Source organism: Esox lucius, chromosome 10 (assembly GCF_011004845.1).
Source record: "Esox lucius isolate fEsoLuc1 chromosome 10, fEsoLuc1.pri, whole genome shotgun sequence".
Taxonomy (NCBI): domain Eukaryota; kingdom Metazoa; phylum Chordata; class Actinopteri; order Esociformes; family Esocidae; genus Esox; species Esox lucius.
Window position 1 is genome coordinate 29,497,804 of NC_047578.1, and position 61,124 is coordinate 29,558,927.

General features: G+C 39.5%; 2 protein-coding genes and 1 long non-coding RNA gene across 6 annotated transcripts; all 3 read left to right on the forward strand.

The window, feature by feature from the left end:
- Positions 1 to 7,594: 7,594 nt before the first annotated feature.
- Positions 7,595 to 24,866, forward strand: LOC105007091. Of its 3 annotated transcripts, none has more exons than XM_010865879.4 (4): positions 7,595 to 7,764; positions 8,305 to 8,394; positions 18,137 to 18,223; positions 21,681 to 24,866. In XM_010865879.4, exons 2-4 carry the CDS (start codon positions 8,334 to 8,336, stop codon positions 24,404 to 24,406), a joined length of 2,874 nt encoding a protein of 957 aa, XP_010864181.1. In that variant the 5' UTR covers positions 7,595 to 7,764; positions 8,305 to 8,333; the 3' UTR covers positions 24,407 to 24,866. The 3 variants fall into 3 exon arrangements, with proteins under 3 accessions (XP_010864181.1, XP_010864183.1, XP_010864182.1); XM_010865880.4 differs by having other exon boundaries at positions 7,599 to 7,684; XM_010865881.4 differs by lacking the exon at positions 18,137 to 18,223 and having other exon boundaries at positions 7,596 to 7,764.
- Positions 24,867 to 36,391: 11,525 nt separating this feature from the next.
- fbxl6 (F-box and leucine-rich repeat protein 6) lies at positions 36,392 to 52,910 on the forward strand. The gene is given in 11 exon segments (XM_034294749.1): positions 36,392 to 36,638; positions 36,799 to 37,372; positions 37,573 to 37,731; positions 38,032 to 38,068; positions 38,070 to 38,096; positions 38,375 to 38,506; positions 45,665 to 45,772; positions 50,369 to 50,482; positions 51,252 to 51,483; positions 51,720 to 51,966; positions 52,479 to 52,910. Coding segments are annotated over 10 exon segments (1,674 nt in total). The 5' UTR covers positions 36,392 to 36,638; positions 36,799 to 36,884; the 3' UTR covers positions 52,609 to 52,910.
- LOC117594974 lies at positions 38,803 to 42,420 on the forward strand. 2 transcript variants are annotated; one of them, XR_004576263.1, is made up of 4 exons: positions 38,803 to 40,401; positions 40,512 to 40,551; positions 41,061 to 41,184; positions 41,499 to 42,420. It is a non-coding gene; the product is annotated as an uncharacterized LOC117594974 (long non-coding RNA). The 2 variants fall into 2 exon arrangements; XR_004576262.1 differs by having other exon boundaries at positions 40,512 to 41,184.
- Positions 52,911 to 61,124: the final 8,214 nt, after the last annotated feature.

A 61,124-nucleotide genomic window follows, 5' to 3' on the forward strand; every position in this document is an offset into this window, starting at 1 on the left:
GGCAGAGGGAGAAAACGACTGTCCACTGACCTAGATGACCGTCAACTCATTCGAATCTCACTCAACAACCAAAGGATGACATCAAGTGACCTACAAAAAGAATGGCAAACAGCAGTTGGGGTGAAGTGCACAGCGAGGAAGGTTCGAAACAGGCTCCTAGGGGCAGGGTTGAAGTTGTGCAAAGCTAGAAAAAAGCCCTTCATCAATGAGAAGCAAACAAGAGCCAGGCTGAAGTTTGCAGAAGATCATAGAGGATTGGACCATAGAGGAATGGACCATAGAGGAATGGAGTAAGGTCATCTTCTCTGACGAGCCAAATTTTCAGCTTTGCCCAACACCTGGTCATCTGATGGTTAGACAGAGATCTGGAGAGGCCACAATGTCTCCCAATTTGGTGGAGGCTGGAATCGGGCAGATTTGTCTTTGTGAAGAATGCATGAATCAAGCCAAGTACAAGGTTATCCTAGAAGAACACCTGTTCCTTCTACTCTGAAAATGTTCCCCAACTCTGAGAATTGTTTTTTACACCAGGACAGCGCTCCATGCAACACAGCCAGGTCAATCAAGGTGTGGATGGAGGACCACCAGATCAAGACCCTTTCATGGCCAGTCCAATCTCCAGACCTGAACCCTATTGAAAACTTCTGGAATTTGTTCAAGAGGAAGATGGGTGGTCACAAGCCATCAAACAGTGACAGACTGGTGGAGAGCAAGCCAAGGCGCATGAAGCTGTGATTTAAAAAAAACAGTTGTTGTCTACAAATAAATACTCTATTCCCAAATAAAAAAAATATTTAATGTTGTCAGTAGTTTCTAGAATAAAACAAATGTTAATTTTACTTAAACACATACCTATGAATAGTAAAACCAGAGAAACAGAATTTTGCAGTGGTCTACATTTTTTTCCAGAGCTGTATTAAATTAATCTATTTTGCCGCTTTGCTTAGTGGATATTGTAAAGATATAGATAAAAGGAATATCTACATATTAAAAAAAATAAAGAAATCATTTTTAAATAGTACTTCACAAAGGATGAATAATATTCTAAGGTGGAGCACATTGAGAAATGGAGACGGAGTAAGCTATTGTTGTAAAAATCTCATTTTAAAAAATGAGTTAAAGAAAGTAACGATGGTGGTGGAGAGGAACCAGGCGCAGGCGGATTGCATTTGAGTATGACTTTTTAATTGAAAAAAAACACAGAATACAGAAAAAACTGAAAGAAAGTAAAGTGCTGAATTAGCAGCAAGAACGAAACCCTCACCCTTGCAACATACAAGCAACAGTAATTGACAAGTGACGGGAGCAGAGGAGTGTGGATTTATTGATTGAATAAGTTGAACTGTTGTAAGCAATGAAGCAAAATATTAAGTGTTTGTAACATGAGCTAAAACTGAAGGTGCAAGTAGGAGAACAGGAAATCCTATTCAAGCTGTTGCCGGGGAGAGAAAGATTTAGCATGTCTGTCTTTTGAGAAACAAGAATCAGGTTAACTACACACACACATAGTCTGACAGACAAGACAGGAAAACATAAAGGGCAAAGATGACGCTTGGGCTTCATTTACACATATAAGGTATAGAACATAAATTGGACCAATGGCACACTTGCTTGGCTAGCTTAACGCCTCCACTTTTAGGCGTGTTTGAAGTATAAATAATGCTGATGTGACTGTTGATCTTCAGACATTGTGGGGCGACACTCTGTCTCCAGAAGCTTCTGTAATAAACGGATGATACGGAATTGGAATTGACCTGACTCCTGGTGTGTTATTCTCCTTTCCAATAAACCAACTCGGGGAAGTGTTAGACTTCAACAGGAGAAACATTTAGACACATAGTGATGACATAATTGGGACCTGGTGTGCGTGATGATGGGAGACAAGACAATGAATGAGTCTGGGGTGAGTTTGTGGAGTGGCGGAAACTGGGAGTGCACGGCACGATGGCGCTGATCCTCACCGTACCGTGACAATGAATCCTTGATGATGTAATTCTTGTTAATTTGCTGGTTTTCACCAGTTATATATGGGCTTGTCGCACTAAATTAAGCAACACTATTATTTCCATCTCCTCCCTAATTGCAACACATTATAATATTTTGTACGGGACACATATTGCATCATAGAGCAAAAAATATTCTATACGCGGCAGTGAATGTCTTGTAATAATTGTTCAGAAGAGTGTCTATTAACGAAATAAAATGAGTTTTGGAAGGGAAATGTGTGCTACATCCAGCAACACAAAATGTTCCACACCCTCTTCAGCCCCAAAGCAAAACCTATAATATACTGTACGTAGTTTTTTCTGTATTGCCTCTTACAGAAAAAAACTATTCTATACGCCGCAATGAATGTATTGTAGGAAATGTTCAGGAGAGTCTGTAGATTCAAAGTATGCTGGAAAATCAAAGGGCACTGAGTATTTGCATTTGTTGCTGGCATTTTACTCCGCCCATTCCATTGGTCAGGATATCAGCACCTGAAATACACCAACAATTCTGAGAGCCATAATGCATGAATATGTTCTGACATTAATGCTTTAACCTTTTTTCTGACAATTCATATAAAATACAACATCTCATGTTGTTTTGAATGAATAAATTAATGTTATCTCCAAATGGGAGTGCTTTAATGAAAATGTACACATAGGGACCGCAATTACTTCCATCTACTTGAGCTTTGAAATTCCCACAACAATGACAAAATTCATATTTCAGGACAATGTTCACAACCTTTGCATGCAAAGTCAAATATTGTAATGCCAGATACTTATGAGAAAAAACAGATAGCAGTTTATACTCATACTGCTTTAAGGAGTCTATTAATTTAACATTCAGCAGAATAGTTTTTGTTCTATAATGCAATATGTATCCCATGTACAGTATTGCAATGGGGGAGGAGGTGGAAAGTATAGTGTTTCTGGCTCTAGTGCAACAAGCCCATATATAACTAATGAACACCAGCAAATTACCAAGAATGACATCATCAAGGATTCATCAACAAAAAAAATTATATTCAAGTTTTACAACAATAGTTTGCTCCATCTCCATTTCTCAAAGCGCTCCACTTTAGAATATTATTCATCCTTTATGAAGTACTATTTAAACAGCAATTATGTTTAGTTTATTGTTTTAATATGTAGAGATTAAGTTTATTATCTATATCTTTACAATATACACCAAGCAAAGCAGCAAAATAGATGAATTTAATATTATGATTATTGCGTTTTACTCCGGACTCTAATTTTGAAAGCACAATCCGAAACCCTGAAGTTTTATTGTTGCTAAGGAATCTCTAAGGTTGCCAGCATGACCCTAATAACACCTGTAATAGGATGTTTGTTACTATTCACATATGGCTTACAGCCATAGATATAAAGCATAGATGGAACATAAAGTTCTATCTGACGCTCAATAGTTCCACCATCTTACTTGGGACCAGTTCAGAAAAGTCAAGCCACTTAACAGTAGTCATGGTGGTATTTTGTGCAGCAGTAATTTGGTCCAGAAAAAGGATGAACGATACAAAGGAGGTGGGAAACATTGTTCATGCTTCAGCAATAGTGTAGAAATGTATGTATGGAGTTAGATATGTCTCAATATTCGTAAATATATCTAAAAAATCTGTGCGTATATTCATCACAACTCACAAATAAAAATAGGATTTGTAAATGTAAAAAAATATTTTATAAATGAAAACATTTTCTGCAAATATGTAAACATGTTTCACAAATAAAACACAAACTGTTGCTTAACATTTACAAGTGTTGACTTACATTTACAAATCTGATTTTTATTTACGGATCAGAATTTTATACACTGAACAAAATTATAAATGCAACACTTGTTTTTGCCCCGATTTATCATGAGCTGAACTCAAAGATATACGACTTTCTCTAAGTACACAAAAGGCCTATTTCTCTCAAATATTGTTCACAAATCTGTCTAAATCTGTGTTAGTGAGCACCTCTCCTTTGCCGAGATAATCCATCCACCTCACAGGTGTGGCATATCAAGATGCTGATTAGACATGTGTGCCTTAGGCTGGCCACAATAAAAGGCCACTCTAAAATGTGCAGTTTCACTGTATTGGGGTGTCCGGAAACCAGTCAGTATCTGGTGTGACCACCATTTGCCTCACGCAGTGCAACACATCTCCTTCGCATCGAGTTGATCAGGTTGTTGATTGTGGCCTGTGGAATGTTGGTCCACTCCTCTTCAATGGCTGTGCGAAGTTGCTGGATATTGGCAGGACCTGTAACACGCTGTCGTATACGCCAATCCAAAGCATCCAAAACATGTTCAATGGGTGACATGTCCGGTGAGTATGCTGGCCATGCTAGAACTGGGATGTTCTCAGCTTCCAGGAATTGTGTACAGATCCTTGCAACATGAGGCCCTGCATTATCGTGCTGCAACATGAGGTGATGGTCGTGGATGAATGGCACAACAATGGGCCTCAGGATCTCATCACGTTATCTCTGTGCATTCAAAATGGCATCAATAAAATGCACTTGTGTTCGTTCTCCATAACACACGCTTGCCCATAACAAAACCCCACTGGCACCATGGGCCACTCGATCCACAAGGTTGACATCAGCAAACTGCTCACCCACACGACGCCATACACGTCTGCCATCTGCCCTGTACAGTTAAAACCGGGATCTGTGAAGAGAACACCTCTCCAAAGTGCCAGACATCATCGAATGTGAGCATTTTCCTACTCAAGTCGGTTACGACGACGAACTGCAGTCAGGTCAAAACCCAGATGAGGACGACGAGCAGGCAGATGAGCTTCCCTGAGACGGTTTCTGACAGTTTGTGTAGAAATTCTTTGGTTATGCAAACCGATTGTTGCAGCAGCTGTCCGGGTGTCTGGTCTCATATGATCTTGGAGGTGAAGATGCTGGATGTGGAGGTCCTGGGCTGGTGTGGTCACACGTGGTCTGCGGTTGTGAGGCTGGTTGGATGTACTGCCAAATTCTCTGAAATGCCTTTGGAGACGGCTTATGGTAGAGAAATGAACATTAAATGCACAGGCAACATCTCTGGTGGACATTCCTGCAGTCAGCATGCCAATTGCACGCTCCCTCAAAACTTGCGACATCTGTGGCATTGTGCTGTGTGATGGAACTGCACATTTTAGAGTGGCCTTTTATTGTGGCAATTATTGTGTAATAATTGTGCAATAATCATGCTGTCTAATCAGCATCTTGATATGCCACACCTGTGAGGGGGATGGATTATCTCGGCAAAGGAGAGGTGCTCACTAACACAGATTTAGACAGATTTGTGAACAATGTTTGAGAGAAATAGGCCTTTTGGGTACATAGATAAAGTCTTAGATCTTTGAGTTCAGCTCATGATAAATGGGGGCAAAAACCAAAGTGTTGCGTTTATAATTTTTTTCAGTGTATTTCTGTCCTCTGACTACTATGCTACTGTTAGCCTACCATATTCAGTGAGCTAGCTTGGTCCTTTTAGCGTACTGTTACTAAAATAGTGATTTCTACAATGAATATATTTATATGTACAAACCCGATTCCGAAAAAGTTGGGACACTGTACAATTGTGAATAAAAACAGAATGCAATGATGTGGAAGTTTCAAATTTCAATATTTTATTCAGAATACAACATAGATGACATATCAAATGTTTAAACTAAGAAAATGTATCACTTTAAGGGAAAAATAAGTTGATTTTGAATTTCATGGCATCAACACATCTCAAAAAAGTTGGGACAAGGCCATGTTTACCCCTGTGTGGCATCCCCTCTTCTTTTTATTACAGACTGCAAACGTCTGGTGACTGAGGAGACAAGGTGCTCAAGTTTATGAATAGGAATGTTGTCACATTTTTGTCTAATACAGGCTTATAGTTGCTCAACTGTCTTAGGTCTTCTTTGTCGCACCTTCCTCTTTATGATGCGCCAAATGTTTTCTATGGGTGAAAGATCTGGACTGCAGGCTGGCCATTTCAGGATCCTTCTTCTATGCAGCCATGACATTGTAATTGATGCAGTATGTGGTCTGGCATTGTCATGTTGGAAAATGCAAGGTCTTCCCTGAAAGAGATGACGTCTGGATGGGAGCATATGTTGTTCTAGAACTTGGATATAACTGTCAGCATTGATGGTGCCTTTCCAGATGTATAGGCTGCCCATGCCACACGCACTCATGCAACCCCATACCATCAGAGATGCAGGCTTCTGAACTGAGCGCTGATAACAACTTGGGTTGTCCTTGTCCTCTTTAGTCTGGGTGACATGGCGTCCCAGTTTTCCAAAATGAACTCTAACCACAGAACACTTTTCCACTTCGCCACAGTCTGTTTAAATTATCCTTGGCCCAGAGAAAACGCCTGCGCTTCTGGATCCTGTTTAGATACGGCTTCTTTTTTGACCTATAGAGTTTTAGCCGGCAACCGGCGAATGGCACGGTGGATTGTGTTCACCGACAATGTTTTCTGGAAGTATTCCTGAGCCCATGTTGTGATTTCCATTACAGTATCATTCCTGTATATGATGCAGTGCCGTCTGAGGACCCGAAGATCATGGGCATCCAGTATGGTTTTCCGGCCTTGACCCTTGACGCAGAGAGATTGTTCCAGATTCTCTGAATATTTGGATGATATTATGCACTGTAGATGATGATAACTTCAAACTCTTTGCAATTTTTCTCTGAGAAACTCCTTTCTGATATTGCTCCACTATTTTTCGCCGCAGCATTGGGGGAATTGGTGATCCTCTGCCCATCTTGACTTCTCAGAGACACTGCCACTTTGAAAGGCTCTTTTTATACCCAATCATGTTGCCAATTGACATAATAAGTTGCAAATTGGTCCTCCAGCTGTTCCTTATCTATACATTTAACTTTTCCGGCCTCTTACTGCTACCTGTCCCAACTGTTTTGGAATGTGTAGCTCTCATGAAATCCAAAATGAGCCAATATTTGGCATGACATTACAAAATGTCTCACTTTCAACATTCGATATGTTATCTATATTCTATTGTGAAGTTTGAGATTTTTTAATTATTCCATTCCTTTTTTACTCACAATTTGTATAGTGTCCCAACTTTTTTGGAATCGGGTTTGTATATACAAACACATACACGTATTATAATTAAAAATGACAGTTAACTGTTATCTTTGGAAATAAAGAAATATACATTTGCACATTAAAGTACTATCCTGTATCTTCTTAGATTAGACCATAGCCATTTTGTACTCTTAAATTAATAAATTATTGAAAACTATTTCAAATGAATTTGTTTGCTAATATTCTGAAAAGTACACTAATTTGACGCATTATGCTATTTATAACAGTGGCTATTTATATATTATTAAGGAAATGTAACTGTTATATGAACTGAAATGCCACTTCTACCATGTGTTTGTATTGTAGATTGTTTAGAACATTTCCCAGGTTAGATGGCTGTCAAATTGCTCCATTATAGTGGCTTATGTCATCAACCCATCTACTGTTCTATTATCTGTGCTTTTCGGACCCATAATGCATTTCGATAGATGGCTTTGGTTTTACCCAAACGTCCATCAGGTTTACCGCATTGGTTGAGACTGCTAAATTACCCCGCCTCCTCTGTGATATTGTCTAATCGGATATTTTTCCTCCCATGCTTTGGAGGGAGAAGACAGTCAGGAACAAATACACGAAAGCTACAGTGGTTAGTTTCCCAACCTGAAATGTATGAAAACTTTTGGTTTAAGCTTCCGACTAAGAATTAAAATAAAAAGTAGAAACGTGGTAAGAAATTTATCAAATTATTTGTGTATGATATGCATTATAGATATTCATACAAATCACTTCGTTTGTATCTGAATGAATAGCATCACAAATATGTTGCTAGTTAGCTAACATTAGTAGCACATTTTGGCACAGTAAATTATGTAATTAGTTGCTGCTTTTATCAATGGCAACGTTATATCAAATATTTTAACCAACTAGAAAGCTTTGTGTTGCTGGTTAGCGAGCAGGCTAGTTTGCTAACAAACTAGCTAACCGTGGTTTCTAATAGGTATTTAGGAAAACAAATTGCCAGCGAACGCAGTAATAACTACTGTCTGTAATATTACTGCAACTAGGCAGTACATATATCCAGCTAAGTTATGATAATGGATAGATAGGTTGCCCCATGCTATTACCGATTTATCAATATGATAGTTAGCTAGCTTGATAGATAAAGCTTGGTGTGGTAAAACTATACCTTGTTTGTTGTTGGTATTTTGCTCGTTGGAAGTTGCTGGTATTTTCGACTTCATTGAAATTCCGTTGGTGTTTCTGTAGAATAACTTCGTCGGAAGCCGACTCGAAACATGGAAGATCAAGACTTCACTCTGAGCGGTCCAAATGCTGTTAGTATTGATGCTGACTTAAGTAAGTAATTGTTGCATGTGGCAATTTGTCGAAATGAACTGCAAGATGTTAGGAAGTTAGTCAACTTATAGTTATTGATTGTATTACAGTACTGACAAAGTTCGGCCAAGTCCGATTTGAACAGGCAGCTCAATTCTGACATTTTCACCCATTTGTATTTTGAACAATCAGATCAGCTCTTAAAAATCTAATATGAAATTATATGATGTGAATAGTGACAAACATCCTATTACAGGTGTTACTGTTTGCTGCTACTGTGACAGATTTTTGTTCTCATTGGGGACCCATTATGTTGCAGGAATTTTTAATGAAAATGTATTTAAAAGTTCTGAGGTGCACTCTGAAGATGTTAGAAGAACTGTTTTCACTTACTTTTTGTCAGCCAACAACATGGGTAGGCCTACCAAACAGTAGTTAAACATGGGTTTCACTATCTCCAATAGTATTAATACTGTTTAGATGCCCTAACTTATTGATCAGGTTGCTGTTGGAAATTGACTATTCCAAAAATAGTCTGGGATAGTTGTTGGAACGTATTCATGGAACCACTGCCCATCAGAAAACAATTTCATAGCCATTGCAACTAAATAAAATGTTTCAATCAAATTTTTCAATCAAATTTATTTATAAAGCCCTTTTTACAACAGCAGTTGTCACAAAGTGCTTTACAGAGACACCCGGCCTTAAACCCCAAGGAGCAAACAACAGTAGTGTTGGATTTCTGTGGCTAGGAAAAACTCCCTAAGAAGGTTGAATTTTAGGAAGAAACCTAGAGAGGACCCAGGCTCAGAGGGGTGACCAGTCCTCTTCTGGCTGTGCTGGGTGAGATATTAAGAGTCCAATTGGAATAATAAATACATTTCTCTGGACTAAATCCAGAGTCTATTTGATTTTAGACTAGGTCAGAAGTATGACCAGGTGGACAAGGACAGCAATGGGCCCCCCAAACCAGGTAATCCGCAGGTGTGGACCAGGACCTCATCTCCTCCTAAAATGTAAAACTGGAGGAGACTGAAAAAAAGTTAGTAGTGCATTCCTCATATCCCCCAGCACTATAATATAGCAGCGTAACACCTTGGAACTGAGACAGGGGGTTCCGGTGACACTGTGACAGGGCCCAACATGCAGGAAATCAATCCACCCACATTGCCAGGCATCAACCAAAGGGACACCCACCAACCGCAACCCCCCTGAATGAGGGCCGAGTATTGCTAGCAGCGTACAGCCTAATTGCACAAGTGCGCAACAGAGAGTCAACAACAAGCCAGTGACTCTTCCCCCGAAAGGCATTGGAGGGAGGGCATCCCAGTGGCGACGAGAGCCCACCTGGCAAGACAGCAAGGCTGGACAGTATCAAGCCTACTGGTCACCTTCACGCCCCCGGGCCAGGCTACACCTAATTATAAACCGTGCTGTAGAGATGAGTTTTTAGTAGACACTTGAAAGTTTGCACTGAGTTTGCATTTCTAACCTTAATTGGCAGATCATTCCACAGGAGTGGAGCTCTATGAGAAAAGGCCCTGCCGCCAACTGTTTGTTTAGAAATTCTAGGTACAATTAAAAGGCTTGCATCTTGCGATCTAAGGTTAGGTGTAGGTATGTATGGCTGGATCATTTCAGCAAGGTAAGTAGGAGCAAGTCCATGTATTGATTTATAGGTTAAGAGTAAAACCTTAAAATCAGCCCTAACCCTAACAGGCAGCCAATGTAAGGACGCCAGGACAGGAGTAATGTGTTCCAATTTTTTTGTTCTACTTAGGATTCTAGCAGCCGTGTGCAGCACTAATTGAAGTTTTTACATTTTATTTATATAGCGCTGTTCTTAGATTCAGAGTCACTTTACAATGCAGGTAGGTTATAAACACAGAACAAAACAAGACAAGGTTCAGACACAGATGAGAAGGCAGGGGGGCGTGGGGCTACGGATTGGCAGAGGTGAAGAGATGGGTCTTAAGGTGGGACTGGAAGATGGTGAGGGACTCAGAGGTACGGATCTCTTGGGGGAGGGAGTTCCAGAGCCTGGGAGCTGCCCAGGAGAAGGCTCTTTCCCCAAAACTGCGGAGGTTTGATTTATGGATGGAGAGGAGACCAGCTGAGGAGGATCTGAGGGACCGTGAGGGTTGGTATGGGGAGAGGAGGTCAGTGAGGTATGAGGGGGCCAGATGGTGGAGGGCTTTGTAGGTGAGGACCAGGATTTTGTAGGTGATTGGAAGCCCGTGGAGTTGTTTTAGGACTGGAGTGATGTGGTGCCAGGATTTGGAGCGGGTGATGAGTCGGGCTGCTGTGTTTTGGACCAGTTGGAGTCGGTTGAGTTGATGTTGATCGAGCTGATGCCGAGGAGAAGTGAGTTGCAGTAGTCCAGTCGGTAGGAGATGAAGGCGTGAATGAGTCTTTCAGCAGCAGGGGGTGTGAGAGAGGGTCTGATTTTGGCGATGTTGCAGAGGTGAACGAAGGAGGTTTTAATGGTTAACGACACAGCCTTTGACATAGGCGACCCAGGTTTGAATCTCAAGTTTAACACTTTCTATTGCGGGCCTGCTGAACTACGCTTGCCTGGTTTCTTGTTTCTATTTTGGTTCAATTTAAAAAGCAATACCACTGTGGAAAATGTTGGCAATTTATTATTTACAAGTAAAAACTTCTCAGTCTGGTATAACAGTTGATTAATAAGTTTAATTCTGTGGATCCACGGGAACAATTGCTTTCACAAAACAGTATAAGTACAGAGACCAACAGAGTAGTGTCATAACAATTGTTCTGATTACATATTAGGGCTTCTAGCTAGCTGGCAGAATATTATCTCTAATGCCATGAGATGCATACAAAACGTCTGTCCTGAACCTGTCCTGAAGTCGTCATACTAAATAGGAAAACAAGATAGAAACCTATACTGCCATGGCAACCATAGTTCTATGTCATAGTAACCAGACCTCCTGATCTGAGCTACCCCTAGTGTCCTACACAAAAGGAAGAATACAGAGGAGACACAGGCAGCTTTTCCTTGGTGCAAACTCAACATGGTCGTTGATTAGATAGGGTTGAGGCCTGGCGCCTTGGTTGTGGCCCTAATTGCTTCTAAGAACAGGGCATGCTGACCTAGGTCTTCCTCTATATGTGGCAACCATGAACAGTCTAAAGAAATTTCAGGCCTAGTCTAAAAGTTCATTTATTATAGTTAATTTACAGAATAATGGATAGAATAAAAATAGGGTAATACATTGATCCTTAAAACCATAGATGGAGCCATGTTTTTTTCTTTTGACTATTCAAGTAATCATGCATTTTATGCATAGAATTATCATTTACTAAGATAATAGCTAGCTGCAGCCAGAGGAGTAGGACAGTGAACATTAAAATAATCAAATGGATTAGGGTGTAGATTTTCTTTGCCATAATTCTCTCCAATTTAGTATACTGCTTCTAGACAATTTTGCTATGGGTGTTTTCCTAATTTAATTATCCAGTTTTGCCAAAAGGGAAGCATTTTTGTTTGAAGACTGAATTCTTATTATGTGACAGAATTCAGGAACGGGGTCCTATTGCAAAATTTGAGATGGGCTATTTTATTAATTAAGAGTTGTCTTTCCAGCGGTGCCTTCCAATCTTTGGTGTGATTACACACAACCTATTACATGATTAATTGGGATCATTGTGTGTACAGTATACCTCTGAATCATTAAAGTAGTAGATCAGGGTTTGGTTTCACCAGGGCCCTGTATTTTACAATGGATACACCCCCTCCCTGAAAAATTGAAACAATTTCAATGTGCTGTAGTTTATGTATTCTTTTATTTGTTTTTTTGGAGGGATAAGGGGAGCTTGACTGGCTGTTGAATGTACAAAAAATGTAAAACCTCTTTTGGGGCTAAAACCCCCAAAAGAGGTTTTAGCGAGCGCCAAAGGAAAATCACCTGTGCCAAAATAAGAATTGAAAAAAAAAAAGCATTTCAGATCCTCTCCGAATGTGTTTAATTGCAACTTATCAAACTGTTGAACAAGCAGAACATAAACCGAATGCTAGTGAGATCCTCTAACCAACGTCATTTTCCTGTGTTGGTTATTTAGTTATTCCCTGTTAATCCTTTGAAAACATAATAACGCGTGCATTGGGGGGGCCCCCTAGCGGTCGGGGGCCCTAAGCAATCGCTTATGTCATTTATGCCTAGGGCCTGCCCTGACTGCGTGTCGTCACGTAACTCTGCCTTGTGCAATCAGCAGCATGGAAGCAACATGGAGAACTCAAACGCGGTGTCAACTGAGCAACTTGTACCAAAGAAAAACGCAGTTTCCATCGTTTTTTAGTAAAGACGGAACCTAACACAATGAAGTCAAATGTAAAAACAGAAAATAAAATTCAGAAATCAAAGGTAATACTACCAAACTTTTTTCAAACTTGGAGCACAATCACATTACCGAATATGAACAGTGCATGGTAAAAGAAGTGTCTGACAAGCGCCCAGCAACAAGTGCCTCCACAAAGCAGGTGTCGATTACACAAGCATTTCCAACTGCTACACATTATGAAAAGGATTCAAGAAGATGGAAAGAAATAACTGACGCCATTTGTTACTGCATCGCGAAGGATATGGCTCCTACAGCTACAGTGGAACACAGTGGTTTTAAATACCTAATTGAAAATTGACAGAAGATACACTGTGCCATTGCAACCATATATTTCCAAAACTGCACTGACCAATGTCATAAAAAAGTAGCTGCTGAACTAAAGTCTGTTCAGCACTTTGTAGCCACAGTTGATTTCTGGCCAAGTAGGACGATGGACCCATACTTACTTTGCACTACATTGACGATGAATGGAAGCTGCGCAACAGATTCCTTGAGATGGCATATTTTCCAGTCGATCACACGTCAGAGATGATTGCACAGGGCCTGAGAGATATGCTTTCTGTGTGGGAGCTCACGGGAAGAGAACCTCATGGCCATAACGATGGCGCTAATGTTGTCAAAGCTGCACAGCTCAATGGATGGACAAGGCCGCAGTGTTTTGGACACAAGCTGCACCTTGCAATCGGTAAGTAGACATCAGCCTAACAAATACAATGCTATAATATTCAATAATCTAATTGTGGATACCTAGGTGGTGCCTGGCTGCTATATTCTTTCTGTGTATGTTTGTATGTGTCATAAATTAAAATGTCTAATGTTTTTATTACTTTTTGCCGGACCGCGTAAGTGGAGCCCGGCCTAGAAGAGCGAATGTCTCTTACTGAGTGAGTGAGTGCCTGACTGAGTACCCCTTGTTAAATAGCGTAGTGGTTAGAGACGCAGGCTCCTGAACAGCAGGTCCCGTGTTTGCCTCGTAACAGTTAAAACGCATTATGCCTTTTCAGGTTCTGGACAGACAAAAACTTCACTGGCTACAACCCTACGTAGCTGGTGGATTTTCAAATTATGTCTCAGGATTTGTTCAGGATAGACAAACACTTTGCTGGCTACACGATTCTCTCGTCTTTTCACTTGATGAAAAAGTCAGTTATCGTCACCTATATTGATACAGTAGTCATTGTATGGAGGTAAACTTGTGGTGGAGGTAAACTTAATGAGAAACGTTACTCAGTTTAACACAATAGTTAATGGTGTCTAACATAATATTCAAATTTGACGTGATGTTAATGAGTGACAAAATATATAATGTTAAGAGGCTATACTGACACCTGGCAAATGTGCAGCTTGGTGGTGTAGTGGTTAACGACACTGCCTTTCAGGTGGGCAACCTGGGTTCAATTATTGAGAGGGCAGCCACAGTCAACACTTTCTATTGCGGGCCGGGCTGGTTCTTGTATTTTTCTACTTTTTTGTGTGCTGATGTTCTTGTTATGCACTGTGTTTAAAAAGGTGCTATATAAATATTTTACTTCAGCTCACTAAATAAAATAAAAATAATAAAAATCCATATAGCACCTTAATGTTAATGTGCTTGAGGTTACAATATTACAATGTAAACTTCCCATTATAAAACGAAGCAAAAAACAAAACAAGAAAATCTAAATCGTTCATTAATCGTAATTGCGGGTAAAATGTTCAAATTATTTGTGATTTTAGGACATATCGTCCAGTCCTATAGCCTTGTCAGATCTTTTTATTTAGTTAATAAAAAGAGGGTGAAATGCTCTGAAGCAGGATGTGACCCCTGCAACTAACTGCCACACCCAACCATACACCCCTGTCCCTTCCTGTGTTGTAATATATATTTTTTTTTGCCATTTCTTTTTTTATGGGGTTTCATTTATTCAAGCATGATAGACATTATAGTTTATCAAATGGTCAGAAATAACAAGAAAATGCATAGATTTCTGTCGTATGGTCACTCATTGCCTTTACTGTATGCGGACCAATCATGCTTACTTTTGTGCGTAGTCACCCCCCATTCTGAGCCAGGAAAAACCCTGTAAATGACAATTTTGTTAGGCCATTTTCATTCCATCTTTCCACTGCTATAAACTAATAATAGAAAATTACCTGTTGTTGATCTATTCATCATTTATTGGTATGACTGCATATTTAGTTATATTACGTCTTTACCAATATGCCCATTAAAATGGGAAATCCTGTCATAAAATAGTTCTGTTGTCCCTGATTATTGATGATTGTTTGGCTGGTCTGGACTAGGTTTACTATGCATTTTTAGTTTTGTCAAGAGATTACTCTGCCATGCATGTTTCAAGTCACTCTCAGGTGTTTAAATGTTTGTTGTGTTGCTTTTGTGTTGTTAGAATCACTTTCCTACAGGTTTTGCATATTACATTAGTTTGTGACATCTCTCTGGAACCCAAAATAATCCCAAGCAACAGAATAATAATTTTTCGGCACCAAATCATCCCTAGTGTCCATCATATTGTTCTCTGGGCATATTTTTTTAATCAATCCTCTTCCTCTCCCTAACAGCATGCCCTACTCTGCACTATTCTTTCACAGTACCTTTATAATAATAATCAGAATTATTATTTTTAAGTAGGCCAATGGATTCTAAAATCAAGTCCTAATAAATTGTACACATACGAAAACAGTTGTGCTCAAAAGTTTGCATGCCCTTTGAGAATTAGTAATATTGGCACAGAAGAGAACAGTGGACCCAATAGCAGACACAGGCAGGATAGGTTCTTGTCAATAAGTTTAATAACTGGTTAAGGGAAAAGCAGTCTCATAGTTGGTGGGTATGCAAGGTCGGCAACAGAGCAGAATGGCAGAGGTACACTGGGGCAGATAGGCTTGTTGGTCGGTGGACAGGCGGGGGTCAGTGACTGGAACAGAATGTCAGTGGTACACTGGGGCAGACGGGCCCATTGGTCATGGAACAAACAAGTAGAGATCAAAGCCAGGAAGACAGATTGGTGAAATGGGTAACAGGGAGAGCGCTAGAAAGAGAAATGCTGGAAATGACTGCATGGGACAAAACCATTTGGCACTTGCCAGCACAGAGAACAGGGGTTAAATACACAGAGGGGTAATGGGGAACCGGGAACACCTGGTGGGGGGGGTGGAGACATGACAACAGGTGAAACACATCAGGGCGTGACAAATATACGTACCATTTGTAAAGAAAACATGAGTGAGTAGGCAAAACACGTTTTATTTCTTATGGGATACACATTCAACTGTAGGTCATAACAGAATGGCACAATCATAAAACAAACCATGGCAACAAAATAAAACTAAACTGATCCCTGTTTAAAAGTCTCCATACCCTTACTGTGTATTGCCCCCTATAGCATCAATGACAGCATGGAGTCTTTTGTAATAGTTGTCTATGAGGCCCCAAATCTTTGCAGGTGCTATAGCTGCCCATTCGTCTTGCCAATATGCCTCCAGGTCATGCAAACTCTTTTGTCGTCTTGCATGAACCGCACGTTTGAGATCTCCCCAGAGTTGGCTCTGATATTAAGGTCAGGAGACTATGATGGCCACTCCAGAACTTTCACCTTTTTCTGTTGTAACCACTGGAGGGTCAGCTTGGCCTTGTGCTTATGGTCATTGTCGTACTGGAAAGTCCAATAGCGTCCCATGCGCAGCTTTCATGCCAAAGAATGCAAATTGCCTGCCAGTATTTTCTGATAACATGCAGGGTTCATCTTGCCATCGACTTTTCACTAGATTCCCCATGCCTTTAGAGCCCCCCCCACCTCCCCCCCAAAACATCAGTGAGCCACCACCATGCTTCACAGTGGGGGGTGGTATTCTGTTCAGTACAGGCCTTATTGACCCCACTCCAACATAGGAATTATGGTTATGACCATAAAGCTCTATTTTGGTCTCGTCACCCCTAATTAGTGTGCCAGAAACTGTGCAGTGTGTCATGTGTTGTCGGGCATATTGTAACCAGGCTTTTGTGTGGCATTGGTGCAATAAAGGCTTCTTTCTGGTAACTCCACCATGCAGCTAATGTTTGTTCAAGTATCGTTGAATTGTGTTCCAGAGCAGCCTGTATTTCTCCTTAGGTTACCTGTGGGTTTTTCTTTGTATCCTGAACATTTCTTCTGGCAGTTTTGGCTGAAATCTTTCTTGGTCTATTTGTTATCAAGAGATCCCTGCATTTTCCAGTTCTTAATAAGTAATTGAACAGTACTGACTGGCATTTGCAAGGCTTTGGATATCTTTTTTTTATCCTTTTCCATCTTTATAAAGTTCCATTGCCTTGTAACACAGGTCTTTTGACAGTTCTTTTCTCCTCCCCATGTCTCAGTATATAATTCACCTTTAATTGCCATGTTTGCCTGGGTGTCATCTTTTGTGTCTGTAACAAGTCCAAACATTCAAGGGTAAGTAAAATAATAGGCCAAATGACACATTTCTGCAGTTCAGAAATCGCATGTTTAAATTCAGATTTTAGGATTTTGATTTATTGTGCAGCCCTATTGTGGCAGCATTTCAAGCCTGCCCCACTAAAATGCATCTGTAATATACAGTTTGAAATATAGTTTTACATTCGAAATATAGTTTACTTTAAAAGGCATACTATGTCCTAGTTCATTGATTATAGCAAAAAAATATTTGGCATAGCAATGTCATTTAACATACAACCGTCCCGCAACCCATACTTAATCGAAACGATATTTTATGATCCTAGTCTCATGGTCGACCTATGAGGTTTATTTTTCAGGGCTGATACCGATTATTAGTAGTCAAGGCGACCAATACTTAGGGACAAAATACATTTGTCGTAAAAATGTTAACATAACACATTTGTAAAATCAACTTATTTTAGATGCCTTTAAAAACGGAGCATTTCAACATTATATTCTGTAAAATGAAGTGCCATTGCTCCTCCCATACTAATACTTGCTTTGCTGGTGTTGAGTGTAATACTCCCATACTGCCGTTTTAGTCCTTTTCTGTGGTGCATCCATCTGTACAGGAAATTGGGCTTCAAAGCAGAAAAATATAAGCGGGATAAAAACTACATTGTGATTATTATTACAGCTTTATTATTTAAAGTTGACTGTTTACTTAACCTCCTAATGTTAGCTAGCTACAATCAATATTACCATTGTCAGCTTTAAGTTAAAAAGACACATTGGTGAGTAGTCTGTTAAATATTGTTACCATACTATGAACATTAGCTGTCTAGTTGCATTAACACAGACGTTACACAAGTTTCACTGTACAGGTAACCTCAATGAATGAGAGCATTAGGTGTTGTTTTATTGTAACAAAATACGTTATCTTGGGACTGGTGAAATTGATGGTTTAAAGCCATTCCTTATAACTTTTGGTCTTTATTAAACAGGGGTCCTGAAAAATCACATTCCAATGTGTTTTATTTTTGGCGGACCACGTGAGCAGGGCCAAGAAGAGCGAGTGTCCCTGACAAAACGTGAGAGCAACCGCCCGCCCATTGTTAAATATTGTAGTGCTTAGAGTCTGCCACACAGGAGACTGGATATCAAATCTGTCCAGGGACTAAACCAATTAGGGTTAATTGAGTTTAAACTAACACTTCACTGGTTACAAGCTTCAGTAGCTACATATAGTAGGCCAAAGGTGAAACAGTTGATGGTTATGTTGCGATGGACGAACTGCAACCAACATGTCTAAAATCACAATTCGCTTGAGGTGTTGGACTGTGGGTCATGAAATGCTGCTCTTTCACTTAGGAAAAGCAGGTAAGCGTGAGGTCAACAAAACATTGCTCTCTCCCAGCTAATGTGCTTGATAGAACTTTGTGAAGAAATACATTAACTATGTGAAAAGCTTACAACAATTTTTTTTTTAAATTTGTATATTTGTTCCCCCTTCTGTATATTTATACGTTTTAATAGAACAAGTGAATATAGTTACCTGAAACCTAATCTTTATGAACATTGAAAGTAACTAGCCTAGTTTAATGGCTGTTGTTTTCATTATATGTACTTTATAGCTATGAGCAGTGGTTAATTTCTTTGGATCCAGCATTTTCTTTAGTTTTAACCTACTTTTCACAGATTGTCTGCTGTCCATGACTTCTTTTTTCATCACTGTGTTCACTTTGCACTGTAAACATTCCACTAGAAGCAATCAGAGTTCATTAAGTTGACTTTTCCTGCAGCCTCAGCACTGCCTGACAAGATGGTGTTTTTTTTGTTGCCCCCATTTATCATGAGCTGAACTCAAAGATCTAAGACTTTCTTTATGTACTCAAAAGGCCTATTTCTCTCAAATATTATTCACAAATCTGTCTAAATCGCATTGGACTGCCGCTTCTCTTTGGAACTGTTCCTCGTTTTTTGTACTCGTCTGGTTTATTGTCTTGTTTTACGTCTTCTACTTCTTGGCTTGTCTGTACAAAGTGAGCTGGGATTTAGCTAGCTATCGGTGTTTCAGCTCTTGTTTAGCTCCTGACCGCTACACTAGCTGAACCTGTGCGGTGCTAGAACTAATACCTGCGCAGAAAACATTTTCCACACACAACACTGGACTACCACCTCCCGACTGGATTAAGTTACTTGTGGATTTATTTATCAACTCCCTGTGGGCTTCCATCATTGGACCTTTCTCCTGCACTACCACGCTTGAGGACCCACCTCCCCAACCTCTGCCTACTCACCAGCTAGCTCCATGGCTTCATTCCCAAAGGTATTCTCTCTTTGGCTCTTGTTCTGGCGTCCTGGTCACCTCCTGGCCGTCACCTCTCTTCCAGATATTACTTACATTGATTAAGTTTACACTTTTTCCTTGTATTTGTTGTTCTGGTGACCTTGCTGCTGGTTGGTGTGAGTTGGCCTGGTCCGGTTGTTTCATCTATGCTATTGCTAACCCAGCACTACTTTCCCTTCACCCTGGAAGCTATTAACAACTATCGCCTCTCTTCGGAAGTAGCTAGGCTTGCCAGCTCACTCAGCATTCTATGCCGACGCCCCTATATCCATCGAGGCTGTCGACGCAAATGGTCGGGCAGTGCTAGCACCAGCATAAGTTCTATCTGGTCTAACTCCCGTATCAAGTTGTATCCTTCCTCTCGCTCCATTGATTTTAGCTGCCTCCGTGCCCTCCAACCTACCGCTTTCCCCAATCTTAGTTTACCCTGTTAGAGTACCAATCTTGCTCTTTTAAACACCTTTTCTATGAACAATAAATCTCTCCTTCATGAACTCCTATTGGACAATAACCTGTACTTCCTCTTACTTACTGAAACCTGGCAAACACCTGATGATTTTTTCCCCCTTAATCTAGCAACTCCCCCTGGTTATAGCTATCTGTGCCAACCCCGCCTCACTGACCGCGATGGTGGCCTTGCTGTTTTGCACAAACCCATTTATAAAGTAACTCAGCTGTCTCTTCCCTCATTTCTCTCATTTGAATACATCGCTTATGAATCTGCTTGTTCCTTCACCACTATTCTACTTTATCGACCTCCAACAAACAATGATTCATTTATTTTGGACCTAGCAGAACTACTCGCCATAGGAGTATCACTTTAGAAGACATCACCAAACAGTTCAATACTACTCTATCTGCTGCCCTCTGACCCCCTTGGTCAGATCCTCTCTCACCTTAAACTGGACTTCCACTGCTATGCCGATGACACTCAGATCTACCTCAGCACTAAATCCCTCACCAACCCTCCTCTGTCTCATATTGAAACTTGCCTGGCAACAATAAAAAAAACCTGGCTGCAGCAGAACTTCCTCAAGCTTAATGGTGACAAAACTGAACTTCACCTACTTGGTACAAAATCCACACTAACCAAAGCCAGCACCTTCACCCTCACTATTGATGACTCTGTTGTATCTCCATCCCCTCATGCACGCAACCTCAGTGTCATACTGGGCTCCTCACTCATCTTCGAACTACCCATATAACAGACAGTCAAATCCTCATTCTTCCACTTCCGCAATATTGCCAAGTTACAGTCTTCCCTGAAACCCTAATACATGCATTAATTTCTGCCCATCTTGACTATTGCAATTTTCTCCTTTCTGGCATTTTCTCTCCATAAACTACAACTAGTTCAAAATTCAGCTGTAAGACTTCTCACACACTCGTAATCCTGGCAGCAAATCACCCCCGTCCTACAAGAACTCCACTGGCTCCCAATCTCTAAACGCATTGACTTCAAAATTATTCTTCTCATGTATAAAGCCCTCCAGCAGCTTGCTCCACCCTATCTCTTGGACCATATTCCCCAATACCATTCCTCCAGGTCACTCCGCACTGCCACTGCTGGCCTCCTTATCCTTCGATTCAAGCTGCGGCGCTTTGGAGACAGGGCTTTTTCACGGGCTCCTCCAAGACTTTGGAATGCATTTCCACAATTCATCCGTGACTCCAAATCTGGTGCCATCTTCATTCACCACCTCAAGCCTCATCTGTTCAAACAAGCCTAACCATCCTAAACATTTACATTTATACTATTGTAATGGCTTTTTAAATGCACAAAAAAACTGTATATATCTGGTCAGCCGTTTTGAGCTGGAACCCAGAGTTGTTATTGGGATCGTTATTAATCAGGATAAAATCTGATATTTTGGCCAGGATAATCCTCATTGTCCCACCCCTAGTCGAGACGCTATACCGACACTTGGCAAACGTTTAGCTCCGTGGCATAGTGGTTAAAGATAGCATCTCACGTGGGAGTTCGAATCCAATGAGGGCAACAACATTCATCACTTCTAATCACTGGTCGGCTAGACTAGGCTTGCCTGGTTCCTTTTCGGGTTTTTCTATACAATTGTAATTGTAGGGCCTATAGTAAATCTCCAAAACTTAACTATATTTGATTGTGGGCCGCCACTTAAATCTTAAGAATATTCATGTTATTATTTTCTGTTCTAATAGATTTTTTTTTTTTTTAGGGGATGACACCTTGAATAAGCTTGTTGAAGACTACTTTGGATCTCAGACTGGGAAAGGATTGAATTTACATGAAAAAACCTACAAAAACAGACTACTGATCCAAGTGGGACTTCTAAGAGAAGACCATAAACTCTCCTGGGGAGCAGTGGTAGACTGGCTTCAAAAGATTTTCCCAAAGTATCAGTCTGCAGATTTCCGTTGTCTGATTGAAAGAGGAATTGCAACAACTTTAAGTTTGAGTGGAGATGCAAGACAAACCTTCCTTGAGTCAAATGTGAACTTTGAATTTGTTGGGCCAATATGTGACAGCATTGGAGTTGAGAGGGCAGATCTTTTGGAGATGTCAGATTTTTCTGAGCAAGCAGGATCTATTGATGTCACAAATGGTTTGATACTTGAGTTGAGTAACTTCGTCATGAGAGAGAAAATTGACCCGATTGTTCTGGTGTCTTGGCTACGTCATTTCAACCCGGAGTTCTGTAGTGATGGTAACATCCAAAAAGCTAGCAAAGTACTTCAAGCAAAGTTAAAAAAATTCAAAGTACATTACCACAGTTACCAAACAACCCGGCACAGGAGAAATGCACAAATGGATACATTCCTTCAAAGTCCATTTGAACTTGTTAGTGACCCAAATGATGAATATAAATCCATTAAAAGAGGAAGAAAAAGAGGATATTTTTCAAAACACGAGAAACCAATGGTTAAAGAAGAAAATGAGACATTAGCTATAACAAATGAGAGTGCGTGGGAACCTTACGCACAGGTGAAAGTGAAGGAAGAATACGAGTCTCCATCTGAAGAGGATCATCATGCAATAAACCAAAACACGTTCGATCTGATAGAGAATCCTGATGCAAGCAAAGGAGAAGCTCTTACACTGCTCGATATTGCCATGCTTTCTGTTCAAAAACTGTCAAGCATGTATGGTGTGAAAACAGATGCATCCAAACAAGTTTCTCTTGATCTTCTGAAAAACCAGTACACTATGACTTGTAATGAAAATGTAGCCATGAAATTCTTTGAAGAAAAAGTCGCATCCCTTAAAGATCAACATTCCATGGCATTGCCCTTGCAATTTCTACACTACAATGCCCATTTTCTTGTGGATATTCATGACGCAATTGAACAGCAGATGATGAGCTTTGAAAACGAGATCATGCAATCTACTAAAGAAAAACTAGGCCGTGACAGGAACGCAAAATTTAGAAGATTTGTGAACTTTGCTGAAAGTTCCACATCACGCTACATTCACATGGCCTGTGATGTCTTGAGTCCCCGTAATGCATCAAAGCAGAACTACAGAAAACACTGGATTGCTTTCTGTGAAGAGAAGAACAATCCCTCCAAATTGACTGTCAACCGCTCAAACCGATTCAATAATTACTTTGAAGCAGCAGCAGGTCTCATTCACCATCATGGTGAGATTGCCCTTTTCTTTTCTGACCTACTGTTACTCAACAACGATCACTGCCCCAATGTTATTCTGGAGAGTGTTACTGATGATGCAAATGACGACGTCATACAGTCACTTGTATGCGTTCTTGCCATTGTTTACTGTAAAATCCTGGGTCCTTACTGGCAACTGCTGAAAAGTGGAGGAGAGTACTCCCTCTATAGCCAGTATATACTTTGCCTGTACCAAAAACTGCTAGAGTGGGCTAAGGATGCCTCCCCCCTCCTTGAGCCAGATACCATAGCAAATGTTTTTCTTCAGTTGCCTCTGCAAGAGAAGACTTTTAGCGGTGTTTTTTCATACTTTACAACCGGCTCAGGGCACATACATATTGACCTCATAAGGGTCTGTCTTCAGAAGATGGTGAAAGTGATCGCGGCTGTAACCGAAGTGAATCTGAGTGATTTTTTGCCTGGGGGTGCATACTGCCACAACCCACCTTTGGAAATTGCCACAAAACTGACAACCTGCACATTTTCTGTCTTGATGGCTGAATACCCCTTTGGGCACTCATACCCATATAAAAAGAAGAGGCCAGATCGGCATATAATCCTCCTATCAAGTAGCTTCGAAGAACCAGAGGGCCATTCCATTACATCTAAAAGAGTTTGTCCTGTTGATATAACAAATGAAGACAGGGCAACTTCCAAAACTGTTCCACGAGAGACATACTCCCCTCTTTTCAAGAAAACAACTATGGACAAAAGCAAGGCCCAGAAAAGGCCAGTAGGACGCCCGAGAAAAGTTCCTGCTCCAGTGACCAAGGACCATTTTCTGCAAGACGATATAAACAGAAATGCGGTCATGGCTGCTGTTGCCAAAAACGGAGGACCTTGCTCCTGCAAACAAGATGTTGACAGACTATTGGCCCGATTAGAAGGAACAAACCACGCTCAAAAACGTGAAGCAATCCGCTGTGAGATCAGTTACCAAAAACTGGTCCTAGGTTCCAGGGACACTAATCTGAATCATATTGGTTTTTCGCTCGCAGACATGATCTCAAAGCTGAAAAGCGTGTTGCCTGGCGAAGATTGTAGTTTGGATGTCTCAGCCGCTGGACAAGAGGATGAGAGTGATGCCAATGAGCACAATGAGCAGTATGATAATGAAACTGACCCAACAACCCCAGAGTCTGATGATGCTCAGACTGGACATCACATCAACCATAAAAGTGATGTTGGAAAGGGAAATACAGGTATTGACATGCGTCGAAACAAGAGCCTTGTATCTTTTCAGAGTTACCGAGGGAACTTTGAGGAATTTCCCTAGATATTGTAGGATGTTATAGGAATTCTAGAATATGGGTTGAGGCATGTTACTAATAAAAGCATTTACTGCAGTATGATGTGCTATTCGTTTAACTGAGCCGACTGTGTTAAACCGACTGTCTTTCTTGTTTGTAAACAGTTCATGCCCAATAATGTACTAAACCCAAAATGGTGCATGTCCAATAATGTACCCACCCCAATGGTATTAGTTGGTCCTATGAGCCATATAAGCCCTTTGTGCTATTTTAGACAGGGTGGTTTATATTTTTTAGTGGGAAGATGTTGTATTCAAGACAGGTTTCTACAAGCCTAAAGTTGTATGTTAATTATGTTTCTCCTATAGAAGCTATGACATGTTGAAAAAAATAAATCCTGTCATGTTATAGGAAACTGTTTTGTATGATTTCATCTATATGTATATTTTGGACAAAATAGTATATTAAAGTTACATTTTCAAAATATATGAATGCTTTCATTGATCCCCCCCCCCCCCACACACACACACACACATTGTGTATTACAGCGAATTAAATACTGCAATACCTGCATACCTGTGTCTAGCCAAATAAAATGACTCATCAATGCATAGTTACTGTATTTAGAAGAGGGAACTATAAACATGAGTCTGCTTGCATGTACTGTATATAGCCAAGTAAAACTACTCTACAGATTCTTTTTGTTCTATCCACAACTGCCTAGGTAAGCAAAGCAGCGGTAAGTATGTTGTCTCTCCAGTATATGCACCACTTCCTTTGGCCCATTAGTGTTGTTTGGTAAATGGAAAATTGACAATATACATCCATGTCCAAATGTGGATATTAACATTACACACCATTGTGGTGGATATGAATCTTCTTGGAAAGCAAAGTACCTTAATACAGTACGTTTGAAGCACTGGTGTAGCGTGGTGACGCCGGGCTGGGATGCAAGCAGTCCTTACATGCAACCCCCCCAGCCACATAGAATAACAAAACATAAATATATTTGTAAATTTTTATTTTATCATGGAGGCCAGGTACAGGCCCCAATCCACTGCATTCCCTGGTGCAGCCGTACCCTCGATAGCTATGCCATAGGTTTGAAGCCACATGAGGGAATTGTTTAAAGCTATTGATATGAGTGGCTTTCCAGAAAACTAGATTTGTCACTTTGCAAGGTCTGTCAACCCAGAACTTGAGCAAACAGGGCTTTTGGCACCAGTAGAAATAGAGGGAGTTTTGCCTGCAGAAACAATAGCAACTACTGCTCTGAACCAAACCTGCTACATACTAGGTTAAGTGGATCTTCTCTTGTGAAAGTGAATAAACATAGTCACCATGGCCTGTCCCTTTGCAGAAAATCCAACTGACATTCCATCCTGCATTGTGCTCCATGCATTACAAAGGGATCAAATTATTGGACCACAAACAGATCCTTAAGACAATTCAGAGTAATATATTTTTGAATGTTACAATTTTTCAACTATCTTTTATCTTTCTAACTTGCTAAACCCGTACATGTCCAATGTCTCCCAACACGGTTTCTCTTAGATTGAACAAACTATTGCTTTGCAATTTCTCCCAAGTTATTCCATAAACACTGCTGTCAGAGAATAACTGGCTGAGTATATTCAGTAACGTGGCAAGATTCAACTCCCTTATCTGGCAAAGAAAAGCCAATTATGTTAAGAGAACCTAAAATGTGTTGGGCCGGTTGTTTTGGAATACCTTGAGGGCAGTAAATGTTTATTTGTGAAAACTTGAAGGAAGTGAACTTAAAGTACTGTTCTTCAGCTTAAGACAGATTTTTATGTCTTCTACTGTTCTGTCTTCAAGGTATTTCTTCTACCCATTAAAGTATTATTACCTTTTTTGACTCAGTGTTTTACAGAGATGGTTTTCATTCTTACAGGTGGTCCCATCTTTGCAGAGAAGCTCTGTTAGAGTGGCCATTGAGTTCTTGGTCATCTACAGTGGATATGAAGTCTACACACCCCTGTTAAAATGCCAGGTTTTTGTGATGTAAAAGAATGGGGGGGGGTGAAAAATAAAAACCTTAAAATAACCTGGTTGCAAAGTGTCTATACACTCATATAACTGTGGCTGTGTTCAGAATTAACCAATCACATTCAAACTCGTAAAATAGAAGTCATTACACACCTGCTATCATTTCAAGTGACTGATTAATCACAAATAAAGTTCAGCTGTTGTAGTAGGATTGTCCGGATGTTTTTTTTGTTGAATCTCAGAACAAAAGCCATGGTCTGCAGAAAGCTTCCAAAGCATCAGAGGGATCTCATTGTTGAAAGCTATCAGTCAGGAGAAGGGCACAAAATAATTTCCAAAGCATTAGATATACCGTGGAACACAGTGAAGACAGTCATCATCAAGTGGAGAAAATATGGCACAACAGAGACATTACCAAGAACTGGACGTCCCTCCAAAATTGATGAAAAGACGAGAACTGGTCAGGGAGGCTTCCAAGAGGTCTACAGCAAGATTAAAGGAACTGCAGGAATTTCTGGCAAGTACTGGCTGTGTGCTACATGTGACAACAATCGTCCGTTAAAAAGCTGAAGATGAAGTTCACATTTCAGCACAACAACGACCCAAAGCACGCATCAAAATCCACAAAAGCATGGCTTCACCAGAAGAAGATTAACATTTTGGAATGGCCCAGCCAGAGCCCAGACCTGAATCCAATTGAACATCTGTGGGGTGATCTGAAGAGGGCTGTGCACAGGAGATCTGACAGATTTGGAGCGCTTTTGCAAAGAAGAATGGGCAAATACTGCCACATGAAGATGTGCCATGCAAATAGATTCCTACCCAAAAAGATTGAGTGCGTAAAAATATCAAAAGTGCTAACAAAGTATTAGTTTAAGGGTGTGCACACTTATGCAACCAGGTTATTTTGAGTTTTGTTTTTTTTCCTCAATTGAATTGTTCACATTATAGGTCACATTAAAGGTGGAAAAGGTTCTGACATGATTTACCTTTGTCTCATTCTTTTACATCACATGAACCTGGCATTTTAACACGGGTGTGTAGAATTTTTATATACACTGTACCTGATCAAGGCCCTTTTTTTCCAGTTACTAAGTTTTGCCAGATTACCAGCTATGGAAAGAGTCTTGGTGGTTAAAAACTTATTCCATTTCACAATGACAGAGTTCTTGGAGACCTTTAATGATTCAGCAACCTTTCTTGCTTAGAGATCTACAGAGAGTTCTTAGCTTTGTTTTTGCTCTGACTTGCATTTTGATGTGTGGGACATAGAGACAGGTGTGTGTCTTTCCAAATCATGTCCAGCCAATTGAATATGCCACAATCATAAAAAAAAATCATACATTTGAACAAAGATTGCCCAGTTGAAATCTACCCTTATCATAAAATATAATAGTATTATATTATATGTCACTTTCAGAATACCAGCATTGATAGGAATTGCACTATACCTAATTTAGAAGTTTGTTATAAGGTAAAAATGTTGGCTACATGAGAGAGTATTTAAAATATATATATTTAACCAGACAATCCAATTGAGAATGCATTCTCATTTACAATGACAACCTGGCTAAAGGCATAACAATTGCAAGACAATGCTGTTACACATGATAAAGCATACAATACAGTAAGCAAGAGATCAATAAATCACACTGTATGAGGTGATACATCTAATCACGCTTTGAGATGATAGTGGATTACTAAGACATTGTTTCATACAGTAATGACTATTATAAAGTATAGATTCATATACGATATGTAAAATTACATTTGGAAATACTGATGTGTATATTCTGGACCAGGAAGGCCAATAGCCAAAGTACGAGTGGTTTCAGTGGTATAGATAATCTGTATTGGAATCTATTGGAAATTAATTTTCCTGTGAAATTATAGAGTTAGTAAAAGAAAATGATTGACAGGTGAACCTTTCCAAAGAAAGGTTAGGGAACCTACTGCACTTGTTTGTAAATCTCAACGTTACTTTCTGTAAGGACCCTAGTGTTTTATTTTAGGAATATTTCCCACTCCTTATTAGTAAAGTAGGGAACGTTCTGTAACGAATACACCAAACTTGTCGGTAGATCTTAAGCTGATATGGATGGTCAGCTATTTAAAAACCGCCCATATATAGGTGAACAATACAAAATAAGTTAAAAAGTTTGCAATTAGAGATCATACGTTTCCTGTAGTTCTTGACCAGGTTTGCACACACTGAAGCAGGGATTTTGGCCCACACCTCCATACAAACCTTCTCCAGACCCTTCAGGTTTCGGGGCTGTCGCTGGGCAATACAGACTTTCAGCTCCCTTTCAAAGATTTTCTATTGGGTTCAGGTCTGGAGACTGGCTAGGCCACTCCAGGACCTTGAGATGCTACTTACGGAGCCACTCCTTAGTTGCCCTGGCAGCGCTGCAGGATTTTAATCCATGACGGCGTAGTGTGTTACTAATGGTTTTCTTTTAGACTGTGGTCCCAGCTCTCTTCAGGTCATTGACCAGGTCCTGCCATGCAGTTCTGGGCTGATCCCTCACCTTCCTCATGATCATTGATGCCCCACGAGGTGAGATCTTGCATGGAGCCCCAGACCGAGGGAGATTGACCGTCATCTTGAACTTCTTCCATTTTCTAATAATTGCGCCAACAGTTGTTGCCTTCTAACCAAGCTGCTTGCCTATTGTCCTGTAGCCCATCCCATCCTTGTGCAGGTCTACAATTTTATCCCTGATGTCCTTACACAGCTCTCTGGTCTTGGCCATTGTGTAGAGGTTGGAGTTTGTTTGATTGAATGTGTGGACAGGTGTCTTTTATACAGGTAACAAGTTCAAACAGGTGCAGTTAATACAGGTAATGAGTGGAGAACAGGAGGGCTTCTTAAAGAAAAAAATAACAGGTCTGTGAGAGACAGAATTCATACTGGTAGGTGATCAAATACTTACAAAAATAAAAAGCAAATTAACTATTTAAAAATCATACAATGTGATTTTAAACTTAGTAAGAAATGTTCGTCAGTTTAACTGTATCAATGTCATTCACAAATGGCCAATTAACTATTCAAATGGCCAGTGGCAAAAGAGCATTTGTTCAGGATTGAGACTATAAGAATCTATACTGACAACCAGCAAATGTACATATCCATGGTGTAGTAGTTAACGACACAAACCTTCATGTGGGTGACCTGGGTTCGAATCTCAAGATAGCAACACTTTCTACTGAGGGCCGGCTGAACTAGGCTTGCCTTGTTTCCTTCTGCTTTAATTTCTCATTCTAAACTGTATTTTTCTAATAGCTAAAAACACATCAGCTAGAGATGTACAGAAATGTTTCTATCTTTACCTGTCCTTACAAAGGTACACGTTTCATTTCCCCCATTATTTGTCTTCATTTTTGTATTTATTTTTTTGCCTTATTACAACTCTAACGTATAAATACGTTTTACAATAATTTTCTATCCAGGTGACATGGTGCCTCTAAAAACAATTGTATATCCATCCATGCAATACATTTTTAATAGCTCATTATTCATATGAGATGGAGATCTACAAACAAGTGTGGTGTGTTATTTTCCCTCTACTCTCAATGGTACAACTTTTACTTTTTATTCCAATATTCATGCAATGTTTACATAACACAACTACATTTTTAATTTTGAACTGTGACCATGTTTACAATAACAATAAGTGATTGACTTATCAGTAATGTTGTTCATTATGTCCACGTTTGCTCTTATTCTATTTCACATCGAAATATGAAGATTTTGATGATGAGTGGAGCATGTGACAGGTCCTGGCTGGGAGCCTCTAGGCATCTCTAGGCACCCCCATTGACTCTAATTGGGGACCCTATTTAAGTTAGCCTTTTTGCTCTTCCTGTTGGGGATCATTGTTTGTGCCAGGTGTGTTGTGTATTGGTTTGTGGTTTGCCTCTCCTTTTGTTGTTTTGTTGTTACAATTAAAAGGATTTTACCCTGATATACCTCTGCTCCTCGTGTCCTGCCTTCCTTCAACTGTGACCGCATACTCCCATTCCGAACTGAAAACATTTGTAAATGTTAATGTGCAGGCGGCATAACAATACAATCCACCAAAAGTTGCTGTAGTGTCAATATTGATTTAATAGAAAAGCACATGGAGAATTAGGTATGTATACCTACTGCAGTCAAAATAACTTGGAATTAAACACAGACCAAATAGTGAAGGTGGATATTGATCTTTGGCTAGAAATCGGCAATAAATATCATTACGGAACATTCCCACCCTTGCGACCCACTTTTACTGCAAGGCAGTACAGTTTGTAATGAAGTCAATGTGAGCCAACACATTGGAGGAAACGCTCGCTCACATTACCTCATATGCATGGCCAGGTCAAAGTCACCTGTGCCGCCAGAGACGTTGCAGAACGTGGTGGCACAAGGAAATCCTCTAAGCCGATTACCTCCCCCAAGGCGAAACCAGCCCAATATGCACCACCCTACCGGACACAATCGACAGTGGCATGACCGGGGCTCGAACCCACGGCTAGAGTGGAGTTTCACATTTATAACCACTAAATCAAATGTGACAATCAAATATAAACAAAAGCAGCAACAAGAAAATAATTTGTAGGTGAGGAATGTTTACTAATTGTGTTTTATTATTTATTAATTCCATCAATATATTGCAATAACCGCTGGAGTAATCATTGCAAGTAGGTCCACAGAGTAAGAGGAACTGTGATCATTGGCTCCAACTAGGCAAATAAATGGATTAAATTAAATAAATTGTTTCAGTGAACGCATTTTCTGAATACACTAAAGCAGCGATGTCAAACTGGTGCCACAGAGGAAATACCTCCCCCAAGGCGACACCAGCCCAATATGCACCAACCTTTACAACTAAAGGTTGGTGCAGCCACAATCAACAGTGGCATTACCACTGCCACAATCAACAGTGGCATTACCGGGGCTGGAACCCACGGCCATGGTAGAAACTAACCTATTAGTGACTTAATTAATCAAGTAAATGTCAGTGAAAACCTGCAGACAGTCGGCCCTCCGTGGAACTGGTTTGACACCCCTGCATTAAAGAATGAGAACAATTTAAACACAATACATTTTAATAAATTACAAGATGTTTTTCATATTCGATATTTGGTATAAAAATGTAAAGGTTTACCTGTGAGAGTAGAGGGAAAAGAACACACCACACTTGTTTTGTAGATGTCTAGCTAATATTGATAGTGAGTTTTAAAAAAAGGATTGTATTGAAGGATATATTCGGATAAAATCACTGAAATTGAAAATAGCAAAACAAATACAAAGGTGGCGTTCTCTATATAAAGAAGGTCAGTAAACAAAAGCAAGTGGTTTTAGAGGTCCATGTCATCTGGATGAATGCATTACATTTTTAAATAAAATACAGGTAATGAATTTGGAAGGGTGTACCTTTCAGAATAAATGTAATGGAAGACATCACACTTGTTTTTAGATCTCTAACTCATGGATAGTGTGAAAATATGGACATAAAGAACATTACTGATAAGTCAATCACTTATTGTAAACATGGTCACGGTTCAACATTACAAATGTAGTTGTGTTATGCAAACATTACACAAATATTGGAATAAAAATTTAAAGGTGTACCATTGAGAGTAGAGGGAAAAGAACACAGCACACTAGTTTGTAATCTCTAACTCATAGGGATAGAGAGATATTTAAAATGTGGTTTTGAAAGATAAATTCCTGTAAATTTACTGAAATTTAAGATGGAAAATCAAAATGCAAGTGGTTTTAGAGGTCCATGTCATCTGCTTTGGTAGCTATTAAAAATAGTTAATGTGAATTAGGTAATAGAGTTGTAACAATGCATTACATTTTTAAATAAAATCTAAATAATGAATTTGGGGAAAAGAGCAGAGCAGGCTAACAGCCAGGCTAAGATTAATCCTGGAGTCTTATGTGTTAAATCAGCTGCCGCTCTGATCCGAAATAAACGTGTTAAACAGTTGTTCCGTTGTCTTCTGAATGATTTCTGCTTTATTGTTATTAACATGCATTACTATTGCTGTGACGAGTTTGATTTAAAACCTACTATTGCAGTTTAGATGGTTTGAAATGGTTGATGAATTTGCAACGGTGATTTCAATGAAGTCAGTGATGAGGGCAATATATAAAGTCCCATTCACCTGTGTTTCTCCCTGCACCATGGAATGCCCATTTCTGAATGACGTTTTGGATGAAGAAGCGATGAAATTGAGACGTGCTTTCAGGTGTGAGAGGGTGTTTTCGGTACAGATCAGACCCTTCCCGACGATTACCTGCATGAGAGGTATCGATTTACTGGAGATGGAATCCGTTATCTGTGCAGACTACTGGGTCCCAAAATTCAGCACCGCACAGCGCAAAGCCATGCTCTCACCATCCTACAGATGGTCTGCGTGGCACTGTGTTTTTTTGCAAGCGGCATGTTTTTATATGACATGGGAGATGCCGAAATTCTAAATAAAAGCATTGTTTGCCGTTGTGTCAGAATTGTGTGTTTGGCACTGAAGTCCTAGGCACACATTTTTATTACCTTCCCTGGCCACAGAAGAATGTGCTTCATCAAAGAGGATTTCTACAAGATTACAGGTAACATGAATTACAGATTACAAAAACGTGTTACATTACAACAGTCACAGGATATATTCAGACTATTTTGTGTTACAGCTTTCCCTAATGTCATTGGTGCGCTGGACTGCACACAGATCCGCATTAAATGCCCCTCAGGGGCCCACGAGGGAGATTATGTCAACAGAAAATCCTTCCACAGTATCAATGTTCAGGTAAAAATTATTTAGTTACTGTCAACTAGCCCAAATGTATTCTGTGCATGAAATGTATACTGAATAGGAAACATTGCATTGTTTCAGATGATCTGTGATGCTGCCTGCATCACTACCAATGTGCAGGCAAAGTGGCCTGGGTCCGTCCATGACTCCTGAGTTTTTAGGTCCAATACCATTTCCCAGCGACTCTCACAAGTTAGGCCACACACATTTGACTGATAAACACAATTGTGTCAAAAGTTTTACTTATGTGTAGTTGTAATGATTACATTTTGTATTCTAAGGTGAATTCTCTGGCGTTCTGCTGGGAGACAAGGGTTATGCCTGTGAGACTTACCTTCTCACTCCCCTTGCCGACCCTCAGACAGCAGCACATCAAGGATACAATCGTGCCCATGCAAGAACAAGGGCCAGAATTGAGATGGCATTTGGCCTTCTCAAGTCACGATTTCAGTGTCTCCACCACCTGAGGTCACCCCAGACAGGGCCTGTGACATTACTGAAGCCTGCACGGTCCTACATAATATTGCCTGTCTGAGGAAGGAAAGGGGTCACCGGACATTGAGTGGGACCAAGCGTGCCGCACAAGCCCTGAAAAGTGAAGCCAAAACATCTCGATCGCCCCCTGGTGAGTGGTCCTAGTGTAGGTCATAAACCCCGCCTCCCCATGTTATTCAATGGGACGCGAGACCAACTAAACAATTAAATTACCCTTCAAATATCTTTTTTCCAAAGCTGGTTTCTGTCATTTACTGTAGTTTGTATCACGTTAATGTAAATTCAAGAGTTTGTTTTTAAAATAAGTTGGTTTTTAGTTAGTTATTTAATTTGTATTGACAGGATGTGCCAAGCCATATGCTTTTAATAAATAATACTCACTGGATCATCGTCTGGTGGCAGGAGAGTGACTGTGTCGCCGGACACTAGAAGACACAACAAGGTCAGACAGTCCACATATGTCCATAAATGGTTGATTGTGTTTGATATGCAGTACTGGAAAATGTACCTTGTATAAAGAGGGTAGTTTCTGCAGGTGGAACAGAGCCTGTAGCTGTCCCACCCTGAATCCCTTCCGTCACAGGCCTTTCTTGGTTTAAATCAAAGGCCATTTCCTCATTTGGGGTGAAGTCTGGAGCTGGTGCCTCCCAGTGCCAGACAAATGAGTCTTCTTCTTAACTGCTAAAATCCATTTAGATAAAGTATGTGAGCAGGCATCTTGTAAGTAATTTCTACATACCATTTGCACACTGTTAAGAATTAAGGCACTTACCAACCTGCAAAATGTTTTTATATTTGATCTTGACTTGTTGCCAGGTTCTTTTTTGCCCAGTCACATTTGTTCTGTATGAACATTAATTGTAGGTAGATGTTTAGAATTAGACTTCTAGAGATTTGTGCACATGGTTGTAAAACATATTCTCGCATTGTAAATATGGGTTTGAAATTAAGCCTAGTCCTTAATTTGCAGAGGAACATTAACTTTGCTAGTCAGTAGATATTGTTAAATCCTTACGCATTCAGTCGGTCCGCTATTGTCTGCCAGGCCTTTTCTCTCTGTTTAATAATATGCAGTATTTCCTTTTCTGCATATTATATGCTTTACCTCCTCATAACTTACCATAATTAGTTGCTGCTCAGTGGGTGAACACCATACTAATACTTTGTTTGACCCCCAACAAGGTGCTGAAAGCATTCTTTAGAAATGTTGGCCCATATTGATAGGATAGCATCTTGCAGTTGATGGAGATTTGTGGAATGCACATACAGGGCACAAAGCTCCCGTTCTACCACATCCCATAGATGCTCTATTGGGTTGAGATCTGGTGACTGTGGGGGCCATTTCAGTACAGTGAACTCATTGTCATGTTCAAGAAACCAATTTGAAATGATTTGAGCTTTGTGACATGGTGCATTATCCTGCTGTAAGTAGCCATCAGAGGATGGGTACATGGTGGTCATAAAGGGATGGACATGGTCAGAAACAATGCTCAGGTAGGCCGTCGCATTTAAATGAAGCCCAATTGGCACTAAGGGGCCTAAAGTGTGCCAAGAAAACATCCCCCACACCATTCTTCTCTGACCTCTAGCATCAACCAGACATTTTCACCCAAAGGACTGCCGCATACTGGATGTTTTTCCCTTTTCACACCATTCTTTGTAAACCCTAGAAATGGGTGTGCGTGAAAATCCCAGTAACTGAGCAGATTATGAAATACTCAGACCGGCCCGTCTGGCACCAACAACCATGCCACGCTCAGAATTGCTTAAATCACCTTTCTTTCCCATTCTGACATTCAGTTTGGAGTTCAGGAGATTGTTTTGACCAGGACCACACCCCTAAATGCATTGAAGCAACTGCCATGTGATTAGTTGATTAGATAATTGCATTAATGAGAAATTGAACAGGTGTTCCTAATAATCCTTAAGGTAAGTGTATTTCATATCCATTGAGTTGCATTGTGGCCAATGGGGTGGGCGGAGTAAAACACCAGCAACAATTGCAAATACACAGTACCCCTTGATTTCTTTGCATGTAATCAATCTATAGAGTCTCCTGAACATTTCCTACAATACATTCACTGTGGCGTATAGAATAGTTTTTTCTGTACAGGGCAATATGTATTTCATATCCATTGAGTTGCATGGGATGAGTTGAGTAAAATTCCAGCAACAATTGCAAATACACAGTGCCCCTTGATTCTTTTGCACATAAACACTCTATATAGTCTCCTAAACATTTCCTACAATACATTCACTGCGGCGTAAAGAATAACTTTTTCTGTATGAGTCAATATGTATTTCATATCCATTAAGTTACATTGTGGAAAAAGAGGGTGTGGAAATATTGTGTTGCTAGATGTAGCACACCGTTCCCCATGATTAGACAGGTTTGTCTTACTCCACACATTCTCCTGGACATTTCCTACACTGCTTTCTCTGTGGAATATTTTATGAGCTATGAGGTAATATGTATTCCATATTCTGTCATTGGCATTGTCTGAATTTTACCCTTGGAACGTGTTTTAACACACACTTTTTATCGAAATTACTATTAAATATGATCATATTTGAATTGTTGTCATTGTTTTGAGAGGTACATGTTCTCAAACAATTAAAAAAACTCAATTATCTCAGTTTTTAAGTAATTCGTTGGTCTCTTTATTTTGAAAAATTCCAGATTTTCGTGACCCGGAAGTGTTTCTTTGATGTTGCTCACAAGACGCAGATATAAGACGCTGATTTATTGTTTACATTATCTTAGCTTGCTACTCAGTTTCCTGGCTTTTTTCTTAGCGTGAACAAAATGTTTACGACGTAGGTTATTAAAAGGAAGATGCATTTATTGGGGTATATCTACAACTTATTCGTTATAGAATTAAATAGCTTCTGATCTAGAGGTGGTGTAGTGCTGTCAGGCCAACCGGCGTGAGCAATATCTGTCATTATGTGAGTTAGCTAGTAGTAAGTAAAGTAGTTAGCTAAATGTGTCCGACTGTTTTACAAAAGGTTTGTAGCTAAACCTGCAACAATTATTATCTTTTATCTGGGAAAATACTGCCATTTAATTTTTTTACTTATTTCTGTTACACGCGTCTTTATTTTACAGTATAGCAAAGCATAAGTGAAGTCGGTTACGGATACGTCCAGTGTCTGTCTTTGTTCAGACAAGGACGAATATTAACTACAAAAAAGATGGAAGATGGTAGACCTGTAAGACTATCTCTGGGAATTCCAGACACTGATAATGCCCCCTCTAGCTCATTAGCGGCATCAACAATAAAGAGGAAGTCTTATGTGCTCAGCGATGTTAAGCCCAAGAAAAAGAAAAAAAAAGTCAGCCGAAACCCAAGGCTTGGCTACACGGTTGAACAAGGAGAGGATATGCTTTTAATCATATCCAACACAAATCAATATGAAAATGTATGGCGGCCAAACACGAAAGGAAGAAAGAAAAGCATTGAAGGAAAAGCCAGAGTAACTCAGGCAAAGAAGAAGAGTAAGATTCTCCTAAAGTGTAGAGCTCCAAAAAAGCCACAGAACAAGAAAGCGGAAATGAAGACAACACTAAAACAGCCAGATGACTGCATTGACAGCTGGGGTCAGAGTCTACCATTGGAAGTGTTAGTTAATATTTTAAAGATGGTAGTTCAACAAGATGGCGCAGTACCATTCCTGTGCAGGTAATGCAATGTTTAATGTGGCCTCACCTTTATCAGCGTCCCTGACTAATTTCTTTTAAAATGTTGGATATTCTTACAAAACATTTTGTTGAAAACAATCCTGCTCAATGTAAACTGTAAATAAAACAACACTCTAAGCGTATAGTATTTTTTGAACATGCATATTTAAATGATTAATTTAACTGTAGGTACACTTTTAGGGTGGCAAGGGTGTGTCAGCTATGGAATGCTGCGTCAGCCAGTCCAGCTCTATGGCACAGTGTGTCCATGGGTTACTGCTGGTTGGAGCCTGGTAAGACCCAGTTACCTAAAACTGAACTGAAGATCAGAAACACTGTAACCTGGCTTGCACAGAACAGGTCAGTAATATTTTGGTCCAAGTTAAATCAAAATGACAAAGTTTCATACACTATAGGCAAATTTGCAGGTAGTGTAATGCTTGGTCTTGTTTTGGGGTTAAACAAACAGTTTTGTTTGGCCAGTTTAAGTAATGGGCTAATAAGCGCTTAATGGCTTATTTTCTCCCTGCTCACAAAATGACTGACCCATAAATGTGTTCTGATCTTATAGTATTTTAGTAGTTGACAAAGATCAATATTAATTGGATATTTACAATGCCTCTAAGTACTGATGGTATATTTTTGTTCTTTGTTATGTAGATTCTCTCAGCTAAGACACTTTTCTCTTAATCACTGGAAAAAAAAATGTTGACCATGTTGTGGAGGTAAGAACTTCTACATGCCAATCTACAGTAAAATGTTTGTTTATTTTGCCATTTACTGCCATTAGGCCAATGTTATAGTGTTGCCTTATATCCGTTCTACATTGTATTGGATCCAAGCACTATCATAAAATATAATATTGACAAAATGTTAGGAATGGTTGACGGTTTTCCCTTCCCACCTTGAAAGTCATTAAGAAATCGTTAGAAGTACATTGCTTATTGAAATCTGATTGTGTTTCGTTTTATGATCTATATCTTACTGTTTACCTATATCTCAGGTTGTATCCCAGACCTGCCCACATCTCTGCTCGCTCAAGCTGTCATACTGTACAGGCCTGACAGAGAAAGCCTTTCAGAGCCTAAGCACCAGCTGTCAGTCACTGTATAACATTAATGTCCAATACTCTGAGGTAAGTCAAAAGGCTTGTCAGTGAATCTGGGGCCTACTAGGGAATTGTTCTTTCCAATTGTCCATATATTTCTTGTTATTGCTTGCTCTTTTGGGTTTTAGGCATGTTGTCTGTATAAGCACTTTGTGATTACTGCTGAGGATTTATTGATGATTTAGTTTGGGAGTAACATATAAGTAATTACATGTAACGGATTACAAAAAACAGTAACTGTAATCAGTTACGTTACCAACAAAAATATTATAATCGTATTACAGGTACTTTAGAAACATTTTATGATTACTTGGATTACTTCAACTGAAAAAGAATAGGTGTGTGTAATAATTGACTTTTTATGATTTTTTTTAAAAACATCATTATTTGAATCCAATTAAGCGTGGTTTGTCTGTTTCGTTCCGTTTTCAAAAAACGATTTTACATTACTTTCTATGGAGGGATATTACACAGTTAAGGCTAAGGGACCGTCTTAAAGGTGCATTCGCCAGAAATCATTATTTCAACATTTTCTTTCTTGTGCCAACTTCCATTTATTTCTCCACATTTCTAATTAAAAAAGGTGTTGTTATTTGATTATACTAAAAAAATATAAACACAAATAAGCTAAATCATATAGAGATATGATATTATCCAAGAGACATATTAGCTCTAAATCAGTTTTGAACACTGACCTTACTCAGTTCCCCCCTCATAAATAGTATTTTTCCCTCTGCTTTAATTTCTCATTCTAAACTGCATTTTTCCCAAAACTCATATCAACTAGAGATATACAGAAACGTTTATGTTCCTTTATCTGTCCTTGAAAAGGCACGCCTCTCATTTTCCCCTTTATATGCCTTCATTTTGTATTTTTTTTTACCTTATTACACCTCTAATGCATAGATGCATTTTACAATATGTTTCTCTAAAAACGTATGTGCCTCTAAAAAGAATTGTATATCCATCTATGCAATACCTTTTTGATAGCTCATTATCCATATGAGATGGAGATCTACAAACAAGTGTGGTGTGTTCCTGTACCTATCCTCTTAAAGGTACACCAATATTCAAAAGTAAATTCTCTGTATTTTATATTAAAATATATGTATCAATACAACTATATTACCAAATAAAGATACCTTTTAATGTAACCTTTTTAATAATTTCCTATCAAGAAGACATCTGAAACCACATTTATATTGATCACTGATGTTCCTTTTCCAGAGTAAAGTCTGTGGATTTGCCATTTTCAATTTTGTTAATTTTAGTAACTTTTGTCCTTCTCTACCGCTATTTTTAATAGCTCACAATCCATATGAGCTACAAATCTACTTGATTTCATTTTAAAATGACATGTATTATTACAACTCTATTACCTAATTCACATGAACTATTTTTATTAGCTTCCAATCCAGATGACATGGACCTCGAAACCACTTGCATTTTGTTCACTTACCCTTCTTGTCACTGACCTTAGATTTTCCATTTTTAATTGCAGGGAATTTGCAGGAATGTATCTTTTTAAACAACTCTTTTTTTTTTTTAATAGCTCGCTATCCATATTAGCTAGAGATCTACCAACAAGTATGGTGTGTTCCTTTATCACTGTTCTGAAAGGAAAACCTCAGATTTTTTCCAAATTCATAATATTGAATTTATTTTAAAATTACACGCATTATTACAAGTCCATTACCTAATTCAAATGAACTATTTTTAATAGCCTCCATTCCAGATGGCATGGACATCCTAAAACCACTTGCTTTTGTTTACTGAGTACGCCTCTTAGTTTGCCATTTAAAATTTCAGTGATTTTATCAGAATTGATCCTTCAACACAATCCTTTTTTAATAGCTCACTATCCTTATTAGCTAGAGATCTACAAATAAGTATGGTGTGTTCTTTTCCCTCTACTTTCACAGGTAAACCTTTACATTTTTATACCAAATATCGTGACATTCAAATTTTTGAAAAACATTTTGTAATTTATTAAAATGTATTGTGTGTAAATTGTTCTCATTCTTTAATGCAGGGGTGTCAAACCAGTTCTACGGAGGGCCGATTGTCTGCAGGTTTTCACTGACATTTACTTGATTAATTAAGTCACTAATAGGTTAGTTTCTACCATGGCCGTGGGTTCCAGCCCCGGTAATGCCACTGTTGATTGTGGCTGGGGTGTCCAGTAGGTTGGTGCATATTGGGCTGGTGTCGCCTTGGGGGAGGTATTTCCTCTGTGGCACCAGTTTGACATCGCTGCTTTAGTGTATTCAGAAAATGCGTTCACTGAAACAATTTATTTAATTTAATCCATTTATTTGCCTAGTTGGAGCCAATGATCACAGTTCCTCTTACTCTGTGGACCTACTTGCAATGATTACTCCAGCGGTTATTGCAATATATTGATGGAATTAATAAATAATAAAACACAATTAGTAAACATTCCTCACCTACAAATTATTTTCTTGTTGCTGCTTTTGTTTATATTTGATTGTCACATTTGATTTAGTGGTTATAAATGTGAAACTCCACTCTAGCCGTGGGTTCGAGCCCCGGTCATGCCACTGTCGATTGTGTCCGGTAGGGTGGTGCATATTGGGCTGGTGTCGCCTTGGGGGAGGTAATCGGCTTAGAGGATTTCCTTGTGCCACCACGTTCTGCAACGTCTCTGGCGGCACAGGTGACTTTGACCTGGCCATGCATATGAGGTAATGTGAGCGAGCGTTTCCTCCAATGTGTTGGCTCACATTGACTTCATTACAAACTGTACTGCCTTGCAGTAAAAGTGGGTCGCAAGGGTGGGAATGTTCCGTAATGATATTTATTGCCGATTTCTAGCCAAAGATCAATATCCACCTTCACTATTTGGTCTGTGTTTAATTCCAAGTTATTTTGACTGCAGTAGGTATACATACCTAATTCTCCAAGTGCTTTTCTGTTAAATCAATATTGACACTACAGCAACTTTTGGTGGATTGTATTGTTATGCCGCCTGCACATTAACATTTACAAATGTTTTCAGTTCAGAATGGGAGTATGCTGTCACAATTGAAGGAAGGCAGGACACGAGGAGCAGAGGTATATCAGGGTAAAATCCTTTTAATTGTAACAACAAAACAAAAGGAGAGGCAAACCGAGATGGAAAATATAAGGCACTGTTGACAAGGAAGGTAAGTGAACAAAATGCAAGTGATTTTAGATGTCCATGTCTTCTGGATTGGAAGAAAATGTGAAATAGGTAGAAGAGTTGTAATTATGTGTGTAATTTTTAAATAAATTCCAGGTTATTAATTTGGAAAGTATCAGAGGAATACCTTTCAGAAGAGAGGTAAAGGATCTCTAGCTCTTAGGGATAGTGAACTATTAAAAAAGCTCACATTCCTGTTAATTCACTGTAATCGAAAATGTCTAAACTAAGGGGTGTACTCTTGACAAGGATGGTCAGTGAACAAAATGCGAGTGGTTTTAGAGGTCCATGTCATCTGGATTTGAAACTATTAAAAATAGTTAAAAGTTATGTAATGAGTATAAAATGAAATACAGATAATGAGTATTGATAAAAGAGGTGTACCATTCAGAAGAGAGGTAAAGGAACAGCCCACACTTGTTTGTAGGTCTCTAGCTTATGTGGATATTGAGCTATTCAGAATGTAATTCTGATATAATCACTGAAGTCTAAAAGGGCAAATCTAAAAGTCAGTGACCAACATACAAGTGGTTGTAGGTGTACATGTCACCCAGAGTACCGGATTACAAGTAACGGATTACAAATAAACAGTAACTGTAATCCGTTATGTGATCAACATAAATATTGTAATCGGATTACATATACTTTTGAAAATATGTGTAATCCGTTATGTGATCAACATAAATATTGTAATCGGATTACATATACTTTTGAAAATATGTATGATTACTTTTGGATTACTTCAGTTGAAAAAGAATAGGCGCGTGAAATAATTATGACACGTTGTATGTTTGAGTTTATTATTTAATGTTAAAAACATTATTTGAACCAAAATATGAATTGCGCTCCTCAGTTGTGTGTGTCATCATCATGCGTGCAAAGGTCGACGCGCATAACCAGTTTAGTGACGGAGGAAGCGCTAGTTTAAATTTCTCCAGTTTTGGTTGGTTGGATGGCTGGTAAAACAGAGTATATCTTCAATTATATTAGCCGAAACTAAATAACATTCTATATGATATCTACGCATAATTCCCAGAACAATGACAGGCAATATGCCTACCAGGTGTTATATCTTTTTCAAGTTTTAAGGTTTATTTGTGAAATGCATCGAACAACACAGCCAGGACGAGTTGCACCAAATAACTTCTACAGGAATTGTTTAATAGATTAGGCAACTATTTGTTAGATAGCTGTAACATGGCGCTGCCTTCACAATTAAACATTATATGGAATTTACCATGACATTTGGGGAGAAAAGGTGTGTTGGGAAGCACTCTGCCAAAGGATGATTATTTGACACGGCCACATTCAGTTAGGCTATGTGAATCTGCCTGCTTTGCATCTCTGAAAATGTTGTTCATTGGTTATCATTGGCTGCTGACTTCATTTATTTTAACCTAAGAGTGCAGGTTTATAATCACAGTTTCTTTCTTTCATTTGCGTTTTGAAAATCCATCACTGATGGCAATAATAATCGCAGGTTACAATCGCGCAGGTAAATCTTATTTCTATGCGGGTGTTCATGATTGCAAATGTGCATTCGCGTGCCAGGGGTTTCTGCAAAAATTTTACAATGTTGGCGGTGGAGCAAATCATCAGACTAATGCAGATGTAGTTTACGTGCGAAAAGCTACAGATATCTTAATTTTTATATACAACAATGTCAATGCCCTTTTCGAGTAATTTATTTTACAACAATGTTTTGAAGCAATACATTTTTTTAATAAAACACAAATAACACAACAGGCTTAAGCTTCATTAGATTTTGGGTTATGTTCAGATAGTCAGATTCTGGAAGATCAAGGTTTATTGGATTAATTGGAATTACTGAATATCTGACAGACTTTTGGTAATGTAGAGTTGTAGCCCAATCATATTGAAGTAAAAAGCAGTGGTTTAGAAACCCATTTCCAAAGGCACTGTAGCCTACACAACCCATAAGGTAAAATGTGAATTCCGTTTTTGGCCAACTATGTAACATTGATTGATCCCGCAAAAGGTGTTCAGTTGGTTATAGGCTTTTCCTATTTGTTTTCCAATGCCTGTTAATATGAAAGTCATTTAAAAGTAATTCAAAGTAGTCAGATAACATTACTGAGTTTGAGTAATCAAAACGTTACGTTACTGATTACAAACGTGGACAAGTAACTTGTAACTGTAACGGATTGCATTTAAAGAGTAACCTACCCAACCCTGATGTCATCTCTATATGAATCTATTAAAAATGAAATATATAAGGTTCAACAATCAAAATATATCTAGAAAAGTATAGTTTTGTTTAATAACACAACAAGTGTCTGTACCTATGATTTTCCTTTACAGGGGCAGTTACTATGAGGTTGACACAAAATAAAATATATATTTTTAGTCACATTGAATCAGCGGTATTGCACTTTCATGACGGTCCCTGAACTACTGAACAGACAGTGTTTAGCGACATTTTGTCTTCTGCTAAACGAAAAGTTAGATTTTTGGTAAAATCAAAGGGTGTACCTTGCTCTCTACCCTAATCCAATAGTATATAGGTCACTGTCGTCTATGTACGATTTTTTTGGAAGAGGTATTGACGATCAAACTCTGAATATCAAACATAAAACCAAATTTACCCCGGTCTCTGACCGAGGATGATGATCGTTATTTGATGCAGCCACCTCAACTCCATACAGATAGGCCATGTGATTCTACTTGCTTTGCATCTCAGAAAATTGCGTTCATTGGTTATCATTGGCTACTGACAATATCGAATTAAAGCTAAGCCTGCAGGTGTATAATCAAAGTTTTTCTTTCATTTGCGTTTTGAAAATCCATTGCTGGTGGCCCTAATAATCGCAGGTTACGTTCGCGCGGTTAAAGGCACCTGCACACGGGCCGCGGTAGCGGTGAAGTTCTCAAAGTTTCATTTGGAGTAGGGCGATTGGCGGCTTGCTTTACGGTGGAGGCGCCCAAAAGTTCATTTCAGTTGAGCGCCCGCCTCTCATGTCGACCAATGAGCCGTGTTCATCTTGTCAACCAATCAAGCCCTCATTCAGTGACAACATCGATAGGAATATATGAGAGGAAAAAATAGGGTTCATATATTATTGTCGGAATTCCCATAATTATACAATTTACCTTTGCACTCTCAGGCCTACAGGGACATAAACCAAAAAATATGCAAGGTGAAGGAGCGTTGGTGCAATTGTGTGCTTATCAGGTGGGTATTAGGCTATATATTGTTGACGCAAAAAGAGGAGAGTGGTTTTATAATACCGCAGTTTACTAGTTTGACTGGCTAGCTTAGTACGTGCACAGTTAGTGAAGTTGTTAATTGAATGTCAATCGTCATTAATAATACAATAATGTCAATACCATTTTCGATAAATAGCTGTTCATTTTTCTACAATGTTTTGAAGCAATAGAAAACATGAATAAAACACAAAAGAATAGGTTAACACATCCTTTGATTTTGGGTTATGTTCAGATAACCCTTGATCTTCCAGAATCGGACTTTATTGGATTAATTGGAATGACTGAATATCTGAAAGACATTTAGCCTGTATTGTTGAGATGTAGCACAATCATATTGAAGTAGAAAGCAATGGTTTAGAAACCCTTTCCACCATAACCCATAAGGTAAAATGCAAATTCAATTTTTGGCCAGCAATGTAAACTCTAACATTGATTGATCCCGCAGAAGGTTGGTTATAGGCTATTCATATTTGTCTTCTAATGCCTCTGAATCTTAAAGTAATCCAAAAGTAACGGATACATTTAAAAAGTAACCTTACATGGTTTATTAGACATAATGATGGTTTACGTACACAAGTGAAAATATTGCAACATCGCAGTCCAGATATATGGCAGTGGAGTGATATCCCTATTTATTATTTCCACTGCTGTTGTAAGACCTTAGACCTTTCACCATTAAAGTAGATCTGGTCTAAAGTTAATCTGGTCAATATTAAAGTTAATCTGGTCAATATTAATTGCCAAAAATCTTGTAATTTCCCTTCTTGATGTAGATACAGGTGGAAGGGCTTGTAGCCTTCTTGGAATCCAATGGCAGTCAAATAAAAGAGATTCTGTTCACCCATGGGCCCAGAAATGACAAACTACTCACTGCGATCTCCGTAAGTGTTCTTTAACAGGGTGACTACAATATTTTGAGATTGTTTGTTTTTCTACTTAAGATGTATTTGTGAAGATAAGTTTTATATCAGTGTTCATTTCAGAGATAATGGAAGTGAGCATGTTTGTTCTTTTTACACTTATTTCCCAGGTAAGTATGACTAAGAACACATTGTTATTTTCAGCAATGACCTGCAAGCAGTTAGGGTTAGTTAACTGCCTTCCTCTGGGAAAGAGTGACAGATTTTTCACTTTTCCAGTTTGGGGATTCTATTTCAATACCTTTTGGTTACTGGTCTGATGCTCTAACCTATATGCTGCCTGCCACTGCAAAATGTGAAGGTTGACGTCTTTGGGTACAGTAGCCAACTCTTTTTAGAATCAGGGAAATGGACCTAACTACTTCCAAGCGTTGTATTGGTTTCTGTCCAGTTGTCGCTGCTGGTCACCATGTTGACCTTCAATGAACTGCACATAATACAAATTAAAATATATACAACCCCGTTTCCAAAAAAGTTGGGATGCTGTGTAAAATGTAAAGAAAAGCAGAATGCAATGATGTGCAAATCATTTAAACCCTATATTCAAAGGAAAATAGTACAAAGACACCATATACAATTTTTGAAACTGAGAAATTTTATTTCTTCCAGCATTGCATTTCAAAAAAGCAGAGACAGGGGCAACAGACTGGAAATATTGTGTAATGCTAAATAAAAACCTGGTGGAACATCTCACAACTAATTAGGTTAATTAGCAACAGATCAGTAACATAATTGGGTATAAAAAGATCATCCCAGAGAGGATGAGTCTTTCAGAAGTAAAGATGGGGAGGGGTTCACCACTCTGTGAAAGACGGCAGGCAAATAGTTCAGAAATTTAAGAATAACTTTTTCTCAATGTAAAATTGCAAAGAGTTTGGGGATCTCAACATCAACGGTACATAATATAATTAAAAGATCCAGAGAATCCGGATACTTCTTTTTATGCAAAGGACAAGGCTGAGAACCAATATTGGATGGCTGTGATCTTCTGGCCCTCAGACAGCACTGCTTTAAAAACATATTAAAAACAAAAGACGTATTCTGTAGTGGACATTACTGCATGGGCTCAGGAACACATCTGAAAACCATTGTCTATGAACACAGTACATAGCTGCATCCACAAATGCAAGTTAAAATTCTGCCATAGAAGAAGAAGCAGCTCATCCTCCGGGCTAAAGAGGAGGGGGACCACCCAGCTCGTTATCAGCACACAGTTCAAAAGCGAGCGTCCATGATGGTATGGGGGTGCATGGATGACTTGCACATCTGTGAAGGCAAAAGTAATGCTAAACAATATTTGCAGGTTTTGGAGCAACATATATGCTGCCATCCAGATTGTCTTTTTCTGGGAAGACCTTGGTTATTTCAGCAAGACAATGCCAAACCACATTCTGCAAGTATCATAACAGCATGGCTCCATAGTAAAATAATCCAGGTGTGCTAAACTGGCCTGCCTGCAGTCCAGACCTGTCACCCATTGAAAACATTTGGTGCATTATTCAACAAAAAATATGACAAAGGAGACCCCGAACTGTTGAGCAGCTGAAATCCTGTATCGGACAAGAATAGGAAAACATTTCACTTCCAAAACTACAGTAATTGGTCTTCTCAGTTCCCAAACGCTTACAGAGTATTGTTAAAAGAAGAGGTGATGCAACACAGTGGTAAACATGCCCCTGTCCCAACTTTTTTGAAATGGTGTTGCTGGCATCAAATTCAAAAAGGGAACACAAATCATCACAGTCAAGTAAATTAAACTTCAGGGTTGTCAATCTGTCCAGTTAGGAAGCATAAGTGTTTATGAATCTATGTCAGCTGTTTTGGTTCAAATGATAACAGGTGCACTGGCGAGGCAACAACAAGGCAACCCCCCAAAAAGGAAAGGGTTTTGCAGATGGTGGCCACAGACATTTGCTCTTTCCTTTATTCTTTCTGACTGATTGTTGTCTAGTTTTGCGTTTTGCTAGTGTCCTTGTCACGACTGGTAGCATGAGGCGGTACCTGCAGCCCATTCAGGTTGCACAGGTAGTCCAGCTTCTCCAGGATGGTGCACAGGAAGGTTTGCTGTGTCTCCCAGTACTGTCTCAAGATCATGGAGGAGATACCAGGAGACAGGCCGTTACACAAAAAGAGAGCTAGAAGGGCATCAACCCAGCAGCAACACCGGTACCTCCTTTGTGCGAGGAGGGGGACTGACCAAACTGTCAGAAACAGATTCCATGAGGGTGGCATGAGGGCCCAAAGTCCTCTAGTGGGACCGGTGCTCACATTCCAGCACCGTGCAGCTCGATTGGCATTCTTCAAAGAACACCAGAATTGGCAGGTCCACCCTTGGGGCCCCGTTCTCTTCACTGCAAGTTCACACTGAACATGCGACTGCTTGCAACATCATCCAGCATAACCGGTTTGGCAGTTTGTCAGGAATGGTCTGGGGAGGCATATCCTTGGAGGAGCACACAGTCCTCTATGTGCTAGCCAACGGTACTCTGACTGCTGTTAGTTACTGGGATGAAATCCCAAGTAGCGCCTGAGTCTGTCCAGGAGCTCACTGATGCCCTGATACAGGTATGGCAGGAGATACCCAAGGACACCATCCAGCATCTCATCAGGAGCATGCCCAGATGTTGTTGCGAGTGCATTCAGGTACGTGAATGAAATTCACGCAAGTAGGAACAGCCTGTGATTTCAATTGTTTCATTTGATTTTCAGAGTGAGTTTGAATCCAGCCCTCAAATGGTTGGTGACATTGGTTTCCATTTACCGTTGTTACGTCATGTTGTTCTCAATGAATTAAACAATGTACATTTACTTGACTCGATGTGGGATTTAAATGTTCACTTAATTTTTTTGGGCAGTATATCTTTATAAAAACACTGTTTCAAAATGTCTTATGTTGGTTTTGTACTATTTTTAATTAAATATAGGGATAAATATTTTGCACCTCATTGCATTCTGTATTTATTAGCATTTTCGGAATGTCCTTGTTAGAAATGTCCTTGTTTTCGAAAGAGAATCATATTTTTTGTCCATTAAAATGACAAAATGTATCTTTGTTGATATTGTAAATGACTATTGTAGCTGGAAATGGTTGGTTTTAATGGAATATCTACATAGGCATACAGAGGCCTATTATCAGCAACCATCAGTCAAATGTTCCAATGGCACGTTTTGTTTGCTAATCCAAGTGTATCATTTTAAAAGGCTAATTGACCATTAGATAAGCCAAATGTTAGAACTGCTGAAAACTGTTGATGCTGATCAAGGAAGCAATAAAACTGACCTTCTGTAGACTGGTTGAGTATCTGTAGCATTAGCATTTACAGGCTGAAAAGGGCCAGAACGTTCTTCTGAAACACATGAGTCTATTCTTGAGAAATGAAGTCTGTTCCATGCAAGATATTGCCAAGAAACTGAAGATCTCGTACAATACTGTGTACCACTCCCTTCACAGAACAATGCAAACTGTCTCTAACCAGAATAGAAAGATGAGTGGGAGGCCCTGGTGCACAGCTGAGTATATATCTCAGACTAGCCAATAAATAGAAAAGATTAAGATGGGCAAAAGAACACAGACACTGGACAGAGGAAGATTAGATAATGTGCTATGGACAGACAAATCAAAGTTTGAGGGGTTCTGATCAGATTGAAGATCATCCGTGAGTCGCAGACCAAATGAAAAGATGGAGGAGTGCTTGATGCCATTTGTCAGGCATGGTGGAGGCAATGTGATGGTCTGGGGGTACTTTGGTGGTGGTAAAGTGGGAGATTTGTACAGGGTCAAAGGGATCTTGAAGAAGGAGGGCTATCACTAAATTTTGCAAGCCTATGCCATACCCTGTGGATGGTGCTTGATTGGAGCCAATTTCCTGAACAAAAGCACAGCTCTAAACTATGCAAGAACTATTTAGGGAGGAAGCAGTCAGCTGGTATTCTGTCTATAATGAAGTGGCCAGCCTAGTCACCAGGTCTCAAATCTATTGAGCTGTTGTGGGAGCAACTTGACCATAAGAAGCCAATGCAACTCGTGGGAGGTGCTCCAGGAAGCATGGGGTGAAATCTCTTCAGATTACCTCAACAAATTGACATTGACTAGAATACAAAATGTATGCCAAGCTCTAATTGCATAAGGTGGATTTTTTTTGTTGACAAAAGCAATGTTTTAAGGACAGTTATTATTTCAGTTAAAAATGATTATTTCTAACCTTGTCAATTACTGTATTTCCTATTCAAATTAATTTAATGTATGTTTTCATGGAAAACAAGTATCCCCAAATTATTGAACAGTAATGTATACTTGTAAAAACAATTCCTCAAATACAAAGTACTAACAACTGTAAGTATAACTGGCTACTTTACCTGCAGACTTCCTGCACTAAACTAACGTATCATAATTTAACACATAAACAGTTGTATCCTGTAGTTTCTCTGACTGGGGTAAGTAGACAAAAACATTATCCCTTTATGTCTTGTTGTACATTTGATGCATAGTATATGTATATTGAAATCAAGTCCTCAAATAATGCCAAATGCATTTGTCCCATACTGTCGTTTTTCTAGAGAGGATGCTGCCCGGAGTTGCAATTGCTGGAAATCAACACAAAACTGGACAGTGGGTACTGCCAGCTTCCAATCTGCATCCAAGCTTTGCAAAATGCCTGTCCTAAACTACAGGTATTTATTCTTTATGCAGTTGCTTTTTATGAAATACAGGGGGTGGACAAAGTAGCAGAAATAACACATGGAAAGAGACTGTTATTTTGAAATAACTAAATCACAATTAAAAATGCAGCAGCAGATGCCACAGCAACATGAGGCAACTAGCAGGAGACGTAAAATACTTGGTGCCTGAATTGAAGGTGCATCGGTCACAATTTCAAAATGATTTAAACTGTGAAGTGGAAAAGTGAGGACTTTTTACAGAACCAGCTGTGCCCTGTAGTGCTAACACTTCAATCATGATGTTCCAATATTCAGGGATCATAATGCCTCCACACACATTGGTACATGAATTCCAGATTGGTATTATGAACATCAGGATGATGACAAACGTCCTCCTTGGCTTCCCCAATCACCAGATCTGACCTTCATTGAACCTTTATGAGAAGTTTCTGAGCGCAGGTTGTGAAGTACATTTCCACCTTCTTCATTCCTTGAAGTACTAGAGGCTTTTGTTTTTTGATTAATGGTGCAATATCCCACTACACACCGACTTGAATGATGGCATTCCAAGAATGATTGGAGCTGTTCTGGAGATAATCATGTTATTAGGTGTTTTTCCTTTATTTTGTCTCCCCTGTGCTCTTAACCGCCTCTGATAGTAAATACTACAGTTATTCTGACTAATCTACCAATATCATTAATTTAATTAAATAGCAATATTTTTTGCGTGAGGGAACAAAAACTTTGCTGACCTCGTGTCATTTTCGCTTTTGCGGCTCAGACTTTCCGGATGCTGAATGTCATTCCCATGCCTAAAATGGCTCGTAGCGGGTCAGGTTCCACATCTGGCTTCCCTTTACTAGAGGAGCTGTGTATGGCCACCACCGCTGTCTCCTTTATGACTGACCAGGACTTGACCAAGATTCTCTACAACTCCCCTAAACTGCGTGTGTTGGACCTGAGAGGTTGTTCCCGAATCACAGCCGCCGGCCTCTCTGCTTTACCATGTGAAGGTGCAATATACCATTAATATGCAAAATATCTAGTGCACAATTTGGCCAAATCTGTCACTGCTCCCTTGAGTAGCTGTGAATGAGTGAGCAAGCTTATTATATTGTAAACACCTGTTTCAAATATCAGTTATTACATTGGTTTATGATGACACTAAAATAATGTGCTGCTCCTACTCACTGTTGTATTTGTATAGAATATATATATATATTTTTTATATTTATATTTTATTTTTTAGAACTTGAGTGTCTGTACTGGGGACTGTACTTCAGCAGCAATGTCACAGTATCCTTGTCTAAGAAGGGACTTCACCTGCTGGCCCAGAAATGGAGCAGCACCTTGAAGGAGCTAGACCTTGCCAACCAGCTCTTCTGTGAAGAGGACATGGAGATTTCCATGGGCCATCTAGCTCAAGGAACCGGAGCTGACAGTACCCTGTGTTCACTCAACCTCAGTGGGACTAAGGTCACAACACCTGCCCTGAGGTAGGCAACGTAGTGATCTAATTTTCAACAACAAACTCACTATGAAATAAATTACACAATACCTAATAAATATATTCTGACCAAAATAGAAAAGCAAATGTTTCTAAACTAAGTGTTATAGTATATTACCTGTGTGCTACGGGGTGGAAGATAGCATCTAAGTTGTCAAGTTAAAAAGTCTTATGTTCTGACATTACTCCTTAATTTCTCCTGCATGTTGATAAGTGCATGCGTAAAAATGTATAATATTGTTATCAGAACAAATGCCAACCTTTCTAATAAGACCATTAGAAAAACAACATTTTCTAGATAGTTATCCCACCTTCTGTTAAAAAAGAGAGCCCCACTTACACTTATTGACTGTCCCAATCTTAATTGATTTTAACACCTAGCCCACAATACCTATTTTACCTGTCTTGAATTACAGTGTATGTTTTTCAGTAGTACTTTAAGATGTGTTGGAGTTTAAAATAATGCATGAAGATAAAATGTTGCATTATCTTTTTATGCAGGTTAATTATAGGCCAGTCTACAGCGCTGAATTACTTAAACTTGTCGTCCTGCCGTTACCTTCCAAGAGGTTTGAAGAAACTGTATCGTGGCCAACAAGAAATCCACCAGCTGCTAGAAAAATTTGAGTAATCGATTGCTCCAGTTTAGTTTTTTCTAAGAATCCCAGCCAAAGTACTGTCTTCAATCCATGATGCAAAAGTACATAAAATTTTTTAAACATGGGTACTCTTCAACGCTGTTTTTAAATGTTTTACCTGGGACCCTCAAACCACAACTTATCTGTATTGTATTTTTAAACTGTATGTTACTATTATACTTTAATACTTAAGTCTAATGACTTAAATGCCATGAGCTGGTAAATACAGTGGGGAGAACAAGTATTTGGTACACTGCCGATTTTTCAGGTTTTCCCACTTACAAAACATGTAGAAGTCTGTAATTTTTATCATAGGTACTTTTCAACTGAGAGATGGAATTTAAAACAAAAATCCAGAAAATCACATTGTATGATTAAGTAATTAATTTGCATTTTATTGCTTGACATAAGTATTTGATACATCTGAAAAGCAAAACTTAATATTTGGTACAGAAACCTTTGTTTGCAAATACAGAGATCATACGTTTCTTGCAGTTCTTGACCAGGTTTGCACACACTGCAGCAGGGATTTTGGGCCACTCCTCCATACAGACCGGCTGTCGCTGGGCAATACGGACTTTCAGCTCCCTCCAAAGATTTTCTATTGAGTTCAGGTCTGGAGACTGGCTAGGCCACTCCAGGACCTTGAGATGCTTCTTACGGAGCCACTCCTTAGTTGCCCTGGCTGTGTTTTTCGGGTCGTTGTCATGCCACGTTTCATCTTCAATGCCTTTGTTGATGGAAGGAGGTTTTCACTCAAAATCTACATGGCCCCATCAATTTTTTCCTTTACACGGATCAGTCGTCCTGGTCCCTTTGCAGAAAAACAGCCCCAAAACATGATGTTTCCACCCCCATGCTTCACAGTAGGTATGGTGTTCTTTGGATGCAACTCTTACAGAAGGCATTCTTTCTCCTCCAAACACAATAAGTTGAGTTTTTACCAAAAAGTTATATTTTGGTTTCATCTGACCATATGACATTCTCCCAATCCTCTTCTGGACCATCCAAATGCTCTCTAGCAAACCTCAGACGGGCCTGGGCATGTACTGGCTTAAGCAGGGGGACACGTCTGGCACTTAAGGATTTGAGTCCCTGGCGGCGTAGTGTGTTACTGATGGTAGCCTTTGTTACTTTGGTCCCAGCTCTCTGCAGGTCATTCACTAGGTCCCCCCGTGTGGTTCTGGGATTTTTGCTCACCGTTCTTGTGATCATTTTGACCCCACGGGGTGAGATCTTGCGTGGAGCCCCGGATCGAGGGAGATTATCAGTGGTCTTGTATGTCTTCCATTTTCTTATAATTGCTCCCACAGTTGATTTCTTCACACCAAGCTTCCCACCTATTGCAGATTCAGTCTTCCCAGCTTGGTGCAGGTCTACAATTTTGTTTCTGGTTTCCTTTGACAGCTCTTTGGTCTTTGCCGTAGTGGAGTTTGGAGTGTGACTGTTTGAGGTTGTGGACAGGTGTCTTTTATACTGATAACAAGTTCAAACAGGTGCCATTAATACAGGTAACGAGTGGAGGACAGAGGAGCCTCTTAAAGAAGTTACAGGTCTGTGAGAGCCAGAAATCTTGCTTGTTTGTAGGTGACCAAATACTTTGAATTGACCAATGAATTCATTAAAAATCCTACAATGTGATTTTCTGGATTTTATTTTGTCTCTCATAGTTGAAGTGTACCTTTGATGAAAATTACAGGCCTCTCGTCTTTTTAAGTGGGAGAACTAGCACAATTGATGGCTGACTAAATACTTTTTTGCCCCACTGTATAATGAATGCATTTTCCTGCCGTTTTAAACTTAGGAGGACTTGACAAAATCTATCCTTATTTTGATAGATTTTACACCCAGTGTTACTCTAAAAATACATGATGAAAATATATTTTGGGGTGTATGAGAATTTGTTGGTATTGAGAGTTTGTGGGCCATCTCAAATGTGAGATTTACAGTCACGGAAGACAATACACCTCTTCGAATAGCATTTGGGAGGCCGTGGTTGCTGCTTCAGTGAAAGTTGATTGTGAACACATCAAGAAACTGACAGACTCCATGGATGGAAGGCTCATGGGATTTATTGAAAAGAAAGGTGGTTATATTGGTCACTGAATATTTTCAGTGACCAGTATAAGGACATTTTTTTAAATTGTCATTTTGTTTAATTTATTTGTTACAATTTCAAAACAATTGAGAATTAAAATGTGAGTTGGGAGAAATTATATTTCTTAATTAGTTGCCTAATAATTGTGCACACCAATTTTTGCCTGATAATTGTGCACTCATGTATTCCCCTGAGAAAGATCAAAACTCACTTTTCCTTTGTTAAATATTCAGGTTTGTGGTTCATTTATATTTTGGATTGACTGAGAGCATTGTGTTTGTTCAACAATAAAATAAATCTTGAGGGATACGATTTGCCTAATAATTGTGCTCTTAGTGTATATGGCCAAATGTTTGTGGACACTCAACCATCACACCTACATCAGCTTTTTGGACATCCCATTCCAAAACCATGGACATTAATAAGGAGTTGGCCCCCTTTTGCAGCTAGAACAGCAGCCACTCTGCTGGGAAGCCTTTCCACAAGATTTTGTAATGTCCCTGGGAGAATTTGTACCCATTAAGCCAAAAGACCATTTGTGAGGTCAGGCACTGATGCTGGACGAGAAGGCCTGGTTCGCAATCGCCGTTCCAATTCATCCCAAAGATGTTCAGTGAGGTTGAGGTCAGGACACCATGCAGGCAACTCAAATTCCTTCACATCAAACTCTGTGGCGTGTGATGCAACAGATAAGTGATTTTTACGTGCAATACGCGGCAGCCTCACTGAGTTTGTGTGGTCTACCACTTTGTGGCTGGGCTGTTGTTGCTCCTAGATTCTTCCGCTTCACAATTATAGCACTTACTGCTGACTGGGGCACATCTAGTCGGGCAGAAATTTCACAAACTGACTAGTGGCAAAAGTGGCATCCTATGACTGTGCCACGTTTAATGTCGATGTGCTCTTCAGTATGCCAATGTTTGTCTATGAATATTTCATGGATTTGTGCTGGATTTTATGCACCTATGAGCAATGGGTTTGGCTGAAACACATTAACTCAATAATTAGGGGTGTCCACATACATTTGACCATATATGGCCGATTTCACGGATACAGATTAAGCTTAGTCTAGGAGTAAAACAAGCTCAATTTCTATAAAGATTTTGTAGTCCTAGACTAGGCTTAATCCTTGTCTGCCCAAACAAGAAAGATAAGTGAAACAAACACACAGCTTAGTAGTAAGTGCATTTTAATTACTTCACTAAGTCCCTTCACAAATATTGGGACCCTGGGTAAATAGAAGCAAAACAGGGTGTGCAAAAATTTTCTTTGCTGTTAACATTCATTCAAAATATTTTTTAAAAATCCAATATTAGGGCAATAATTAATAAGTGTAAATCAAATGGAGATGTCAACAATCGGCCTTCGAGAGGATGTTCAAGTGGCCAAAGAATTTCCAAGGTTCACAGTTGGAGAACTGCAGATATTAGGCTAGGTCTTGAAGTCAGATATTCTGACTGATCAGTAGTCACCAACATACCCATACATTGTTTGGTAGGGTTCCCATGAAAAAGTCTTTGCTGTCATGAAACAACAAACTCAAGCTCAATGGGAACTGGTTCTATGGTCAGATAACCTAATTATAGAACATGTTCTCATTTAAAAAAATAGAGCCTTTTGGAAACAAACACCAAAGGTTGGTATGGCTTAGACAGAATGAAAAATACCTCATCCCCACTGTAAGTACGGTGGTGGAGCATTTATGTGGTGGGGCTGTATAACTTGTTAGGATACCTGATATCATGGACTCCAAGTACCAGTACATATTCAATCAAAACCTAAATGCCTTTACCAGGAAGCTTAAACTGGGCTGTGGTTGGATCTCCCAGCAGGTCAATGATCCAAAGCACACCACAAAATAAAATCACTTACCAGAGTCAAGGTTTTGCATTGGCCATACCAGATCACTGATCTAAACCCCATAGAAAACCTGTGGGATAAGTTGAAGAAGAGTCTACAGGTGTGGACCTTAGAATCTGAAGGATCTGGAGAGGATTCTGAATGGTGGAATGATCTCAGCTCCCGTACCACGTGTTCTCGAATCTCATTGCTCATATTAGAAGACTTAGAGCTGTTATCTTGGCAATGGGAGGTTGCACAAAGTATTAAATGAAGGGGTGACAATTGTGGCACACATATATGAGAAAAACATGTGTTTTTTACTCTAATTAAAGGTTGCATTTTTATTAATACACTGCTCAAAAAAATTGTGGGAATATGTAATCATCACAGTATAACACCAAGTCAGTTCAACATCAGAGATATCAATCTGTCCAGTTAGGAAGCATAACGAATGTGAATCAGTGTCACCTGTTTTGGTGCAAATGAATATGAAAAGAGGTGCACTGGAAAGGCAACAGCAAGACAACTTCCAAAAAGGGATTGGTTTTGCAGTTGGTGGTCACAGACAATTGCTCTTTCCTTATCCCCTAGTGGGACCTGTGCTCACAGCCCAGCACTGTGGAGCTTGACTGGCATTCGCCAGAGAACACCAGAATTAGCAGGTCTGCCATTGGCACAACTGTTCTCTTCACAGATGAGAGCAGGTTCACAATGAGCGCATGTGAGAGACATGAGTCTGGAGATGCCGTGGTGAACTTTATGTGGCCTGCCACATCACCCAGCATATCCTTGGAGTGTCACACAGACATGCTAGCCAACAGTACCTGCTATGACTGCTATTAGGGGCCGCAAATGAAATCCTCAGATATTTCGTCAGACCTCACGCTAGGACGTTATGTATTGGTGCATCTGGCACCGCCAAGTAGTGCCACAGACTGATGCCCTGATCCAGTTCTGGGGGAAGATCCCCCGTCTCATCAGGAGCATGCCCAAACATTGTCAGGAGTGCATACAGGCACAGGCAGTTGTTACGTCATTTTGTTCTCAATGAATTAAACAATGTATAACAAATATTTTGGTCTTTAATATATTTCGTTCATCGAGACCCGATGTGTGATTTAAGTGTTCACTTAAATTTTTTGAGCAGTGTATTTTGAGTGAGAGATGAAAATGATTTATTTTTTAAATCACCAAAGGTGCCAATATTAGTGGAGGACTGTATGGTCAAAAGTAACTGGTGGAAAGAAGATCATACAAATATAAAACACCTGTGTATCACATGCTCAATATCAGAAGCTATTTTGGTTCCCAAAATGTAATTTCAAACTATCCATACATGATCAAATGTACCAACACCAGCATTGATCATGCAACATACCAGTTCACTCATTAGTAATTCACTCAGTAGTTCACTCATAACCCTAACCCTTGTTGGGGTGACCTATCAGGACACTCATTCAGCTGTACTCCAATCACTGTATTGGTTACTGCATTGAGTGACCACAGTTACTCATAATTACCAAGGTGGTTAGGATTAAGTCCATGTCTTGGACTTACAGGTGATAAAAAACAGAGATGTCCTGTAACTTTCAGTGATAAAAGGCTTCCCAAGAATGTAAATAAACTAAATAACCTCACATCTGTTACAATGTTTCATAGTAATGGAAAGACCATCCACTTGGAGAAACTGCAGCACAATACAGCATTTGGAGTACAGTTGAGTGAGTGTCCTGATTGGTCACCCCAATAAGTCAGTGTCAATGAGTTGAGTGAACTGTTTTTACTAGGATGTTGGAATGAAGGTGACACACTGGTGTCACTTTGGCAAAAAACTAAAAGACTCATCCAAGTATGTTGATTTGGGTAACTAACAAACATTACAGTTTAAAATCTTATTCTAGCACTATGGAAAAGGTTTGTGGAGAGCAAATTGAGATCCACATTAGTGAATCTCAATTAGTAAAAACCATAAAAATATCTGCTTTCCTATGGATTAGAGATGGTGGGAAGGGGATGTCAAACTCTTTGCTTTTTATCTTTCTGAACCATAATCTCAGATAGAGAGGAAGGACCATGTGAGCCCCTTCTGCGAAATGAATATCTGAAGAAAACATTCAGTATTTTACAAATTACAATATACACTCACCTAAAGGATTATTAGGAATACCATACTAATACTGTGTTTGACCCCCTTTCGCCTTCAGAACTGCCTTAATTCTACGTGGCATTGATTCAACAAGGTGCTGAAAGCATTCTTTAGAAATATTGGCCCATATTGATAGGATAGCATCTTGCAGTTGATGGAGATTTGTAGGATGCACATCCAGGGCACGAAGCTCCCGTTCCACCACATCCCAAAGATGCTCTATTGGGTTGAGATCTGGTGACTGTGGGGGCCATTTCAGTACAGTGAACTCATTGTCATGTACAGTGCACCTGCACAGTGGTAACAAGGCATGATGGATCCATGTTCTCATTCTGTTTACGCCAAATTCTGACTCTACCATCTGAATGTCTCAACAGAAATCGAGACTCATCAGACCAGGCAACATTCTTCCAGTCTTCAACTGTGCAATTTTGGTGAGCTCGTGCAAATTGTAGCCTCTTTTTCCTATTTGTAGTGGAGATGAGTGGTACCCGGTGGGGTCTTCTGCTGTTGTAGCCCATCCGCCTCAAGGTTGTGCGTGTTGTGGCTTCACAAATGCTTTGCTGCATACCTCGGTTGTAACAAGTGGTTATTTCAGTCAAAGTTGCTCTTCTATCAGCTTGAATCAGTCAGCCCATTCTCCTCTGACCTCTAGCATCAACAAGGCATTTTCGCCCACAGGACTGCCACATACTGGATGTTTTTCCCTTTTCACACCATTCTTTGTAAACCCTAGAAATGGGTGTGCGTGAAAATCCCAGTAACTGAGCAGATTGTGAAATACTCAGACCGGCCCGTCTGGCACCAACAACCATGCCACGCTCAGAATTGCTTAAATCACCTTTCTTTCCCATTCTGACATTCAGTTTGGAGTTCAGGAGATTGTTTTGACCAGGACCACACCCCTAAATGCATTGAAGCAACTGCCATGTGATTGGTTGATTAGATAATTGCATTAATGAGAAATTGAACAGGTGTTCCTAATAATCCTTTAGGTGAGTGTATATTTGGGATGAGAATTGTTAAATTACACACATTGCAAAAATGTTAATTAAATAAAATGTATCAGGATACAGGATTATATTGTTATCAAGCAATCAATCAAATTTATTTATAAAGCCCTTTTCACAACAGCAGTTGTCACAAAGTGCTTTACAGAGACACCCGGCCTTAAACCCCAAGGAGCAAACAACAGTAGTGTTGAATTTCAATGTGGGCCACATCCATATTTTTCAATGTTCAGGTGACCAGGGGGTCAAAAATACTGGGGGACTGTGTCCTGAGTCTTTAAGCAGAATCCATATGTGCTGCACAACCAGTTGGACAAGGATAGGGACAACCAAGTGGAATGTGAAAAGTGACAGTTGCAAACGTCAGGCAGAAGCTCAGCAAAACCACCAAATATACTTTGGAAAGGGAAAGCCAAGAGTCATCAGGCTAGGAAGTTACAAGTCATGGTCCAAGGACTCAGGTTCTGCTAAGATTATACAGGAAACCAGATATATTAGAGCATTCCTTAGATCGAAAAGCATCTCAGCATAGAATTCAGACTGATCCTAGTCCCCCATCACATAAACTATTGCAGTGTAAAAACTATGGACTAAAACAGGGGCATCCAGGGACACTTTAGCCCCATCCAAAGGGGTGTCTCAGGGTATGGGCGCAGCAGTAGCTGGAGTCCTCTTCCCCTGGGATTGGGCTGGACAGCAGTCTTCCTGGCAAAATGCATACAATCCAGACTACAATCACAGACACTACTGAGGAAATGAGTCTTTAATAAAGACCTAAAGGTTGAGACAACATTAACCAGCATGAGCATTTCAGTATAATGGAGGGCTATAGGTGAAAGCCCTGCTTCCAACTGTTTAAAATGTTCTAGGCACAGTTAAGAGGCCTGTGTCATTTTTTTTATGGTTGCCACCCGACCCGTTCATATGTGTATGTGCAGCAGAACCAATTCATTAAGATAAGTACACAGCAAAAGAGTTGAATTTACACTCGACAGGTTTTGTTTTACCACTACAGGAATCAATTGAGTAAGATAGCTGGTGTCTTTGAGAGGTGTTGGGAGATTCAACTCCCAAAGAGTTGTGAAACCATGGCCCCTTTACGCATCTTACGCATTCAAGAATTTCTGGATTTTGCCAAGAAGCAGACCACCATTTTTCCTGGAGTGAAAGCACATGGTAAGTGCTCAAGTTTGTAATTAAAAAAAGATGTACCATTAATCGTTCTCTTTAACAGTCAGTCTGATATTGACTAAAGACTTATATTTTTTAACGCCAGTTACCTCTTTGTTAGTAAGTTACCAATTTTACAGTCTGGACCTAGCGGTTTAGCTAGCTCAACTTGTAACCATCAATATGATCGTCAAGTCCATTCAAGGTTAAACAACTCTAGTTTCTTGCATGTATATATTTTTT

Coding starts and splice junctions, on each gene's coding strand:
- LOC105007091 (XM_010865879.4), top strand. CDS start 8,334: ATGGAAGATCAAGACTTCACTCTGAGCGGTCCAAATGCTGTTAGTATT. Junction 8,395..18,136: donor TAGTATTGATGCTGACTTAA/GTAAGTAATTGT, acceptor TTTATTAAACAG/GGGTCCTGAAAAATCACATT. Junction 18,224..21,680: donor GCGAGTGTCCCTGACAAAAC/GTGAGAGCAACC, acceptor TTTTTTTTTTAG/GGGATGACACCTTGAATAAG.